The following is a 72,089-nucleotide window of genomic DNA, read 5'->3' on the forward strand; positions in this document are numbered from 1 at the left end:
TGGTAGTTTGTTTATTGTAAGCTAGGGTTTTTTTTTATTTGGGGGGGCTTTTTTATTTTGATAGACCTATTAGATTAGGTGTAATTATTTTTTTATTTTTGATCATTTGTTTCTAATTTTTTGTAATTTAGTGTTTGTTTGTTTAGTAATTTAGTTATTTTATTTTTTGTAATTAGATACTTTTTATAATTTTTAGAGTAGTGTTAGGATTTTTTTAATGTGTAGTTTAGTTTAATTGAATTGGTAGTTAGTTTAATTGTAGTTTAATAATTATCTTACGCCTAGATTTAGAGTTCTGCGGTAGCCGTCAATGCAGCGTTAAGGGCTCCTAACGCTGCTTTTGGCTGCCCGCTGGTATTTAGAGTCAGGCAGGAAAGGGTCTAACGCTCACTTTCAAGCCGCAACTTTTCCATACCGCAGATCCCCTTACGCCAATTGCCAATTATGTGTGACTCACCCGCTGTGCAAGGTAAACTTACTGGCGACGCAGGTTTCAGCAGTTGCGCTAAAACCTACTCTCCTAACAGTGCTAAAAAAAGATATGAGTGACAAAACGCATGTATAAAATTTAAAATAATATGTTTATTACATAACATTTTTTAAAAGAGGACTTTTTTTTCATTTTAGATTTTGTAAACTTAGAAGTTTTCTTTTAGGATTTTTCACTAGCAAAACAGCCTTTTTTTTTTTTAGGTTAGGGTTTTAGATTAGGATTTTTTATTTAAATGCAAAAATTAAGGCAATACCGACAAATGCCCTTTCAGGGCAATTTTTAGAGTAGGTTTTTTTTTATAGATTATTTTTTGTTGGGGGGGTTGCTTTGGTTTTAGTATAAGGTTTTTTAAATAAAAGAGCTAATCAGTTAAACTAGGGCACTGCCTGACAAATGCCCTTTTCAGGGTAATATTTAGAGAAGGTTTTAGTTGTAGTATAGGATTTTTTGAAGGGGGCTTTTTTAAGTTTTAGGATAGGGCTTGTACTGGTTGGGATTTTTTATTTGGCTAATTGTTCTTTTTTTTGTATTTCTAGTAATTTTTTATTTTTTGTAAATTAGGAGGTCTTAGTTAGGGATCTTGGGGGGTTTAGCTGTTAGAAGGTTAGTGGGTATTTTGTTATGGGATGTGCTGGTTTAGGAATAAATAGTGTAGTGGGGTAATTTGCAATGATGTGTGTGGCAATTTAGGGGTTAATCATGTAGCAGGGTAGTAGTTTGTGATTGGGTGTGTGGCGGTTTTAAGGGTTAAAAGTGTAGGAGGATCATTTGCAATGGGTGTGTGACATTTTAGGGGTTGGTAGTGTAGGAGATATTTTAGGTGGAAACCATTGTTTTTGTTTGTTTTGTGCAACTTTTTTCTCAGACCAAACTCTTTAAGTCACTTAAAATGTTTGAGCAGAAAATGTGATTTTGTTTGAGCAATTGCATTTACGTTCAACCTGTAATATAAGTGCACTATTGTGCTCAACGGAGCTTATTGAAAGTATAGAAAGCACAAATTATCACAAATTTGCGCAAACTTGCAGTTAATTAAACACCACTCCACTTGTAATATGGAGTTAAGTGCAAAAAATATAGTGATCTCATGATCGCATTTGCGCTTTTTGCACAATCTTTTGCACTCCACCCATAATCTAGCCCATAGTATTTAACAGTATATATATATAAAATAAATGATATACACATGTACAATCTACCTACAATCCCCCAGCTCATACGTTTCATATTTTTTTTTCTATTTTTTAACAATGGTGATCTCATACATAGCTTATATATATATATATATATATATATATATATATATAATCCAATTAGCACGTGTTCCAGCACTCCAGCTTCAACTAATAATGAAGCACCTGGGTGCAATCCTCAATAGATTGTAGGTAAGAGCTAGGAAAGGTAGGGCACTCTCAGGATTTATATACATCAAAGTTAGTTTATTGTTTATAACAACAACGTTAGAAAGTCATAAGGATAGGTCGACGTTTCGGCTTACATAGAAGCCTTCATCAAGACAGATGAACAACTCACAACGGCGACTAGCAGCCGCACACAACACCACCGGCAAAACAGAATGGTGGTGTTGTGTGCGGCTGCTAGTCGCCGTTGTGAGTTGTTCATCTGTCTTGATGAAGGCTTCTATGTAAACCGAAACGTCGACCTATCCTTATGACTTCCTAACGTTGTTGTTATAAACAATAAACTAACTTTGATGTATATAAATCCTGAGAGTGCCCTCCCTTTCCTAGCTCTATATAAAAATCCAGCCAGGGTACAGCACTCATGATAACAAATAGTGTTGCTTCTGCCCATGGTTATAATAAATGTATATATATATATATATATATACAGGGAGTGCAGAATTATTAGGCAAGTTGTATTTTTGAGGATTAATTTTATTATTGAACAACAACCATGTTCTCAATGAACCCAAAAAACTCATTAATATCAAAGCTGAATAGTTTTGGAAGTAGTTTTTAGTTTGTTTTTAGTTATAGCTATTTTAGGGGGATATCTGTGTGTGCAGGTGACTATTACTGTGCATAATTATTAGGAAACTTAACAAAAAACAAATATATACCCATTTCAATTATTTATTTTTACCAGTGAAACCAATATAACATCTCAACATTCACAAATATACATTTCTGACATTCAAAAACAAAACAAAAACAAATCAGTGACCAATATAGCCACCTTTCTTTGCAAGGACACTCAAAAGCCTGCCATCCATGGATTCTGTCTGTGTTTTGATCTGTTCACCATCAACATTGCGTGCAGCAGCAACCACAGCCTCCCAGACACTGTTCAGAGAGGTGTACTGTTTTCCCTCCTTGTAAATCTCACATTTAATGATGGACCACAGGTTCTCAATGGGGTTCAGATCAGGTGAACAAGGAGGCCATGTCATTAGATTTTCTTCTTTTATACCCTTTCTTGCCAGCCACGCTGTGGAGTACTTGGACGTGTGTGATGGAGCATTGTCCTGCATGAAAATCATGTTTTTCTTGAAGGATGCAGACTTCTTCCTGTACCACTGCTTGAAGAAGGTGTCTTCCAGAAACTGGCAGTAGGACTGGGAGTTGAGCTTGACTCCATCCTCAACCCGAAAAGGCCCCACAAGCTCATCTTTGATGATACCAGCCCAAACCAGTACTCCACCTCCACCTTGCTGGCGTCTGAGTCGGACTGGAGCTCTCTGCCCTTTACCAATCCAGCCACGGGCCCATCCATCTGGCCCATCAAGACTCACTCTCATTTCATCAGTCCATAAAACCTTAGAAAAATCAGTCTTGAGATATTTCTTGGCCCAGTCTTGACGTTTCAGCTTGTGTGTCTTGTTCAGTGGTGGTCGTCTTTCAGCCTTTCTTACCTTGGCCATGTCTCTGAGTATTGCACACCTTGTGCTTTTGGGCACTCCAGTGATGTTGCAGCTCTGAAATATGGCCAAATTGGTGGCAAGTGGCATCTTGGCAGCTGCACGCTTGACTTTTCTCAGTTCATGGGCAGTTATTTTGCGCCTTGGTTTTTCCACACGCTTCTTGCGTCCCTGTTGACTATTTTGAATGAAACGCTTGATTGTTCGATGATCACGCTTCAGAAGCTTTGCAATTTTAAGAGTGCTGCATCCCTCTGCAAGATATCTCACTATTTTTGACTTTTCTGAGCCTGTCAAGTCCTTCTTTTGACCCATTTTGCCAAAGGAAAGGAAGTTGCCTAATAATTATGCACACCTGATATAGTGTGTTGATGTCATTAGACCACACCCCTTCTCATTACAGAGATGCACATCACCTAATATGCTTAATTGATAGTAGGCTTTCGAGCCTATACAGCTTGGAGTAAGACAACATGCATAAAGAGGATGATGTGGTCAAAATACTCATTTGCCTAATAATTCTGCACTCCCTGTATATATTTATTTATTTAAGCAGCAAAAAGGAAAGGCACTCAACGGGTCTTAACTATAAAATCACTTATTTATTTAGGTGTTTTATGGTTAAGACCCGTTGACTGCCTTTCCTTTTTCTGTATATATATATATATATATATATATATATATATATATATGCATTTCATGGGAATTTCATGGACGTTCCATTATAACAGGGAAATATTGCAGAGTTTTTAATGTTCTTAGATGAACCTTTTTACACATACCTGTCTTGCCACCCCTTCAGTGATGAGATCAGCCACTGCAAGAAATTTCCTGAATGTACAGTGAAACTTAGTTCACATATCTATTATTTAAACTCTTACTAAACAGAAACCATTTTTACATTTATTGAACACACATTCAAAATTGTGTAAATAGCTTTGAAAACATTCCCCTCAACATTGCGGAGATCACCATTCACTGGCAATGTGGGCAGATTGTTGAAAAGGCAGCAATCAGAGGTGTGTCACAAGGGAGTCCCCATACTACACTTGATCTCAGATCCAGGAAGAGACATGTGAAAAAAAGGCTAATTTGGATGTAAGAACAATAAAGTACCAAGAACACAAAAGGAACATTACGCCTAAAAGATTCTGCCTAAAAGAGCTGCGGGTGAGTAATACTGCATAGCCTACCCTGGATAAACCCAATGATCTCCTAAGGTAATTTGTCCCAATGTGTGGCCATTGACTTTTGCTGGAGCTTTTCCATGTTGTAAATATTTAAAGAACTTTGCCTCCTCCTGTGTGAGTATAAGAATACAGTTAATGTGGCTGACATCAGGGCTGCCATCAGGGGGTGACAGGAGTGACTCCTGTCAGGGGCCCAATGGGCCAGAAGGGCTCCATGAGGCAAGAACTAAATTTTGGCAGCCACCAGTGGGTACTACAGCAGAGTACTAATTGAGCCTGGAAAATGTTATTACAAGGAGTAAAGTATTAGCATTTGAGAGGATTTCTGAGTGTGCACTAAACTACTATGCACAGTGTGAGACAGACTTGACACTTTGTTTGTACAGTGTGTGCCTGAGTCAGACGGCAGATCACTTTCATTTGCAGAGGAGGTAAAACTTATTTAGCAAATGTTTTTTATTTCTTTGTGCAATTTCGGATTGTAACTTCAGTGTGGTAGTAGTTGTATGGTGGGGCCAGGGGTCCATAAAAACATTTTTTTTTAGCAGCAGTGTATTTATTATTATTTGACAATGCTGTAGAAATTCTATATTTAAAACCATGCAGAAATGTTTCCTCCTCAATAAACAAATGGTAGGTGCCCTTTTATCAGATATGCATTTTGTTATTTATATATATATATATATATATATATATATATATATATTACATTACAGTTTACTGCCCCTTTATGCAAGGACTTTCCAGATGCAAGGAGGCATTGTATCTAAGATTTTTACATCTGCATAAAATTTTATACTCTCAGACTAAGATTGCTCAGTGTTTGATATGAGACAGGTTAACTTAAAACTGTTTAGTTTACACTACAGCTGACTTAATTTTGAAATACATACCAACAAGCCTAAATCCTGCATTTAACCAGATCTAATGGTATGAGTACCACAGCTTATGGTTCCACCAAGACCATATAGAGTACAGCATTTTCAAAATCCATAAGTACAGCTGACAGATGGGAACATTTGTACACTATATTTACAATGCTGCTCTTGGTTGGGAAAAATAGGGAAAAAACAAACAAACATATGTCAACCTTTTAAAAGTACTTTTCTTCATCTAGCCATCTACCCAGATCATTAATGTACAATTTTGAATTCACAGAATTATTTTTGTTTGCACATTTACAAATATGATTCTTTAAAAAGTGATCTCTTAATTTCTGCATTTTTTTTATCATGCATGTCACACAACGTTGATTTAGGGGATGCACGGTGCATAAATGTTTCCTCCTGTGCGTGTTTCTGTGGGTGTCTGTGTTTATGTCTTTGCTTTTTGTCTCTATGAGTGTGTATGTATTTTTTTTCTGTGGGTCTCTCTGTGAGAATGGGTGTGTATGTCTTTGCATTTTGTGGATTTTCTTTGGATGTCTGTGAGGGTGTGTGCATATGTCTTTGAGCTTTTTCTATGGGTGTCTCTGTGAGAGTGTGTGCATGTTTGTCTTTGTGTATTTTCTTTGGATGCCTCTGTGAGGGTGGGTGTGTATGTCTGTGTTTTCTGTGGATGTCTCTGTGAGGGTGTGTGTGTGTATGTATGTATGTCTGTGTTTTCTGCGGATGTCTCTGTGAGGGTGTGTGTTTTCTGTGGGTGTCTCTGTGAGGGTGTATGCATGTCTTTCTGTGTTTTATGTGGTTGTCTCACTGTGTGTGTATGTCTTTGTGTGTTTTCTGTCAGTGTCTGTGTGTGTATGTCTTTGTGTGTTTTCTGTGGATGTCTCAGTGAGGGTGTATGTATGTCTTTCTGTGTTTTATGTGGTTGTCTCTCTGTGTGTGTATGTCTTTGTGTGTTTTCTGTCAGTGTCTGTGTGTGAATATCTTTTTGTGTTTTCTGAGGCTGTCTCTGTCGGTGTTTCCTTGGGTGTATGTGCCAGTTTGAGTTTGTGTGTGTGTGTGTGTGTCCATTGTCTGTTCCTTTTTAGGACATTTTGACCTTACTACTGATTATTCACATCTTTCTACAGACTTTGAGACTAATGAGACCTTTCCGGAAGTCACAAATCCATCATTTAACCTTTAAATTATTGTTTAGGCAGTTCAGGGCCCTTCCTTTCAGCCACTGCATGCTGTTTTCATCATTTAGTTTGCATCTTCCTTTACAAAAAGATAATCAGAACTCCATATTTTGTTTTTTAAATCTCATTTTTTTTACAAAACTTTAGTCTACCTCATTACTTGTCAGGTCAATGTAAACAAGCGTTTAGTGTCTGTTTGGGTGTCTGTGTCTGAGTGTGTTTCTTTGCGTGTCTGCTAGAGTGTCTATATGTGAATCCTTATGTGTGAGTGTGTGTGTGTGTGTGTGTGTGTGTGTGTTTCAGTGTATGAGTGTGTCTGTGTGTATGTATGTTACTACCTTTACAACATTTCCAAGTTTAAATAGACACTAAAGAATAAAGTGCATATACGTTTTAGTCACTTGGTCAAAAATTGCACATGTCAAAGGGGGGGGGGGTCTGATCAATGGTTAAGTCAGGGGCCCCAAAATTCCTAGTGGCGGCCCTGGCTGACATTATTTCTGAAGCACAACAGGTAAAAGTGCAAGAGAAAACCATTTTAAATCTCCTCCTATGTGACTCATTAGAGGATCTACCATACAATTAAAAATGCAAACAAAGTCTTTTTCTCTGTACCTTCTCTTTTGCTGTTGTATTAGAAGATTTAGTGCAAGGAACTTATGATAAGATAAATCTTCTGATCTCACATAGGATTGCACAAATGTGACTTCTGGGAGACTGCTATTTTGTTACACAGGATGCCAAACTGTTCAATCTACAAATAGATTATTTGGAAATAGTGGACACATTTTTTTTTTAACTCAGACATGTTTTAACACAGACATTGGGCCAGATTTTATAAGCAGCGGATGCTGCTTAATCTGGCCGAAGTTTCCGGTTTGCTGGAAACTTAAGTTAAGAAGCAGTGGTCGTAAGACCGCTGCTCCTTAACTTGTCCGCCATATAATCAGGATGATAGTCCAATCATACGATCAGGATGATTGACACCCCCTGCCAGCAGCCGATTGGCCGTGAATGTGCAGGGGCAGCATTGCAGAAGCGTTTCTTGTGAAATGCTTGTGCAATGTTAAATTACGACAGTGTATGCTGTCGGCATTTAGCGATGCCGGCGGACAAAATTCGCTACAGCCAATAATGTCCGCCCAGCAGTTGATAAATTGGCCCCTATTTCTATTTTTTGTTGATATTTTCCTAACAAGCTTCCTCTAGTACTGATTGCTGCAATAAGCATGCACGCTATAGTAAATTTCTGCAGGTCATTTTAGTAAAGTGTTTTTTGTAAGGTGTCTAATTCTTGCCTTTATTATATTTGTTTGTATTGTACTAATGTGATTTTTTTTTTAATAAAATATTGTTTTTATCACTATTAAGACATAGGTATAGATTACAAGTGGATAGGTATAGCGAAAACTCTGCTATGATTTAAATTTTTGCGGTAGACCGGTTGCACTGGTATTACGTTGAAAGTAAAACATTTTTTTTCCAACAGTAACCCAACTTGCACAAAAAATTGGAATTTAATGGAGAAAAAAAGTAAAAATAAAACAACCCACTCTTGCGCAAACACCTTCACATATTCTCAATATTGTTAACCCGACATGAAATTATGAATATTTAATTATACATACTGTATATATATTAATACATATCCATCTTTAGACATGTGTATGTATGTATCTCAATGGTAAAGCCCTTCGGCTGCTTTTTTTTCCTAACACCCGAGATCTCAAATCTTTGAGCTCTTATAACTTTTGTGTGCAATATCTTTTGAGAATATTTTTTATTAGACAGTGTTAATATAAGTGTAAATGTATTGTATTTTTGAAGTGTTTTGTGGAACTTTTTAATTTTGCAAAACAGTAAACCACAGCTCTGAGATAGCGGTAAGGAACATCGGGTGGTAGGATGCATGATTAAAAATATGAGCAGATATGAAATGTACTGGATCTGTTCTTACATAAAGATATTTTTTTGCAAGATTGAAAAAAAAAATGGTATTATTTACAATGTTTAAAAGTACCTCACCTAAAAAGTATATGTTAAAATAACCCAAAATCAATATGAAGGCAAAACATATAATAATATGCTTTATGAAGTTGATTTTTTTATCTTACACTTCAAAACTCTTCTGGGTATTAAAACCTTTAAGAAAATTTTTGTAACTGCTTTACAGCATTTAAGAAAACTCTATACAAGATAAATATATTACCCTGTATAAAAAGATATTTAAATATTTTGCATGTATTAGTTTTTAACAATGGACATTATTTAGACACCTTACAAAAAAATATTTAGTGTACTATTTTCTACAGGAGTATATTCCTCTCCGAGAACTTTTCAGCCTGTTTTCTGTCACCTTACAAGAATATAGAAAAATAACCTTAAAGGAATATGAAAGAAAAATTAGAAAAATAAGATCCTGTGGGAAAATTATTAATTTTTCCATCTTACACTTCAAAACTCTTATTTGAAAATCATTAAGAAAGTTATCTACCTCATGCTATCACATGCCTAACTGCCAGTGATTCACTGCAACATTGTTGTTATTGTCAACCATTGTAATTGCTCACATTTTAGACCATTTGAGAGAAACCTATTCAAGATAAACATTTTACTCCATATAAAAAAAATATTTGCACATTGCGCAATTGTTAGTTTCTTAAAATGAGAAATAATTTAGTGGTAAAAAAATATATAAAAATATTGAATTCCATTTAAAAATATATTGTGTACTATTTTTTACAGAAGGTGAAGTATATTCTTCTCAGGGAACTTGTCAGCCTGCTTTCTCTCACTATAAAATCAACTATAAACCACATGCCATCTTTATTTGAAATTGGATGTGAGCAGGGTCATGGCCAACTTAGTGCACTCTGGGATATATTTTTAAGAGTCATCCTTTGCACGCAAAGAGCTGTTAGAAGTTTAAACTATTAAGGCAGGTGGCATGAGTTTTGCTAGACAAAATAAGGTCTATAGGAAGTTCATGTGATAAGTAGTAAATGCTAAATTCAAACCAGAACTGCCAGGTTGCTATGAACAAAGCCTGACTTTACAGTGCCTCACGGTCATCCAAAGTGTCTCTAAGATAACAGGTCAAGTGCAAAACCCTCCTTGCCTATACAGGAGCAGTAGTGAACAGAAAATTGTGTGGGATTATCAAGGATTTTAATTCATTAATATGGATAAATTTTATGTGCAGAATCACCATGTGTTCAGGTTGAAATTGAGCTAGAACCACACAAATATTACATACCGCCTTGTTAACGCCACCAAAGCCCTTTTTATTACATAATACTGAAGTCTGTCTGTAGTTTTTATTTCATTAATTTTCATCTTGATAATTGGAAGCAGCTTCTCTCCTTGCTTTCTTAAGGTTTAATGAGCTACATAACTCCTTGCCTCCCACAGAGGGGGGCTTAAGATTGCTTTGCACTGCACAAAACAGCAACACCTTACTGACATCCTTTAAGGATCACACGAAGTGCAGATCATGTATGTATAAATACAGTATATATATATATATATGTGTGTGTGTGAGTGTGTGTATACACATATATATATAAATATATTTATATATAAATACTGTATATACTTACATAAACATATATATATATATATATATATATATATATATATATATGTGTGTGTGTGTGTGTGTGTGTGTGTGTTTAATTTATAATTAATATACAGATTTTTGTATCTAAATGGAAGACATTTTATGATAAACGTATTGATGCCCTGTAACTGATTTTGAAATATTTCACAAAGCTTTCTGTACTGGCCTCAGGCCGGGTATATTTCTTTTAAAACTGTCCAAAGCATGTTTTTATTATGGAGATGAGACATTTTGTGGTCAGTGGATTCCACTCAAGGAGTAGTTCATTTCCTACTTTCAATAATGGGATGTTTATGGGCTTTACAAAAAGAAAATGAAAGGAGATTTAAGGATTTATTTGTAATCACTGAGATTTTCAAGATATGTGATCTCTACTCCCAGTAAAGCAGCATAAAAGTATTAGCCCAAACAGCGCTGCTGCTTATCAATCTTTGCATAATAGTATGCAGTGACCTTGTTAGCCTAGTCACACAAATTGCACAGCCAAGTTTGAGGCAACGCCTTTAGTGGATGAACAGCATTACTGAACAATGTTGACAAAAAAGATTTCATAATTTGCAAATCCTTTTCTCCTGAATAAGCAAAACTTTAAAAAGATATTATTTAACTTAGGTGCAACCACTTTCTTTTTTTGACTCCCAGAATTTTTGCTCCTTTCTTATTATTTGATTATTTTGGCAGAACTCCTCTTTTTTGAAGAACTTTTAACATAAACTAATGTAATCAGACTTTTTTTTTATTTGTTTTGTTCCTGTTAGTGTCGCCTCTTGCAAAAAGAATATACAAAATTTATTATCAGTTGTGTATCAATAGAAAAGAGTAATTCCCATGGATTTGCTGCATACTTGAAGAGGATTTATATCACATCCCTTTACAAGAAATCCAGTCTTCTTTTCCCACTTTAGAATGATTCCTGTTTAAAAATGTGATAATTATTTTTTATATACTTTTTGAGGCACTTTTGACGACTGAAGAAGCTAAGCAATGTATATCAACTTACTTACCCATAAGATATTAAAAATATGTCAACTATAATTTTACTCATATTCTGTTATAAAGCAATATTCTTTGAATTGAAAAACATCAGTCAAATCTGCAATGCTTGAACATCATCCAGCCCATGCATTCAAGTGTTTATCTTCAATATGCCTTTACACTAATGATGAACAGCCTTAATGCTAAGATTATCTGTCCATAATAAAAAAGTACATTATTTAGACATGTTTCTTTTTGTATAATTTAATACCTGTGCACTGATTATCTAATGCTATAGATTGTATGTACCTTTACATAACATAAGAAAGAGTAAAAACACTATCACACATAAAGTGAAAATTCTTGTTTAAAAAAATAAACTGTGTTTTACTCTGCTATATTCTGTTATGTGAAAGAGATGATAGCTAGCTAGAAATAAATGTGATAGATGATAGATAGATACATAGATGATAGATAGATAGATAGATAGATAGATAAATAGATAGATGGATAAATAACACATTTCTTTTAAAGTTAAGATATAGTTGTTTTTGTTTATTCTGATGTTAACTACTAGTAATCTGGATATATTGCCTAATGGGTCACAAAGAAAAATCAGACAAGTCTGCTGTTGGGTGGTGACAACCTTATAAGCACAAAAAATGTATTAACATAGGAACATTAGGTTTTGTATGATTATTTTATTTTTTATTTTCCTTATTTTTTGTTTTATTGTTTTTTTCCCCTCCTCCCAGTGTTGATCTGATGATACTGTGCTTGGTTGTCCCTTTGGCATATATGTACTGCTAATTTTAGTACTACATATGCACTGTGCACATATAGCAGCAGTTCAGTGGGAGGACAGTGTGGGACAAGGAACAGATAGGACAGGACCTGGGCACCGCAATTAAGTAATACTAGCTCACTGACACCAATAAATGTATATATTTTCTTCCCCCTTTTATACCAATGCATTATAAATAATATATATATATATATATATATATATATATATATATATATATATATATATACTGTGTATATATATGTATATATATATATATTTAATATTTGTATATATATATATATATATATATATATATATATATATATATATATATATTATAGATAGATAGATAGATAGATAGATAGATAGATATACTACAGGGCCCTGGACATGTCTGGCTAAAATGTACTGGGCCTTGAGGTCACTTGGGTTGAGAAACACTATACTAGTATGTTCCGAGACTCCTACAGACAGTTCCTAGCTCATTTATGTTAGGTTTCTGTAGCAATTCTCATTACTACTTTGTCCTAATAAAAAATAATATTTTACAAACATTTACAAAACTTGTGTTGCAGTTGTTATTATTGTTTTTCCAATATATTTTTAAGGTTTTCTTTGACTATGCACTGCATTATATACTTTTATACTTGGTATTGAAAATCCTTGCTACAAGTATTATAATTAATCAGAAAACAATTGGTCTGCAAAAAGTCTGTTAAAACTGTTATGAATAGGTTTTTATATGTCCCATCTGAATGTAGCAACCTAGAAAATAAATATCACAGGCTTATCACCATTGGGCTTTCAAACCCATGCACTTCTATTGGACTAGAATGCCATTGCTAAGGAAGCCAAAGAAAAGGTTAAAGGGACAGTCTAGGATTGTTATTGTTTAAAAATATAGATAATCCATTTATTACCCATTCCCCAGTTTTACATAACCAACATGGTTATATTAATATACTTTTTACCTTTGTGATTACCTTGTATCTAAGCCTTTGCAGACTGCCACCTTATTTCAGTTCTTTTGACAGACTTGCATTTAGCCAATCAGTGCCCTCTCATTTGTAACTCCATGGGCGTGGTCAAAATGTTATCTTTATGGCACACATGAAATTCACCCTCTAGCTCTGAAAAACTGCCAAATGTATGGAAATAATGGGCGGCCTTCAAGGGTTTAGAAATTAGCATATGAGCCTATCTAGGTTTAGCTTTTAACAAAGAATACCAAGAGAACAAAGCAAATTTGATGAAAAAAGTGAATTGGAAAGTTTAAAATTGTATTCCCTATCTGAATCATGAAAGTTTCATTGTGACTAGACTGTCCCTTTAAGATGAGATTAATTACCACAATCAATTCAAATCCATCACAGTTCCAATGTGAAAACATAAAAGTCACACCCTGGGAGTTGAACCTGGTCTGCAGGTATTCTGGGCGATTGTTTCTCCTGTAAACCACTGGCAAACACAAGCTGCGATCTGCTAATTGCATGTTAGTCTTTGTTTTTCCTTAACTCTCTGGCACCACCTACCTGCAGCTCTAGATCATTTTGCAGTTTACCTTAAACTGTTTAAATCCAGCCTCTTCCTGTATTTCCTGTCCATTTATAGGACTAGCTTCGTCAGAGTGTTGCAACCTGTGTCTCTGTTCTGGAACATTTTGCTTACTACTTTGGCCTAGATGTGTCTTTTGATTTTGTGCTTTGCTACTTGTTTGTATTTTGACTCTTGCCTGACCTGACTGCTCTTAATGATTGCTGATTCTATACCTTATTTACCTGCCTGTTGCTGAACTATGCTTGTAGGACCTGGCCTACTCCATAACCTGTTTGGTTCTTAGCAAAATAATTCCTACTAGACATCTGAATTGATATTCTTTTTATTTATTTTTTTATATTTTTATTGAGGTTTAAATCAAGGCATACAGACATTATTTAAAGGGAAAGGAAAACAATTTTTTTTCTTTTATGATTCAGCATACAATTTTAACCCCTTAAGGACCACAGCACTTTTCCATTTTCTGTCCGTTTGGGACCAAGGCTATTTTTACATTTCTGTGGTGTTTGTGTTTAGCTGTAATTTTCCTCTTACTCATTTACTGTACCCACACATATTATATACCGTTTTTCTCGCCATTAAATGGACTTTCTAAAGATACCATTATTTTCATCATATCTTATAATTTACTATAATTTGTTTTATAAAATATGAGGAAAAAATGAAAAAACCCACACTTTTTCTAACTTTGACCCCCAAAATCTGTTACACATCTACAACCACCAAAAAACACCCATGCTAAATAGTTTCTAAATTTTGTCCTGAGTTTAGAAATACCCAATGTTTACACGTGCTTTGCTTTTTTTTGCAAGTTATAGGGCCATAAATACAAGTAGCACTTTGCTATTTCCAAACCACTTTTTTTCAAAATTAGCGCTAGTTACATTGGGACACTGATATCTTTCAGGAATCCCTGAATATCCCTTGACATGCATATATTTTTTTTTAGAAGACATCCCAAAGTATTGATCTAGGCCCATTTTGGTATATTTCATGCCACCATTTTACTACCAAATGCGATCAAATAAAAAAAAAGTTCACTTTTTCACAAATTGTTTCACAAACTTTAGGTTTCTCACTGAAATTATTTACAAACAACTTGTGCAATTATGGCATACATGGTTGTAAATGCTTCTCTGGGATCCCCTTTGTTCAGAAATTGCAGATATATATGGCTTTGGCATTGCTTTTTGGTATTTAGTAGGCCTCAAAATGCCACTGCGCACCACACATGTATTATGCCCAGCATTGAAGGGGTTAATTAGGAAGCTTGTAGGGAGCTTTTAGGGTTAATTTTAAGCTTTAGTATAATGTAGTAGACAACCCAAAGTATTGATCTATGCCCATTTTGGTATATTTCATGCCACCATTTCACCGCCAAATGCTAACAAATAAAAATAAAGCGTTAAATTTTTCACAATTTTAGGTTTCTCACTGAAATTATTTACAAACAGCTTGTGCAATTATGGCATAAATGGTTGTAAAAGCTTATCTGGGATCCCCTTTGTTCATAAATAGCAGACATATATGGCTTTGGCTTTGCTTTTTGGTAATTAGAAGGCAGCTAAATGCCGTTGCGCACCACACGTGTATAATGCCCAGCATTGAAGGGGTTAATTAGGGAGCTTGTAGGGAGCTTGCAGGGTTAATTTTAGCTTTAGTGTAGGTATCAACCTCCCACATGACACATCACACCCCCTGATCCCTCCCAAACAGCTCTCTTCCCTCCCCCACCCCACAATTGTCCCGGCCATCTTAAGTACTGGCAGTAAGTCTGCCAGTACTAAAATAAGAGTTTTTTGGGGATTTAAAAAAAAAAAATTATAATTCTGCTCTGTAGGATCCCCCCTTAGCCCCCAACCTCCCTGATCCCCCCCAAACAGCTCTCTAACCCCCCTCTCGGCCTTCTTATGCACCATATTGGGTACTGGCAGCTGTCTGCCAGTACCCAGTTTGAAATCAAATATGTTTTTTATAATATTTTATTATTTTAAAAATTCTATTTTCTGTAGTGTAGCTGCCCCCCCTCAACCCCCAACCTCCCACCCTCCCAGATCGTTAAATTACAAGTTAATTTATAATGTTCTTACCCTCTCTCCCACCGTGTACCACTTAACATTTGTTCCATAGTGTAGGGTTCCCACCCACCAGCGCGCGCACCCGCTTCCGTGCACGCGCGCACACGCTCACGTGCACGCGCTCGCACACGCGCACGCGCGCGCACTCGATCTCGCCCCCCTTACCCATAGATGGCCGCCCACCCGCCTCCCTGGATCAGCTCCCACCCACCAACGAACATGGCCATTGATGGTCGATGCAGAGAGGGCCACAGGGTGGCTCTCTCTTCATCGGACGGCTAAAAAATGTTATAGCAGGATGCCTCAATATCGAGGCATCACTGCTATAACATGAAAGCAGTTGGAAGTGATCAGGTTCGCTTCCACTGCTTTCAAAGACCAACGACGTACGGGGTACGTCCTTGGTCATTAACGGCATTTTTTTGCAGGACGTACCCCATACGTCGTTGGTCGTTAAGGGGTTAAACAACTTTCCAATTTACTTCCATTATCTAATTTGCTTCACTATTTAGGTATCCTTTGTTGAAAAACATAGCTATGTAGGTACATATAAAATGTACAGCCACCAATCAGCAAATAGCACCCAAGTGCTGAGCCTATCTAGCTATGCTTTTTAACAAAGGATACCTAAATAATGAAACAAATTAGAAAGTTGTTGCTCTATCTGAATCATGAAAAACTGGCTTTCCTGTCCCTTGAACAATAGAAAATAATTACATCACAAAAGCATATGATTAATACATTTCACCTTAATCCACTGCCAATCTTACAAAAGGGGGACAATCAAACTGTAAGACTTCTAAAGTACTCAGGAGGCCATTTTTGGACCTCATACTTGTAAAATAATTATAATAACATATGGTATCCTAAAATAAAAGAGACAAAACAATGGGTCTCATTTGATAAACCTCTCCTTTAAAGTATTATGGTAAACTCCTAGAATATATACAAATATATATAAAACCTGCAGGAAAACTTGAAATAAGGATAGTCAGTGTTGACTTTAATTTGCCTGACAGGTATATCTTAGGGAAATCTTACTCGGCACGAAAGCAACAGAAAGCTTCTTACTAGGGCCTGATGATTGAAAGTGCTGCAATGCAGCAATATATTCAAAGGGATCAGCAATGATGTAGAGCGAGCCAGCAAAATATTCCACTGCCGCGATCTTGATTAACAGGTGGCATCACCAAGAGACGTTTTACTATACATCCCAATGGGTGGCGATGCTGGAGATAAATTCCAGCCAGCATCTGTGTCAACATTGGTGATGTATAGTAAAGGATCCATTTGGAATATATGACACCAAGCCTAAAAGCTATACATATGTACCCCTAGACCGACAGAACCCACCACCACAAACTAACCCTACACTACTTAACCCCTAAACCACCAAAAGCCCACCGCAATAAAACTTCTACCCTATTAACTGCCAAAACCACCAATAAGCCCCCAAACCTATTAAAGAGAAAAAAACAACACTCCCAAAAAAAAAAACAACAGTTATGCCTATTCTAAAACTAAGCCTTGTTTAAAAACAAGAACACCCCACAATAAAAAACCCTATAATAGCACTAAAAGTTAATACAACAATAGTCCTTAGAAGGGCTTTTTGTAGGGCCTTGCCCTAAAGCAATTAAGCTATATTCTACACAAAACTATAAACCCATTCTACACTAAAAGTAACCCCCCCCCAAAAAAAAAGCCTAATCTAAAAAAAAAACTAAAGTGAAAAAATAACTCTATCCAAAAAAAGATTGCCCTTAAAAGAGCATTTGGTTGGGCAGTGTACAGCTCTTTTGCTGCCCAAAAAAATAGAAAAGTATTCTAAAAAAAAACTTAATCGAAAAAGAGGTTGCCCTGAAAAGGGCCTTTTAGTGGGGCATTGCCCTAAAGTGATGTAGGCTCTATTTGGAATTAAAAATTAAAAGCCCTATTCTAAAAAAATCCTATACTAAAAAAACTAAAAGGGAAAACTAAAAGGGAAAAAATAAAAAGGCCCACCCCAAAAAATCCTAATGCTAAACCCCAAGTTTGTACTCATCAACTTAACTCTGGCTACTACATGACCACCAACTGTGGTGCTCCTCTACATGTTGGGGCCCATTTTCATCCTGGTAGTGGCAGGGGCCAATCTTCTATCATCTTCTTCTTCATGGAGGTGGCGGTGGTCCATCTTCATCCATCTTCTGCCGCTGCTGGGTACCTAGCATTCAAAATTCAGTGCGCGGGAGGTGATTGCATGAAGAGGACATCGTTGACAGAAAATCTTTTTTTGTGTGTAAATTTAGTGTTTGTTATTTTTTATTTTTTTTATTGAGGTGGTAAAATAAATACAACAGGCAAACCGGATCACATAGCTCCAAATATACAAGAGAAGAAGTCACTGACATAAACATAATCTCCAAGTAGGAACTTAGTAGAAAAACACATATTGCCTATGAAAACAAATAAAAACAGAACCTCATTTTTTCTATTAAGGTGTATCCCCTTAAAATATAGTGAGTTATGATATAAAATAGAAATTTCCCCCAAAGATATAAGGGGGCCTCTTTTGGACCTCCTAGACTAGATCGATGAGTTAATGGGGGAAGTTTGGGGAAAAGGAATAAAATAACAAACCGGGCCACTCTTGGACCCAAGATATTTTATGTAGTAATGTCAAAACGGATTACTTAAAAGATATCACTAACAGGGCAAGGGGTAATATTATGTTAGAGAAGCTTCATGGTGGCAGGAGAGCATATAGAACCACAATATTGTCACACACTCTTTACATAATAAATAACATATCTAAGTCGGTCATTGAGTTGTTCACATATATTGATCAGAGGAGACCGCTTTTGGATCCCAAATATCTAACCTCATTTTTTATTTGGGTAACTATTTGAACCAAACCCAACTAGAATATATATAGGGGCACAAGCTAACAGGGGACCTGATAATATAAACAATGCTTGACACTACCTAGGGGGTTGTGAGCTGTATATATTTTGATTTGTAACATAAATTTATATGGCTAAGTAAATAACCATAATTACAGATGAATAGACCAAGAGCTTTGATGAAGAGATCTAGGGGCCACAATTAGTCCAAGAGTTACTGACTGGGAATATTTTATGAGGACTATGCATGATAAATTGTAAAAATACATAGGATAAAGGGATAACTAAATTATTAAATTATATGTTAACAACTACTAGATATCACACAGTGTACCTATGTAATAAATTATAAGGATCCCTCGTGCTTCAGCTAGAATATATATATGGGGCAAGACAGCAGAAGAGGGCTCAGTAATACTAACAAAACTTAACGTTACCTGGAAGGCAATGAGTTTTAGATCCATTCCTCAGATGTACTACATCAGCAAACACATTGGAATAGGCAAACAATTTGTGGCCGAGAAACAACAGATCAGTGTGTAATTAGAGTACAAGAACAAACCAATGTGTTGCCTTAATGTCTGTTGAAACAGAGACTGGAGATATAAATGTTATCCTTTATACATTATCTAGCAAATCATTACGCTAATTCTCTAAGAATGAGAGGGGCGATTAGCATGTTACATGTGGGGATAGATTGTATTATTATTTCCCCCTTGAGGCTCTTTTGTAGGACTACAGGAAACTGTATATATATTCTCTCAATGGATTACACTAGATAGGTCCTGCGTCAATACAAAATTTTGAGTTAGGTAATAAATTAGGCACCCACATATATGTAGCAGGATAGAGATAAAAGCTGGTATAGCTTAGTATTTAAAAACAAAGGGACCTGGAATGGTACAAATTTCTCACATGGCTAGACATAGAACCATAAGGCAGGAGTAGCTACCAAATTTAAAAGGGTATTTAACAGGATATAGCTATAAAAAATGTGGTAGGCATAGTAAGCTATCTGGCAAATTCTCCTAGCTAGTGGAGTAATGGGGGCGGTAAATGACAAAAATAAGGTTCCACAAATCAGTAGAAGTATTAACACTTACACTATCTAGCTAATGGTATGTGCTTAAAACGGCCACTATCTTTATCTCACTTATTGACAAGTAACATATACAGAAAACAACAGATTGTCCCACAGTATACTAGAAAAGTCTTGTATGGCATATCTTGATAGAGTCCTACTATAGTCCCATGCTAGACTCAGGAGAACATCCTTTGAAGGAAAAGCGTAGTGTTCATATGAAGAAGTCTCACATAGTTATGAGTGATCTTAAAATCACTAAAGCAAGTCAGCACCTAGCCTATACCTACTGGGTCCAGTGTTGGTAAAACGAACATTGCAATGTGACCCGGTGTTAAGAGCCAACATACCAGCACCGTGCCAATGATGATCTGTCCATCTGTGTGCACACCCACTCCTGCTATGTTATGCTCTGCAGTAGCGTGTCTCACCTCATCGTGATGATCAGTCTTTGAGGGGGTAAGCAGCTCCCCTCTAGCGTGAGAGACATTAACTGAAGGAGGGGTTCTGTGAACTGCCAGTCTACTAAGTTGAGGAGATCGCTGGGAAGCCTGCTCAGAGGGCCGGTCAGCTGTCACACATGGACGACTCGGGTCTGATTGTCTCCACCTCATGTAGCGGTACCTTGCCTTGTTGCGTGTCTGGTTGGCTCCGGGCCTGCAGGCATTAGTCGGTATGGGTTGATCTGCGGAGGGTAGTCCCACACCTCTTGGAGTACCTCTCTGGCCAGTTTCAGATCCATTCCCGTTGTTTCTCTACGCTTCAGATATAGGCATTTGAAATGTCCAGGGAATCCCATTTTGGAGTCCACTGGTTCTGCAACTGTCTGAGCTGTAGGTTTAGGGTAAGTTAAATCCTCCGTTGGTAAATGCACTTTCAAGGGCAGCATAGGCAGCCGAATGTCCCCATCATCTATCCGAATTTGCGGTCGAGTGCTAAAGCTATTAGCAATTAGTGATGTTGCAAACCTAAAAATTTGCGTTCGTGAACGGCGGACACAAACTTCCGCAACTGTTCGCGAACGGGCGAACCGGGCAAACTGCCATAGACTTCAATAGGCAGGCGAATTTTAAAACCCACAGGGACTCTTTCTGGCCACAATAGTGATGGAAAAGTTGTTTCAAGGGTACTAACACCTGGACTGTGGCATGCCAGAGGGGGATCCTTGGCAAACCTCCCATGGAAAATTACATAGTTGATACAGAGTCTGTTTTTAAGCCATAAAGTGCATAAATCACCTAACATTGCTAAATTGTTAAAAAAGGTTCGGAGCGGAAGCTATAGAAGATTGGGTGTCCTGTGTTAAAAGTCAACTATGTCCTCAGAACTTTTCGAGTTCATGGTACGTGGCCTCTGAACACTGGGCATTATTCTAGGGCCAAAGGGAATAACAGCACCACGACCACGACGGCACCTGCGGGGTGGCCTGCCTCTGCCTGTCATTTTTTTTTAAATGTACACTTACACTACTATTAAACAAGATATGAGTGGTGCCACTGGGCAAGTGGGCACAGTATACGCTGTGAGCCTGACACAAAAAAACAGACTGATATTTCACAGTCCAAAAAGTTAAATTTTTAAAAAATTTACACTTACACTACTATTAAACAAGATATGAGTGGTGGCACTGGGCAAGTGGGCACAGTATACGCTGTGAACCTGACACAAAAAAGCAGACTGATGTTTCACAGTCCAAAAAGTTTTTTTTCTTTTAAATGTACACTTACACTACTATTAAACAAGATATGAGTGGTGGCACTGGGCAAGTGGGCATAGTATAAGCTGTGAGCCTGACACAAAAAAGCAGACTGATGTTTCACAGTCAAATTTTTTTTTTTTAAATGTACACTTACACTACTATTAAACAAGATATGAGTGGTGGCACTGGGCAAGTGGTCACAGTATACACTGTGAACCTGGCACACACACTGGCAGGCAGGCAACTGCAATTAGATTACACTAGCAGACTGATGTTTCACAGTCGAAAAAGTTTTTTTTATTTAAATTTACACTACTGTTACAACAGATATGAGTGGTGGCACTGGGCAAGTGAGCCTGGCACACACACTGGCAGGCAGGCAACTGCAATTAGATTACACAAGCAGACTGATGTTTCACAGTCAAAAAAGTTTTTTTTTTTAAATTTACACTACTGTTACACCAGATATGAGTGGTGGTACTGGGGAAGTGGGCACAGTATACACTGTGAGCCTGGCACACACGCTGGCAGGCAGGCAACTGCAATTAGATTACACTAGCAGACTGATGTTTCACAGTCAAAAATTTTTTTTTTTTTTTTTTTTTTATTTTACACTACTGTTACACCAGATATGAGTGGTGGCACTGGGCAAGTGGGCCTGGCACACACGCTGGCAGGCAGGCAACTGCAATTAGATTACACTAGCAGACTGATGTTTCACAGTCAAAAAATTTTTTTTTTTAAATTTACACTACTGTTACAACAGATATGAGTGGTGGCACTGGGAGAGTGGGCACAGTATACGCTGTGAGCCTGACACACACGCTGGCAGGCAACTGCAATTAGATTACACAGGAAGAAAAAAAACAGACTGATATTCTAGCTCTAAAAAGGGCTTTTTTGGGGTGCTGTCCTTACAGCAGAGATCAGATGAGTCCTTCAGGACTGTAGCGGACACTGAATATACTCGCCTAGCTATCAATTTCCCTATTAAATCAGCAGCAGCTACACTGTCCCTCCTCTCACTAAGAAAGCAGCTTCCCGAATGAATCTAAAATGGCTGCTGTCCAGGAGCTGGGAGGGTCTGGGAGGGAGGGTCTGCTGCTGATTGGCTGGAATGTGTCTGCAGACTGTGAGATACAGGGTCAAAGTTTACTCAATGATGACGAATAGGGGCGGATCAAACATTGCATATGTTCGCCCGCCGTTGCGAACGCGAACAAGCTATGTTCGCCGGGAACTATTCACCGGTGAACAATTCGGGAGATCACTATTAGCAATTAGGTAAGACAGTCTCTGATAGTGCTCTTCTAAGATATGGCAAATTGTATCTTCGAGAATTTGCCAGCTGGATGCCATAATTCCACCGACAATGAAGTTAAGGGTGCCAGAAGATAGCTTTACAAACTTGCTTTGGGAGGGGAAGGAAAAGGGACAGCATATAACGCTGCTATACCCGGATTACCAGGGGGGGGTTAGGTGGAGGTCTGGCCTGCTTCTAGGCCGCCACTGCGTACCTCACCGTTCCGGTACCTCAGGACAGAAGTTCGCAATCTAGATCAAAAGATTTAGCAGGAGCTACAGTTTCAATATATATTAATTGAGATCATAGATGGTGCCATAGTCAGGCGATATGCAGCAGATATATTTGCCAGACTCTTCACCCTCTAAAATAAGCAGCTATCATGGCCGCCGCCCGGAAGCATCCCTGTGTTTGTTATTTTTTGTAACATAGGGAGGTGTTAGCTTAGAGGTAGGGGGGTTAGGTGATAGGTAGAAGTAGTGTAGGAGTAGTTTGCATTGGGAGGTTGTGGTGGATACGGAATTAATAGGTTAGGGGGCTTATTGTGGTGGGGGGTTGTGGCGGTGTAGGGGTTAATAGGTTAGGGGGTCTATTGTTTTGGTTGGTTGTGGTGTGAAGGGGTTAATAGGTTAGGGAATGGTTATGTTTTAAGGTTATGGCAGATTATGGATTAATTGTGTAGTTTATGCTAAGGTGAGGGCGTGTAAGGGGTTAAAGTGAAGGTAAAGTTTTACCTATCTCTAAACACTAATGAATTAGTCATAGTTAAAATAATGCAATCACTAACTTTTTTTCCACAATGCATTATAAATGTATACAATAATCAAGGTCTATATTCCCCTACCGTTATGTTCCTTAATCCTCCCATCAGCCATTTCCTTATCTTAGAGAGAGTGACGTATAGAGCGGTCCCACCCGATTGCAATAGGCATGCGCGAAACGGGAGCACGCTTGTCTTACAAGCCCAACAAATAATTCTAAACGCATACGCAGATCATCCAGGAGGCGGATGACGTAGATTGACGGCCGCCTAACGGCCAGAATTTCAATTGGCTGCTGGAAAAATGTGACCTGCCAATAAAAAAAATGTTGAATTTACGGATCGAAAAAAAAGGAAGTATAAAAGGCTAAAACTCAGTTTATACTTAGAATTAAAAAAAATTATGAATGAAAGTACTATTCATTTAGGGGAACAAGTTTAATTAGATAATGAGATAGAGCACACTTTACCTTCACTTTAATAATTTATTTTAGTATTGCATTTATAGCCAATGTTAAAATGATATGCATTGTCATGTATAAAGCATATTGTGTCAAGTTTAACATGTAGTTATTTCTTATTGTTATTTCTATTATTTTAAACATAAAAATATAATTTAAATGATATATTTATGTTTAAAATAATACAATTAACACTCAACAATAATTGATTTTTTTATACTTTATTAGTTAGGTAGATTACAGACATTACATAGGCGTAGGCATTCTGTGGGAGCTAGCCGGGCATTCCAGAGGGAGTATAGGGAAGACATGACATAGGCATAGGCGGTATTATGGAGTTAGCTGGGCATTCCAGGGGGGATTATAGCTAAAGTATGACATAGGTGTAGGCGGTCTGTGGGAGTTAGCTGGGCATTCAAGGGGGAGTAAATTGTACTTTGATTGGGATACTTTGCCAGCAGTGAAATATATTCCAATCTCTGAAGTACAGGTTATGAATAGGGTGTTAGCCATGTTTTACAGTAAGGTCACATAGACATTATTTGAAGTGCTCCTACACAGAAACCATCAGCTAGATTACGAGTCTTGCGTTAGGGTTAAAAAGTCGTCCGCGTATAGTGATAGGTGCATTGAGTGAGACCCAACCTGCGTCCCCGGTATCGTGTTTCTTATGTAAATGGCTAGGGGTTCTATGGCCAGATTGAACAGAAGGGGCGACAGAGGACATCCCTGCCTAGTACCCCTCCTGAGAAAGAACGGTTGGGACACCTCGCCATTCACTATTATGGAAGTGCGTGGGTTGTGATATAACTTTTGTATGAGGTTGTGGAAGTCTCCTGTTATGCCAAATTTTTCTAGGGTGGTCATAAGGTGATAATTCAAGAAAAGTCCGGAGCTGCAGCAATAAAGTATAATGTCTTTATTTATCCATAAAACAGGTCTGGTAACAGCAATAGCACAAACATGCCCTTCAGTTGACTGATAAGCTTACGCGTTTCGGCATTGTTACCGTATTCATAGCTCTCAAAATCCCTTACAACTGTTGGGCCTAATAAAGGAATAAAAACCACCGGATTGGCTGATGGGCATTAATTACTTAACTCTTTCTTATCCTGTGAATTTCAATATTACCTATTCACATAAACTATTACCATATAATCTACCTGTGAATCTAATGAAGGACTTAACCATTGTGCAAGGAAATATACAGAAACATGACGTGTATATATTTGTAAAAGTTGTCATAATATATACACTATTGTCAAGTGTTATTATAATACCATGTAATGGTTTTATCCAATATTGACAACAAGAATTCAATTTAATAGAAAAAGGGGAAACAGTGTATAGGTATATTTTATATATTACACTTTAAGCATATTGTATTCTGTATTACACCTATACTCCTAGACTGGACATTTAAATATACAATTTACAATTTTATGTATATATATATATATATATATATATATATATATATATTCATATTTATATTTCTCAATTTATACAGGGCAAAAGTATTACAATCAAAACCCATTAGATAACAACATTAGAAATAAATGTATTGGCAAAATAGACCTATGCTATAAATACCTATGGCTGAACATAAATGGCCCTGAAATATAAACAATTAACAATAGTGTGAATGTATTCTGAATGGTGTTCACAAAAGATGTGTTGTCCCAGCCTTCTACCTTGCTTTCTCTTAGTACCAGTAATTAATGAGGTCATAGGCTGAGTTTAATCCAATAGGATGCCTTGTTTTCATTTGAAATAGCCAAAAAATCTCTCTTTGTGCGAGTGCTGCCTTCCTATCCCCCCCCTTTCGGCCAGCTTTTACACTCTATTATGGTCCATTTAAAACTAGAATTGTTTTTGTTATGGACCAATTTGAAATGCTGGACGAGTGGGGTTTTTAGGGTACCAGCCTTGATATCAGAGAGCTGTTCTCTGATGCGCACTCTGGTCTCCCTTGTGGTCATCCCTACATACTGCAACCCGCAGGCCTCACAGCCCGCCAGGTACACTGTGAATGTATTTCTGCAATTCATGCATTCTCTGTGATTGTAGTGTCTATGAGTGACACTACATATAAAGCCTTCACCTGTCTGCAGATGTTCACATGCTTTGCATGTGATGTTACTACACCTGTAGACTCCTTTAAATCTCAACCAAGAGCTTGTATCCTCTCTTTGTACATCCTTGAGCTGTGTAGGGGCCAAGATATTTCCCACAGAGACCCCTCTTCTAAAAGAGCATCTACATCCCCTACCTACAATATCTGATAAAGCCTCATCAGCCGCCAGCATTTTGAAGTGTTTTGTCACTATCTGGCAAATTGTATTGTACTGTGTGCTGTAGTCAGTAACAAAAAAGATGCCTCCACTCTTTTTGATCTTTGGTTCATTTTTTTTCCAATAGTGTCTCCCTGTTAGAACAAAGAACTTATTTTCTAACTCTGTTGATTACATATGGTTTGTATCCTCTTTTTGAAAGTCGTTCAGACAATAGATCTGCATGTTTTTCATATTCATCATTATTACTGCAATTCCGTTTCAGTCTGGTGAACTGTCCTTTAGCCACAGACCTGAACACCTGTTTGGGATGACTGCTCCTGGCATGGAGGAGCGTATTGCCCGATATTGGCTTCCTGTAAACTTCAGTTTCAACAGCGACATTGGGGATCCCAATCAAAGTGAGATCTAAGAAATTAATTCTTGTTCTATTGAGTTCAAAAGTGAACTCCAAACCAATGTTGTTGTTAAGCCATTCCACCAAGGCTTTCACACCTTGGTCATAAGGTGATCCCACTCAACCCTGTCGAACGCCTTTTCCGCGTCAACAGCGAGAAGGCATGCCTCTGGAAGTGTGTCTGACTTGTTGTGGATACTGTCTTGAGTCTTACTCTGCCAATAGTAGTCTATGACCACCAGAGTCTTACGTATGTTGGTGACTGAGGAACGATGTTTCATGAAACCTGTCTGGTCTGTGTGAATGACAGGTCCCAATACGTCGGCCAGCCTACTTGCCAGTATAGCCGTGAAGAGTTTATATTCACTATTCAAAAGTGCTATTGGTCTATAGGAGGCAGGGATAGTCGGGTCTCTGTCCGGCTTTGGTATGAGACACATGTGTGCATCAGCGAAGTCGACTGGTGGTGTTGTCGTGCCCTTCAAGTATGCTGTAAATGTTCGAGCCAGTAAGGGGCTTAGCTCTGTTTGTAAGAGTTTGTAATATTCGTTTGGTATCCTGTCAGGACCTGGGGTCTTGCCTAGTTTGGTTGATTTGATAGCTTTTGCAACTTCCGTCGCAAGGATTGGAGCATTGAGTCACTCCAGACTGTCTGGACTAAGGGAGAGCTGAACTACCTGATTCCAAAATTGATCGCTGACCTGTTGTGAGCATGGTTGTGCAGCGTAAAGTGCAGATTAATAGTGTAGAAATTCTGTCGTGATTGTCTTAGTGTCTGAATTAAATACCCCTTGTGATTGGATAGAAGGAATTACAGAGTTAGGTTTGGTTAATTTTACCATGTTGGCCAGTAATTTCCCAGTTTTGTCTCCGAATCTATAGAATCAACCCTTTCTATGTGTTTGAAAACAATGATCTTGTTGTGCCAGAGCATTCTCTCTTAGTTTCTTTTTCTCGTAAAACCTCTCTCTATTTTGGGGGGAGGGATGGGCCAGGTATTGGTTATACACATTTGCTATCTCTGCTGTTGTTATGGTGTCAGTTTTTTTCCATTGAGCATTGTAGTGGGCAGTGAAACTAGTGATTTGCCCCCTCATAACTGCCTTGGATGCGCCCCAAAAATTGCCCGGGTGATTAAAATTTTGGGCATTGAAGTTGTAGTATTCTGCCCATTGAGCTTTTAAGTGTTTCCTGAATTCTATGTTATTGTAGAGGTAGGCAGGGAATCTCCAGTTGCCTTAGGTGTGGGTATAAGGGCGAGGCACAAGGTGCAGCCAAATGGGTGCGTGGTCTGAAATTATTATGTCTGAGATGTCTGTTTGCGGGATCTGTACATGCAATTGTTTAGAGCACAGGAAATAATCAATGCGCGAGAGTGTTCCGTGCGTCTTAGAAGCACACGTGAAGTCTCTCCTGGTCGGGTGGCATGCGCGCCATGGGTCGATAAGGCTTAGGGAGTCTTTGAATGCAGCCACAGTTATAGTTTCTTTTTTACGCTTTTTAGCCTGCGTTCTTTCCTGTCTCTGTGTGTGCGCATCTACCCTGCGGTCTAGTGGCAGGTCCTGTGCTAGGTTGAAATCGCTGCCAATTAACAGCGGCTTGTCAGCAAGTGAGGCTAAAGTGATTTGCAAGGAATGCCAGAATGAGGGCCTTAAGTGGTTGGGGCCATAAATGTTACATATGACGAATGCTTGGTTATCTAATTGCAAGCTAGTTACAATGTATCTACCTCTTGGGTCTATTGTGATGGGGGTGATTTGGGCTGACAGACCCTTTCCGACCAGAATGGCCACTCCTCTCTTACGTCCCTCCATTGGGGTATAATAAACCCGCTCCACACACCTTCATTTCAACTTCTCATGTTCCCCTTCTGTGAGGTGCGTCTCCTGCCAGAGGGCAATGTCTGTTCGCAAGCGCCTTAGATGTTGTAGAATAATGCTGCATTTGGCCGGGGAGGTGATACCTCCCACAATCCAGGATACTATCTTAAGGGGGTATGCCATGGTGTTGTGAGGTGTGGGGGGAGTCTAGTGAGAGTCTTATGATGTGTGGATGGAGTCTAAGTCTGTACTGTCTCCGGTCAAAGCAGTGGGGGATGGTAGGTTTCCCTATTGACTTGTGTGGTGGGTAATAGGTAGGGTCCATGAGTCTGTGGGAAAACATCTGGTACTTTAGTAACTTACAGTTTGAGGTGTCTAGAGCCGATGATCTGGGTGGATTCTGGATGCTCCTCCTATGGCCTAGAGGGAAAAAAGAGCATAGATGTGAATAAGTGACAACCCGACATTCAGTGGGGAGGGGTGGGAGGGAAGCTGGGGTAACCCCAAGAAATTATGGCCGAGTCTGGGGAGGTGGGGTGAGGCCAATGAGGTAAGAAGAAACTCAATAACAGTAACAGTAGGACCACAAAGAGTCCAAACATAATCAGTTTCAATATTGCAGTACCAATGTAAACATAAACTGGCTTGCACTGAAGCAGATACTTATTTCTTACTTTAAATGGTAATAATAATTTTGAAAACAAAGCACCCGATCCGTATAGTGGATAGGGTGGGAAAATGGCTGTGCAATACGCCCTGAGGGGCAAAAAGAAGCTCAACAAACGCAGGATCGCAGGGGATCCGGGTATAAACAGTTTCAACAATACAGATGCAACATGAACAAAAATTAAGATATACAAATGCAGATACTTAGTCCTTGATTTAGCAGGTGGTGGCAGTCCTTGAAGCAAAGTACCCATTCTGCAAGGTGGGTAGAGTGAGAAGGCAGTTGTGCACTGTGTGTGTCCTTCAGCCCTCTACATTGCGTGTGTCGGCGTTTAGAAATTCTTGCAGCTGTTGTGGGCTCAGAAAGAACTTGGGGCCTCCAGTTGTTGTCAGCCGCAGCTTGGCCGGGTAGAGGAGTGAGGCCTATCGGCCCATGGCATGTAACTTGGAGCAGAGGGGGGCAAACTCTTTCCGTTTTCTAGCCACTTCTGCTGAAAAGTCCGGAAAAATAAGAAGCTTATGTCCTTCATATAATAGATCAGGTTGAGATCTGTAAGCCTTTAAGACTGCTAACTTCTCCTGATATCTGAGTAGTTTGAAGATGACTTGCCTTGGTCTTTGGTTAGGTTTGGTTGGCAGTGGGTCTGGGCCTATTCTGTGCGCCCTCTCAATATCTAATGGCATTGTTTCTTGTGAATTCCATTAGGTCTTTATTTTTAACCGACTCTGGGACCCCCACAACCCTCAGATTGTTGCGGCGGGATCGATTCTCCAAGTCGTCTAGCTTTTCCTGCAGGAGTAAGTTGTGGCGTTCTAGGTGCTGCATCGCTACGGTAGACGTGTGTTGGGAATCTTCCACATCGGATATCCTTTGCTCTGCATGCTGCAGCCTGGTGGATTATTGGCGAATCTCGGTAGTGAGAGTGTCCAATCCTGCCTGAAGTGCATCCATCTTGAGTAGGAAGAAGGCCTTTAGATCTTGGAGCAAATCAGGTGGCGGTTCAGAGCTGGTGTCTCTCTGGGTGGGGGAGGTAGGTGCTGTGTTTATTTCTGCAGCGTGTTTCTTACTCTTATCAGATGCTTTTTGTTTGCCGGCCATGATTGGTATAGCCTGTGTCGATTTTCATGGGAAGTGCAATTGGTTGTTTCTTTTCTGTTTGTGTCTGCAGAGGCGCTCAGGAGAGGTATGAGCAGCTGAAACTACAACCCCAGCAGTGCAGGCTAAGGTTAAGCAACTACTCTGCTGTCTTTTAGCAGTGTATAAAGGTGAAGCACTGTCTCTCTCACTCTCTCTCACCTCTCCCGCTTCTAACTTTTAACAAGATGGAGTCTCTGTAATATGAGGGCTTATGGCAAAAGTTTTGACTGTGGAGTGGAAAAATGACAATCACCTCTCCTTTGTGCTAGAATTTCTGTATACACTCAGGTGGTTGATGAACTATAATCACTAAATGTGCTGTTGCCAGGTAGCTGTGCTTTTTATTAAGTTTTGCAGGGTTGATGCTTAGGCCACGTTGGATGGTGTGTATGTTATATTATGCAGTCTAGTTAATGCAGACCCTGTTCCTCAGCAGCTACGGGTGTGAGTGCTGTTATGTGCTGACCTGGTGTGATTTGTTGCGGTACCTCTTTTATATGCGTTTGGCACTCTAATGTGCGGTTCGCCCACAAACGTTGGCTTGTGGTTGATGTGGCCCCCCTCTCCCTCAAGGCCGGGTTCAACAATGTTCCCTGTGGTTCGCGACTCACGGTTGTTTAGCCCCTTCTTTGAGCAAGATGCTCTCTTTCTCGCTCCAGGCTGTCATTTCTGCTGGGCAAACCACGGCAGGGGGAAAACCAAGATGGCGCCGTTGCGCCTGGAGCCTTTTTCAATCTAGAGGGTCCGGTGACCAGGATCGATGCAAGTTGTCCTGCACACTGAAGTAGACAGCCGGTGTGTGTCTGTTACCCGGCAAGTCTGCTGTGTGGGGTTAGGCAGCTTGAAATACAGCGTTAGCTGAAGCAGTCTTACGGAGCTCTCACTCTCTGCGACTCCCCAAAGCTGCTTTTTAATGCCCACTGGTATTACGAGTCTTGCAGGTACAGGTATACCGCTCACTTTTTTGGCGCGACTCGGGAAATACAGCAAATCCACTTACGTCAATTGCGTATCCTATTTTTTCAATGGGATTTTCCTAACGCTGGTATCACGAATCTTCCTAAAAGTGAGCGGTACACCCTCTACCTCCAAGATCCCTAACACATTTGAAAGTCAGTAATTAAGAGTTTTATGGGCTAACGCCATAGTATAAAACTCTTAACTAAAGTGCTAAAAAGTACACTAGCACCCATAAACTACCTATTAACCCCTAAACCGAGGCCCCCCCACATCGCAAACAGTTAAATAAAATTTTTAACCCCTAATCTGCTGAACCGGATATCGCCGCCACTTTAATAAATATATTAACCCCTAAACCGTTGCACTCCCGCCTCGCAAACACTAGTTAAATTTTATTAACCCCTAATCTGCCGTCCCTAACATCGCCGCCACCTACCTACATTTATTAACCGCTAATCTGCCGCCCCCAACATCGCCACTATATTAAATGTATTAACCCCTAAACCTAAGTCTAACCCTAACCCTAACACCCCCCTAACTTAAATATAATTTAAATAAATCTAAATAAAATTACTATCATTAACTAAATTATTCCTATTTAAAACTAAATACTTACCTATAAAATAAACCCTAAGCTAGCTACAATATAACTAATAGTTACATGGTAGCTATCTCAGGGTTTATTTTTATTTTACAGGCAACTTTGTATTTATTTTAACTAGGTACAATAGTTATTAAATAGTTATTAACTATTTAATAGCTACCTATTTAAAATAAATACAAATTTACCTGTAAAATAAAACCTAACCTGAGTTACAATTACACCTAAAACTACATTAAATTAATTCCCTAAATTAACTACAATTAAATAAAATCTAAATTACGGAAAAAAACCCCACTAAATTACAGAAAATACTAAAATAATTACAAGATTTTTAAACTAATTACACCTAATCTAATCCCCCTAATAAAATAAAAAAGCCCTTCCAAAATAATAAAAAGAACTTCAATCCTTTTGACTGAATCCATCAGCCAATAGGATTTTTTCTACCTTCATTCCAATTGGCTGATAGAATTCTATCAGCCAATCGGAATTGAAGGGATGCCATCTTAGATGACGTCACTTAAAGGAACCGTCATTTAGTAAGAAGACGTCGAAAGAAGAGGATGCTCCACGTCGGATATCTTGAAGATGGACCAGCTCCGTACCGGATGGATGAAGATAGAAGATGCCGTCTGGATGAAGACTTCTGCCCTCCTGGAGGACCTCTTCTTCCCGGCTTGGATGAAGACTTCTGCCCATCTGGAGGACCTCTTCTGCCCGGCTTCGATGAAGACTTCTGCCCGTCTGGAGGACCATTTCGCCCAGCTTTGTTGAGGACTTCGGCCCGGTTGGGTGAAGACTTCTCAAGGTAGGGTGATCTTCAAGGGGTTAGTGTTAGGTTTTATTAAGGGGGGATTGGGTGGGTTTTAGAGTAGGGTTGGGTGAGTGGGTGGTGGGTTTTAATGTTGGGGGGTATTGTATTTTTTTTACAGGTAAAAGAGCTGATTACTTTGGGGCAATGCCCCGCAAAAAGCCCTTTTAAGGGCTATTTGCAATTCAGTATAGGGTAGGGCTTTTTATTATTTTGGGGGGCTTTTTATTTTATTAGGGGGGTTAGATTTTTAAACTAATTACACCTAATCTAATCCCCCTAATAAAATAAAAAAGCCCCCCCAAAATAATAAAAAGCCCTACCCTATACTAAATCACAAATAGCCCTTAAAAGGGGCATTGCCCCAAAGTAATCAGTTCTTTTACCTGTAAAAAAATGTACAAATCTCCCCCAACATTAAAACCCACCACCCACACACCCAACCCTACTCTAAAACCCACGCATTCCCCCCTTAATAAAACCTAACCCCTTGAAGATCACCCTACCTTGAGAAGTCATCACCCAACCGGGTCGAAGTCCTCAATAGAATGCCAGCTCAAATCCATTGGCAGATTGGATCAGCCAATTGGATTGAACTTCAATCCTTTTGACTGAATCCATCAGCCAATAGGATTTTTTCTACCTTCATTCCGATTGGCTGATAGAATTCTATCAGCCAATCGGAATTGAAGGGATGCCATCTTGGATGACGTCACTTAACGGAACCGTCATTTAGTAAGAAGACGTCGAAAGAAGAGGATGCTCCACGTCGGATGTCTTGAAGATGGACCCGCTCCGCGCCGGATGGATGAAGATAGAAGATGCCGTCTGGATGAAGACTTCTACCCGCCTGGAGGACCTCTTCTTCCCGGCTTGGATGAAGACTTCTGCCCGTCTGGAGGACCACTTTGCCCGGCCAAAAAGTATTCATGGTAAAAACCCAATCACATAATAAACAAATATAGTGTGTAATTAATTACAGCAAAGCTAATGCACAAATCTGTCTGAGCCTAATAATAAGTGCATGTGAATGAGATATATGTGACATGTATCATGTAACTAGATCAATATGGTCTGCATGAGAGAGTAGGCACAACATAGAGGAACAAGCAAACAATGAAATGCACATAAGCATGTTAGCATGTGTATCTTACTTTGACCGCAACTTAATCACTATACAGCAAATTTCATATACTATTTAGACAATGCGAGAAAACCTGTTGTACATAAATGGGGCTCTGTATAGCCGTTGTTACTTACGGAACCGTTACAGCCTGATCAGAAAACATAATCCAAGTACTTCCTGAAAGAGCACATGACTACTAGGCCCAATCAGCAGCCAGCATCAGCGTTTCCATGGCAACGCACCGTTCACTGCCAAAGTGCTCATAAATAATAAAAGGAAGACCCAATCGATAACGCAGATCCAATGGGCAGTGCATGGTCACAGCAAACCAAGGCCACTGCGCTGCAAAAAATATGTAATGGTATTAATCAAATGAGTACATAATGGAAAGGCTATTGTTTGCACTTTGTATACACTGTGTCTGAGGAAGGGGATACTTTGTCCCCGAAAAGTCACTACTTTCACAATAAAAGAGTTTTTTAGAAAGACCAGTGAGTGGCAGTTTTGTGTTCAGCTATATTTAATTACACTAGCACCCTGGCAGTTGATATACTGAGTGAAAGTGCTCTCCCTTGTTACTATATATAAATATTATATATATATATATATATATATATATATATATATATAGTGTATATATATATATATATATATATGTATATGTATACAAATGTTTTTATGTATTTATATATATATATATATATATATATATATATACATTTATAGACATATATACACATATAAACATATAAATACATATGTATACATATAAACACATATATATAAGTGCACTGGAACCTTTGCAGTTAAGCAGATGAAAACATGCAAAAGAATATTTATGCAATATTCAAGTGTTAAAGTGCATTTACTGTAAATATTTCACATTCCAATGTTCTGGACATAGCACAATATGCTCTATGTATTTATAAATAGATATATATATATCTGTATATATCTATACCAATACATAATCATCTTTATACATAGGTATAGATATACATTTTACCAAAATACCATCATATATATATATATTGGAATGGGAAATATTCATATTTTTATGTCAAGTTAGCGCACTTGAGAAAATGCATTTGGTTAGAGCGCGAGGGTAGGGTGTTAGGTTTTAATTTTGTCCATTGACCTCTATGAGGAAATAGGTTATTATGCAAGATATTCTAACTTCGGATTTTTGCATGCATCAGGGTAAGCGTGCGAGCAATAACTTTTTACTTTCAATTCATAATACGAGCTCATCCTGATGTGCGCAAAAAGTTTACTTCTAGCACAGTTAACACTCGAGCGGGAGTGTTAAATAGAGCTCCACTTGTAATCTGGCCCTAAATTGTTTGAAAAATCTAAAATAAGCAATGCCCACTACCAGCAAAAAATGGCCACTCTCAGATACATAATAAGTGTCTACAGGACCGAACCCTACTCACATTATATTAGGCAGGGCGGGCTGCCCTGTAGGTTCATTTCCTTTACTAGCAATGTTACATCACTTGACACTGTAATATTGTTTCATTATTAAAATCTAACAGCTCTATAAACAACCCTGTAGCTTTCCCACTGAATATCTTGGGATATAATTCAAGTCTCTCAGATATATTACTCAGCTAATTTCAGCTTTGTACTATCCACAAATTACCTCACAAAGATCTCTTTATCTACCCTACTTGTTTCCTACTGATTTCCTTCAACCTTACTTATGTAACCAATTCAATTAAAAAATTGTCTCTGTAAATGAGGGTTTGTATTATTGTTATTGTTTTGTGTGGAATATGGCTGAATGTTGGCTTTTATAAACGTCATAATATAGTGGTTAATACTATTCCACCATCAATAAATACTTTGGGCTAGATTACAAGTGTAGCGCTAATTTATTGCGCACCCGCAAACGGGTAAATTTCCCCGTTTACAGGTGCGCAATAAATAACCAGCCATTACAAACAACATACAAATATCCAGATTGGCTCCTTCACATAAGGGAAATTGTGGGTGGGGTTTGGCTAGTAAAAAACAGTTGCAGTAAAAATGATGTTTATTTTTAAACGTTTAGACTTGGCTGATATGTCCCTTTAAAATTAAAAAACAAACAGAAAACAAGTTACTATACTTCTAATACCATTCTTTTTCTCTATGCTTAAGTCAGCTTTGTTTAGGGTACCCGATATTTAAAGGGATATTTAACAGTATAAGAATGTAATGTAATTTTTTTTCTTTCCTTGGTATGAGTATGTTAATATTTCTTTTTTTTCTTTGTTATTTAATATGTAACCCAATATATAAACAAAATAAAAAAATAAAAAATAAAAGTGTAATATAAAATGTTTAATTATGTATAGTTAAAAAAAATTGCAATATACTTTCATTATATATTGTGTCCTCTTTCTCTGTAAATTATTGGTTTTCTTAATGGGGGCACTATGATATAGCTTAAGTTTACCCTTATCTATCCTTCCTGCTGAGGATAACTAGCAAAGATATAAAGCAAGCAATAAAAAAGACTGCACAAGCAAGGCTGTGTGGAACAATACTGTGTGGAAAACGGTTTCCACACAGTATTGTTTGCACACACAAAAAAAAAAAAAACATGGAGATGACCATTAGTTTACAAAAACAAAGTACTTTATAGAAACTATATCTTTACACTTATATTTTCAATATTTCAACAAGTAACAAAATTGTAAAAAAAATAATACTTTTATTCTTCAAAGGATTATCGTTGATTTTAACTCATTGCTTGTCTACCATCTATTTACTGTTTAACATTCCTTTAAGGGCTAGATTCCAAAAAACATTTCTCTAACGAAGACTTCACTAGCATTAGACTGTTTGCGCTTCTCTGATTCCGCTGGTATTACAAGTTGAAAAAAAACTATTTTGCTCTAGCGGTAACCCGAAAAGCACAAAAAACCTAAGCTGAGTTTTCGATTGACAGTGCATGTGTTCACCCATAGAAATAAATGGAGACAAAAAAGTTGGAAAAAAACCCCACTCGCAAATGACCTCACATTTTGGCATTCCCCATAGAAGTCAATTGAGAAAAAAAAATAACGCCCTACCATAAGTCCCTAGCCTAATAACCCCCAATCCGCCATCCCCCCATATCTCAAACACTAAATACAACTATTAACTCCTAAACCGCCATCACCCCACATTGCAACATACCTAAATAAACTATTAACCCCTAAACCGCCACCCCCACACATTGCAAAATGCCTAAATAATCTATTAACCCCTAAACCGCCATCCTCCCACAATGCAAAATTATAAACTAACATCTAAACCCCCTTAACCCAAATTAAAATACCCCTAAATTAACTAAACAATATCCTCCCACAATGCAAAGTTATAAACTAACATCTAAACCCCCTTAATCCAAATTAAAATACCCCTAAATTAACTAAAAAATATCCTAACTACCTTAAAAAAACTTACATGTAAAATTAAATAAAAACCTAATCTTACCTTTAATAAAAACTACCATTACACAAAAACAATAACATCTCAGAAAAATAAAAGAATTTACAGTACATAAAAAAAAACTACCATTTCATTTTTTTGGAGCGCCGTCCATTTTTATCGGTGAGTACCAACTTTTGGGTTAGTTGTTTCTTTTTTGGGGGGTTATAGATTAGGGTTTTTATTTTTTTTTGTGCAGCAAAAGAGCTGAATGCCCTTTAAAGGGCAATGCCCATCCAAATACCCTTTTTGGGGAAATGGTTAATTTCGTTTTTTTTTTTTTTTTTTTTTTTTTTTTTGGGAGTTTGAGGGGGTGGGGGAGTTGTAATGTTAGGGGTTTATTGTTTTTTTAAGCAAAAGAGCTGACTGACCTACAGAAGGCCCTTTTAAGGGCTATTGGTAGTTTATTTTTAGAACAGGGTTTTTTATTTTGGGATTGTTGTTTTTCTTAAGGGGTATTAGAATACGATTTTTTTTTTCTATTTTTGGTGATTTCATTTTCTGTAATGTTTTTTATTTTGTAATGCTAGGTTTTTTATTTTTGGTAAATGGTATGTTTTTTTATTTTTCTGTAATGGTGTTTTTTTCCATTTTTCTGTAATGTTAGTTTTGGTTTTTTTTAAAGGTAAGATTAGGATTTTAATTAATTTTACAGATAAGCTTTTTTTTATTTTAAGGTTGTTAGGATATTAGGGGTTAATAGTTTCTTTATGGGTGTAAGTGTACTTTGTAATGTATTTTTTATGGGTTTTGTGAAACTTTTAAATTTTAGAAACCAGATTACAACAGCTCTTAGATTGTGGAAAGGATTGAACTTGTAATATTAGCGGATTGAAAATGGATCGCAAACTCGCGATTGCTCTAGCCCAAACCGTTTGCCCCGCACTTGTAATCTAGCCCTTAGTATGCACATTCATACTGTAGTAAAATGGTTTCTACAACAACTGCTCAAATGAGAAAGAACAGTTATTTTGAAATTGGTTTAATGTTAACAATAGCTCCTTACACAAATATTATGATGAATACAAATCCTTAGAAAATGATCTTGGCTGGGATATATTTTAACCTGTTATGAAAGTTTTTATATGTTTTTTTAAAAGATAATAATATACACCATTATTTTAAATAATCTGATATCAGTCATATTTATCAATAAAGTAAGCAAGATGCATCCATGTTTAGACTGCTAACAGTGCAGGGATTTTTGTTTGGTATTTATAAATGTTTATTTAAAACATGGTACCACTACCCATATGGGACACATTATGTATAACAGACTATAACCTTAATACATTATTAATAAATTAGATGCAATCAAGTTTAATATGCATTTTGAAGAATATTTTTTGAGTGAGAACTCTTTGTGAATACCGTGGGGCATATTTATCAAGGTCTGTTGGACCTGATCCGACACTGCGGATCAGGTCTGCCAGACCTCGCTGAATACAGCGAGCAATTGTGTCTTATCTAATTAGGTTTTCAAATTTGAGGATATTGTAATACATACAAAATCCATTATGGCTACAAAAATTGTATATCTTCTAAAAAAAAATTACAAGGAAAGACTTAGGTCCACATGTATTAAACTGCGTGCGGACAAGGTTTTCAACTTGAGAACTTGTCCGTAAGGTTTTGTTGCATACAGGCAACAGACCATGTTTGTCCACTTCCGTATGTACCATTACACACTCAGTTGAGCATGTAATGCTGCCCCTTCCCTTCGCGTGACCAATCGCACGAGGGAAGGGCCTGTCAATTACCCCATGCAATCAAGTTCGGGGAGATTTCTCTTCACCATTTCAGAGATGGTGGAGAGTGTAAGAAGCAGCGGTCTAATTACGGCTTCTTATTAAATAGCAGGAAACAGGCTTGCGAACCTGCCCCACAAGGGCTCCGAAGCAGCTTAGTACATGGAGCCCTAAAAGACTTAAACATGTTCAGATTGGAGCACAGACGGGGAGGTGATAGAAACTGTCAAGCATATTAAATGACTTAATAAAGTATTCTTCACAAAAATATCAGCACCAGAAAATGGGGCCAGAAACTGAAGTTGTATGGTAGAAGGTTCAGGAGTAACTTCTAGAAGTTCTTCTTCCCATAAAGGATGAATAAGCATAAGGTTTTCCTGTAAACTAATTTAGCTTACAATTTATAGAAAATATAAGTAAACTTTTTGGGCCTATGACTCTTATCCAATGTAAAAATATATGTTTTTATGTTTATTCGAAAATACGGTAATCAAGTGATTTTTCAGTGGCTATACATTATGGTAATTTCACTAATAATTTTCACTGAGAGATTTTGACAATAGAATTAAATCCACCAGAAAGCATTTCACCTAATGTTTTACTGATTAAATCAATCTTACAACCTTTTGTGGTTTAAAAAAAAAGTTTAACTAAAATCAATTTTTAAAACTATGACATTTTTACACATTTAAAATGATGATCAGAATGTTAATTTATTGTTTTAATTAAGTATGGATAATAAAAAATGTAAATTGTGAGGTTAGCCAAAATTAAATGAAATTAGTAAATGTGCATAAGTCATTTCCCCTACAGTGAAAAAACGCATGGGCAAATTAACAGAAATATTATTTTCAAAGACTGTGAAAAGAAAGTTTCTTAAAGATTTTTTATGTTTAACCAGAAAATATTGTTATGTTATATAAATACAACTGGAGGCTTAATTATTTAAAATGGCTAATGTTTAATTTTATTGCAATGACTTAACAAGAGAGAAAAAGAGCACCCAATATACAGATTTGTATAGATTTATTCCCTTAATCATGCAAGATATAGATTACATTCTTAAATATTAGAGTATATATCATTGGTTTACTTGAAAGTCTAAAAACAATAAGGACTTGTTATATTCATTAGTATTCATAAACAGGGTGTTGAATTAGATTTTAGGAGAATTTGGAGCCCAAGGACCTTAATATCAAGCTTCCAGATAATGTCATTCCAGGATAGACCCTAAGGCTGGGTAATGATAGAATAGATAGTTCCTTAGCACAGATGGAATAACCTTGGATGTGAACAACAGCTGGATTAGACATCTTACAATAAAAAATACAGTAGTAAAATAAGAGCAGTGGCAAAGGGACCTGAAGAGTGCATCATAACACAACATTGTAATTGTGTGAAAACAAGACATGACATAACAAAAGGACATTAGTTGGTGTGAGTGTTGTGCTACATGATTTTAAATGAAGGATTTTACATCTTTGCTTTATAGTTTTTGCCATAAACCATTAGATTGCTGCGTTGTTTGCTGGTGGATGTGTGTACTTGTGTCTTGACGGCAGAGAGAGTATAGGTTATATGCTAGCCTAGCTGTTAACCCACAGGGATTTGCACCTAAATTACGTTGGGCACAGATGTGAGATGATGTAAGCTCAGCAGTTTGCTGTTATAGTTTATTGGCTTTATAGATGAATATATGACTCTCATGATTTACTTTTCCATTGTTGGGATGCATTATGTTTATGTTTTCACTATTGATTAAATTGATGATACTCTATAAATCTCATACATTACATAGCGGGCATGCACTCATTTTCTTTGAAATGCTGTTTTTTCTTTTAATTGTGTTTTAGCTACACTGAGAGCATTAGATAGTGGGTCCAACATAATGGGACTTTTAACCTTTTGGCATATGCTCACAACTTGAATGATTGAAATTACAAAGTATCTATACATTCAATGGAACAGGCATCCCTCTTACTGATCTTTAATATGTTCTAAAGCAAATATAATATAGATTACCAAGAGCACAATACCAACATTATTAAACTATATTGTGCAGGTTAATTATGTGCTTCTTATGTAAGATGTAGGGTTAAAGAACAGGTTAGGAAAAAATCAGGAGTGTGCCAAATCTCTCTGTTCTGAGTCATACGGGGGAAACCTTTATCCTTTCATAACCTTTTCTATGTCATGCTCTGTTAGAAGCAGATTTTCTCCCAAAGCTAAATCTGTTTACCCATTTTCTTTTAATAAAAAAAAAAACACTCATTGGTACTGAAAAAAGTATGCATCACAATGAAAGTACATATTAAATACCAAATTAGCTCACACCTTGAACAAACACAATTCATTTTCCCATACAAAAATAACACTTAAGGAACTGTATTTTTCATGTGTTTTTTTTTTCTTTTTTTTTTTTATAAAGGCATTTTAATTCATTTATTTTTTCCAACAAGTAGTTTTTTTTTTCTTTTGTATATGAATTCCTAGAATTTGCAGAATCAAGTTTCAATAGTTTGATTTTTCTTTTAAAACATTAATCTCTAAAACTTTTTTTTAATGCTTTATACTTGTTTTTATATGATTTTTTATTCTGTACAAACCAAGACTGGTCACACTGGATTTACAATCCACCAAAAGCACGTTTATGAAGCAAAGTGCTAAGTGACCTGAAAAAATACACAGTAAACAAGAATGTTGTCTACACAGGAGTCTTGATTGTTCACAGACCATAGCTGTATATATAGATCACAATGAATAGAGCTCTGTTTACTTATTTCTGTACATAATTCCACCTAAGATGAGTCAACATTCTATTTAAATAAAAGCTCTAAAGTAAAAAGCTTTCTTGTCACTAGAAAGGACTGCCTCAAAAACCGTCACTCGAAGTATGAAAGTAAACTGTAGAATTCTCAAACATAAAAGTGCAACATTGTCTAAAAACAATTCAATAAAATTTTCTTCAGATCTATCAGATTTAGACAATAATAAATCAACTTTGATGTCAGACATTTTGTTATAACATATGCTACCTAAAAATTGGGTGACCAATAAACATCTTTAAAAATTATGAAAATATTATTTTAGTCAAAAAAATGTATTCAACTGAAAGAAAAATTGCTTAACCATTTCCATGTTTGTAAGAAAAACAGTGAAAGCTAACATATGTAATTAATTTCTTTGTTAAATCTAAAATAAGATATTTTAAAATATTAAGTACAGTATATTTTTTTCATAAATATTTTACATTTATAGAATGTAAAAGACTAAAGGGCCATTAAACTCAGAATTTAACAACTCATAAAATGTTTTTTTTTAATTCAAAGTATAGCATTATTGTAATTTATCTAAATTATTTATTTTGTTGCCTTTTGCTGTAAAATACATCTGAAAAGTATGTTTTTCTCCCCTTCTCTCATGGAGGCTTTGGTTAAGCCCTTAAGGACCAGAGACGTACCCTGGAGGGGGTGGGAGGAGGGCGGGAGTGGGGGGGGACCGCTTAGCCACGATACAGGGAAAAAAACATAAAAATAAATAACTGCGTCCTTGAGGGGGAAGGAGGAAGTAGGGGCAATGAGGGGGTTTCATGTGGGACCTGTTAACGGAAAGGGATCTCGGAGGGAGAGAGGGTATTGAGGGGAGGCAGCTACACTACAGAAAAAATTGGTCTTTTTTTTTTTTTTTAATTAGCCAAATTTGCAGCAAACTAGGTACTGGTAGACAGCTACTAGTACCTAAAATTATTGCAAATAAGCAGAGGGGGGAGGGTTAGAGAGCTTTTTGGGGGGATCAGGGAGGTTGGGGGTTAATGGGGAACCTACACTGCAGCAAATATATAAAAAAAAAAAGGCTTTTATTTTCATACTGGCAGACCTTCTGCCAGTACTTAAGATGGCGGTGACAATTGTAAGGTGGGGAGGGAAGAGAGCTGGTTGCGGGGGGTCAGGGAGTGATCAGGAGGAGGCTGATCTCTACCCTAAAGCTAAAATTAACCCTACAATCCACCTAATTAACCCCTTCACTGCTGGGCATAATACAAGCGACATTTAGCGGCCTTCTAATTACCAAAAAGCAATGCCAAAGCCATATATGTCTGCTATTTCTAAACAAAGGGGATCCCAGAGAAGCATTTTGTGAAAAAGTTAACGTTTCTTTTTTTAATTTGATCGCATTTGGCAGTTAAATTGTGGCATGAAATATAACAAAATGGGCCTAGATCAATACTTTGGGTTGTCTACTAAAAAAATATATATTTTGTTTTGATAGGTAAATATAAAAAAGGCTCTATTTCTGTTTAAATGTAGTGATGGCAAAAATGCTAAAACTGCTCTGGTCTTTTGGGGAAGTTTTGCCCAGTCCTTAGGGGGTTAATACTGTTATCTATTTTCTGTAAATTAGTGTTTTCCTCCCTCTATTCTTCACATTGGCCCTAAAGTCATTGCCCCTGTTCCTTTAAATAAATGATAGGCAACAAAAGAACACCAGACTTAGGCCACGAGCTGCAACAGAGTTCAGTTTATTGACAATGCCAAATAATCACACAGAGTGACACACAGAAGAACGCCTGATGCGTTTCACGCATGTGCTTCATCAGTGACATGTGCGCGAAACTCGTCAGTCGTTCTATTGTGTGTCACCCTGTGTGATTATTTGGCATTGCCAATAAACTGAACTCTGTTGCAGCTTGTGGCCTCAGTCTGGTGTTCTTTTGTTGCCTATTGATTATAATAGTGGTTGGAAATACCACATTTACCAGACTACAGCCTTTACCCTTTATCCTGCTTGATTGGTTTATTGTGATTTGTCATCATCTAACCCCATCTTCCTAGCCTATTGTAGGCGATATACATACTGACGTCAGCGGCTCCTGAAAACCAGATGGCACACGCCCATAGAGACGAGGACAAAGGATATTCCCTGTGGTGACTACTGGAGGGTTTACTCGCCTAACAGGAATGCCATCGGATGTTATCCATCCACGGAGGACATACAGGAGAGGCTATGGAGGTATGAGGGACTGACTGACTGGCATACAAGCGACTGCACGGCAGACTTTGCCTCGAAGCAGACAACTCACACCGCAAACAGGATTACAAACGTACTGACTACTCTTCCACATAGTTGGGACATATACTGGTGATTACATTATAATCATTGATATCCAGCTCTACAATTGGGATAGATACAGCTGTTCCCAGACAAAGACGGTATACCTTTAATTCTGTCACATCGGATATCTATTTTCTATGGTTAATACATTTTTGAAAGATTCCATTTGGAGGTCATTTTATTTACAACTATCCCAGTATTCTATATGAGTATTTGTACTTACATACTCTAATATCCTGATGCATTTGATATGTGATAGCTATACTAAATTTGTTGTTTGATTCCTTTAAATAAATGTACAGCATTTATGAAACAGAGTGTTTTTTGTATTTTTTGGTTTTTCTTCACTCTCATATATATCATGTTTTTAAAGTTTGTGTGTGGCATTTATAGACATTGGTAAAACTCAAAAGGAATCTACATACTAGGGATGGGTGAATGTTTCGAAATATTCTAAATTTAACACAAATTTTGATACGTTCGAATCGAATTTCAAATGTTTATATAACATTCTAACATTCTATTTCCGAATTTTAAGTTTTTAATTTTTCAATAACATTTGAAAATATTTGTTTGAATAATAGAATGTTTAGCTATGAAGTTTATATCACATTCAATTTCAAAATGTAATATTCGAATTTGAATGTGACATTCGAATTTGAATGTAACATTCAAATTCGAAATTGTATTTCTAGTCTAATACTGTGTTTTATAAATGTAATATTTGAATTTGAATGCTACATTTGAATTTGAATGCTATATTCTAATTTGAATGTGACATCAAATTCAAAATAGTATTCCTAGTTTACAACTGTGTTTTATAAATGTAATATTCGAATTTGAATGCTACATTCGGAATTCAAATGTGACATTCTGTCAGGGTGCCAGGAATCAGACTGAGAAGAGAAGTGCAAAAATAGTCACACCTTTATTCATAGCAAAAAATAATAAAAAGTCAACAAGTCAAATAACAAGCCAGGAGTCAAAACCAGAGCTGGTAGTCAAACGAGCCGAGTCAGGAGCCAAAGCGAATAGTCAGACGAGCCGGAATCAGGAACAAGGAAAACAGCAGAGTCAGGAACAAGCCAGGGATCAGGAACCAGGAAGGATGCCAGGCAGCCAGGTAATGCACAGGAACTCTCACAAACAGGTCTGAGACAACGCAAAGGCAAAGCATACTGAACAGAGGCCCTTTAAATAATAAGTGATGACATCACAATTCTGAGACTGCAACCTGTCTCACATGGATGATGCATACCAGTCTGGCCATAAAAGGAAGTGTAGGAAATTAGCAGCATCCCCCACAATGCACCATAGTCAGGAAGAGAGGTGAGTAAAATGGCCGTCAGCATCACATGGCAAACAACAGGGGAAAAACCCTGACACATTCAAATTTGAAATAGTATTTCTAGCCTAACACTGTGTTGTATAAATGTAATATTCAAATTCGAATGAGACATACGAATTTGAATGTAACATTTTAATTCGAAATATTATTTCTAGTCTAATACTGTGTTTTATAAATGTAATATTCAAATTCGAATGCTACATGAAAAAATGAATTTGAATGTCACATTCGAATTTAAATGTCACATTCAAATTTGAAAGTGACATTTGAAAACTGTAAATAACATTCGATAATAGAATTTTTAAGAATATTCGTTCTTATCAACATTCGATTATGTAAATCGAATTTCTACAATAACATTTGTTCTAACATTCAAATTCGAATATAAAGACATTTGCCCATCCCTACTACATACACAATATTTCATCATACCTATGATACGACAGTATTTAAACTGTTAAAAAAACATTTGAAGCTGGTTATATGATTTTTAAATAAACTAGGAAGGCAGTCAGTAACATGCCGCACAACAACAAAACAAAAAAGGTTTTTCAAAGCAGGAACATGTTTTCCAATAAACTAATGAATAAATAAATGGAGGAAGCAATGAAAAAAATGAATGTTTTAAAAAAATATATATTTATCTATTGATGGATAAACCAAAAATTATTGTATTACTTTTTAAAGTAATATGAGTGTTGAAGTTAATTTTATACAGATTGCAATAATTTTTCAAGATATTTATATTTTTATTATAGTCTTGCTACTTTTCTCACCCCCCCCCCATTTATTTATGGTTTTTTGTGCTGATATGATTTTAGCAAATATCAGGCTAGATTACAAGTGGTGCACTATTTAGCTAACCAGACACAGCGATAGACTTGGGGCGCGATCCGAAATACGGCGTCGTTTGCGGCACAAGCGAGGGAACCCGTGTCGCCCGCAGTTTCAGATCGCAACTCGAGCTATCCAATATACGGTGCCGTCAGTTGCTAACGTGCCGTAAGTCGGATAAACCAGAGATGTCCAGAAATCTGCGTAAGTACAAATTTCTGGCGTCGCCAGTGACTTGCGCCACGTTAGAAACTGCCGGCGCCTATAAAACCTGACTAAAGTATGAAATCACCCGCACTGTCTAACACGCCTCCTAAACATAGCCCGACACGTCTAACCCTCTATCCGCTATCCCCCCTCACTATCCTAACAATAAAAAATGTATTAACCCCTAAACCGCCGCTCCCGCACCCCGCCGCCACCTAATAAAGTTATTAACCCCTAAACTGCCGCTCCCGGACCCCGCCGCCAGCTATATTAAATCTATAACCCCCTAAAGTGAGCCCCTAACACCGTCGCCATCTACCTTACCTACCCCCTAAAGTGAGCCCCTACCCCGCCGCCATCTATTTTTAAAATTATTAACCCCTAATCTAATCCCCGTACCCCGCCGCCATCTATTTTAAATAATTTAACCCCTAAAATACTAAACTATCCCTACCACTAAACCTAAGTCTAACCCTACAAATAGCCCTGAAAGGGGCTTTTTGCGTGGCATTACCCCAAAGTAAACTGCTCTTTTGCCAGCCCTTAAAAAGGCTTTTGGTGGGGCTTTGTCACAAAGTAATCAGCTCTTTTGCCTACAATCTAAATCCCCCTACACCGCTGCCACCTATAATAAATGTATTAACCCCTAATCTAATCCCCCTACACCGCCGCCAGCTATATTAAACACATTAACCCCTAATCTAATCCCCCTACACCACTGCCAGCTATATTAACTATATTAACCCTAATTATATTAGGGTTAATATAGTTAATATAATTATTATATTATATATATTAACTATATTAACCCTAATTATATTAGGGTTGATATAGTTAATATCGTTATTATATTATATATATATATATATTAAGTATAATAACCCTATCTAACTCTAACATCCCTAACTAAACTCTTATTAAAATAAATCTAATATTAATATTATTAATGAAAATATTCCTATTTAAATCTAAATACTTACCTATAAAATAAACCCTAAGATAGCTACAATGTAATTAATAATTACATTGTAGCTATGTTAGGGTTTATATTTATTTTACAGGTAACTTGGTATTTATTTTAACTAGGTACAATAGCTATTAAATAGTTAATAACTATTTAATAGCTACCTAGTTAAAATAATTACCAATTTACCTGTAAAATAAATCCTAACCTAAGTTACAAATACACCTACACTATCAATAAATTAAATAAACTACAAATATCTAAACTAAAATACAATTAAATAAACTAAACTAAATTACAAAAAACCCCCCACTAAATTACAAAAAATAAAAAAAAATTACAAGATTTTTAAGCTAATTACACCTATTCTAAGCCCCCTAATAAAATAATAAACCCCCAAAATAAAAAAAAAGCTCCACCCTATTCTAAATTAAACAAGTTCAAAGCTCTTTTACCTTACCAGCCCTTAAAAGGGCCTTTTGCGGGGCATGCCCCAAAGAAAACTGCTCTTTTGCCTGAAAAAAAAAACACAATACCACCCCCCAACATTACAACCCACCACCCACATACCCCTAATCTAACCCAAACCCCCCTTAAATAAACCTAACACTACCCTCCTGAAGATCTCCCTACCTTGTCTTCACCCAACCGGGTCGAACTCCTCATCCGATCCGGGTGATGTCTTTATCCAAGCGGCAAAGAAGAATTCTTCATCCCAGCGATGTCTTTATCCAAGCGGCAAAGAAGAAGTCTTCATCCCGGCGATGTCTTTATCAAAGCGGCAGCAAAGTCTTCTTCCATCCGGCAGCATCTTCCATCAAGCAGCATCTTCAATCTTCTTTCTTCGCTCCTCCGACGCGGAGCATCCATCCCGGCCGACGACTGAACGACGAATGAGGTACCTTTAAATGACGTCATCCAAGATGGCGTCCATCGAATTCCGATTGGCTGATAGGAATCTACTACCGGTATATATATATATATATATATATATATATATATATATAATATATAAAAATAAGTATTTACAATTAAAAGTAACATTTTCATGTATGTGAAGAACATTGGAATGTGAAATATTTACGGTAAATATATTAAATATTATGGAATTATTATTTAGACACACACATTTTTATATATATATATATATATATATATATTATAGTGCTTTGACGTCAAATATATTGCCATATCCCATATACGTTTTAACCCTTATAACCTTTTTATTTTAATATTTATGTTTAAATATTTTTATTAAGTTTTGCAGGTACAACAGTACAAAAAGTAAAAAACAAAAAAAGACCAACAGTAAACAACGCTTCATTAAGTAGCTCTTAATGTCCTCAGTGCTCTATCTTCCCTCTCATTTTCTGTTTCCTCTTCCTCAAGCCCACTGTTACAGATCCCATCTCCTGAATAAACAAAGTCTTTTTGAAATATACTGACAGTTCCAACGTCCAGGATGAATATATAGCTTTATAGTTGTAAGTAAGCAGGAGTCTTTTGTTCCAATATACTATTTTGTCCCTATTTGGGGAAAGGATCAAGTTATGAAACAAGGTATAAACATACAAATAATACAATTAAAACATTAAACGGCAAACAATAAACAATTGTTGAGTCTTTCGTGGTCATTCACCATTTTTAAACTTCTACACTTCTTACTTCTTAGTTCACCATTTATTTTAATATTTATGTGAATAATTTTATCATATCATATGAGTGTAGCTGTAATTTTAAATTTATTTATGTTGTGTGTGTTGTAACTTTTTTTTTTCACAGACTGTTTTGTTTTATTTTTAAGCTTGTACCTTAACAATTAAAATGAGTGAATGTATTTTACAGATTAAATGCCAGGTTCTGGATCTGAACATGATGACCAATAGTGATGTCGCGAACCTAAAAATTTGGGTTCGCGAACTGCGAACGCGAACTCCCGCAAAAGTTTGCGAACCGGCGAACCGGGCGAACCCCCATTGACATCAATGGGCAGGCGAATTTTAAAACCCACAGGGACTCTTTCTGGCCACAATAGTGATGGGAAAGTTGTTTCAAGGGTACTAACACCTGGAATGTGGCATGCCGGAGGGGGATCCATGGCAAAACTCCCACGGAAAATGACATAGTTGATGCAGAGTCTGGTTTTAATCCATAAAGGGCATAAATCACCTAACATTCCTAAATTGTTTGGAATAACGTGCTTTAAAACATCAGGTATGATGTTGTATCGATCAGGTAGTGTAAGGGTTACGCCCGCTTCACAGTGACAGACCAAACTCCCGCAGCGGGTACAACATCATCATCATCACACCGTACGTCCATGTGTGTAATACTGCCTGACTGAGACATATCCCTGTTATCTACATCCTCTGGCAATAATGGCTGCGCATCACTCATTTCTTCCAACTGATGTGTAAATAACTCCTCTGACAGATCAAGTGAAGCGGCTGTGGTGCTAGTGTTGGTGGTGGCGGCAGGCGGGCGAGTGGTAACTTGAGAGGTGCTGCCCGAAGGTAAGCTGGAGGAGGATGGTGCGTCAAGGTTCGGAGCGGAAGCTATTGGGTGTCCTGTGTTTAAAAGTCAACTATGTCCTCAGAACTTTTTGAGTTCATGATACGTGGCCTCTGAACACTGGGCATTATTCTAGGGCCAAAGGGAATCACAGCACCACGACCACGACGGCACCTGCGGGGTGGCCTGCCTCTGCCTGCCATTTTTTTTAAATGTACACTTACACTACTATTAAACAAGATATGAGTGGTGCCACTGGGCAAGTGGGCACAGCATACGCTGTGAGCCTGACACAAAAAAGCAGACTGATGTTTCACAGTCCAAAAAGTTTTTTTTGTTTTTAAATGTACACTTACACTACTATTAAACAAGATATGAGTGGTGGCACTGGGCAAGTGGGCACAGTATACGCTGTGAGCAGGAAACAAAAAAGCAGACTGATGTTTCACAATCCAAAAAGTTAATTTTTTCTAAATGTACACTTACACTACTATTAAACAAGATATGAGTGGTGCCACTGGGCAAGTGGGCACAGTATACGCTGTGAGCCTGAAACAAAAAAGCAGACTGATGTTTCACAATCCAAAAAGTTTATTTTTTCTAAATGTACACTTACACTACTATTAAACAAGATATGAGTGGTGGCACTGGGCAAGTGGGCACAGTATACGCTGTGAGCAGGAAACAAAAAAGCAGACTGATATTTCACAATCCAAAAAGTTTTTTTTGTTTTTAAATGTACACTTACACTACTATTAAACAAGATATGAATGGTGGCACTGGGCAAATGGGCACAGTATACGCTGTGAGCAGGAAACAAAAAAGCAGACTGATGTTTCACAATCCAAAAAGTTTATTTTTTTAAAATGTACACTTACACTACTATTAAACAAGAAGATATGAGTGGTGGCACTGATGATGGAAGTAGGCACAGTACTATCACTAACACTACCAGACTGATGTAAAAAAAAAATTAAAAAAATTTACACTAATGTTACAACAGATATGAGTGGTGGCACTGAGGAATTAATCACAGTATATGCTTGCTGTGGGCCTGGCACACAGGCCAGATGGAAAATAAAATTAGATTAAACTTACAATTAGCAAATTAATGTAAAAGTTTTGTTTTTTAAATTTAAAATAATGTTACACCAGATATAAGTGGTGGGGGTGGCACAGAGCAATTAATAACAGTATATGCTGTGTGCCTGACAGACCCAGGCCTGATGGAAAATGAAATTAGATTACACTAACAAACTAATTTAAATTTGTTTTTTTTTTATTTACAATAATGTTACACCACCAGATATGAGTGGTGGCACAGAGGAATTAATTACAACATTAGATTAAACTTGCAATTAGCAAACTAATGTATAAAGTTGTTTTTTTTTTAAATTTAAAATAATGTTACACCAGTTATGAGTGGTGGCAGTGAGCAAGTTGGTACAATATATGCTGTGAGGCTCACACACAGGCTGGTGGCAGGCAGGCAGGCAAATGCCAAAAAAAAAAACGACTGGAGTTCTAGCCCTATGCAAAAAAAAAGACTGAAAAAAAAGAAAAAAGAAAGACTGATGTAGCCCTAAAAAGGGCTTTTTGGGGTGCTGTCCTTACAGCAGAGATCAGATGAGTCCTTCAGGACTGTAGTGGAGACTGAATACACTAGCCTAGCTATCAATTTCCCATTAAAATCTGGAGCTGCAACACTAAACCTCTTCTCTATTCAAAAGCTGCATCACAATGATTCTAAAATGGCTGCTGCCCGTGACCTGGGAGGGTCTGGAAGTGAGTGTCTGCTGCTGATTGGCTGTAATGTGTCTACAGACTGTGAGATACAGGGTCAAAGTTTCCTCAATGATGACGAATAGAGGGCGGATCGAACATCGCATATGTTCGCCTGCGGCGGCGAACGCGAACAAGCTATGTTCGCCGGGAACTGTTCTCCGGCGAACAGTTTGGGACATCACTAATAACCAACTCGTTTGATGACCAGTACATTGGCTGTTCAGAGATATTGGAGAAGGACATTATGCCAGATATACTTAAGAAAGAAAAATCTAATGAACAGTTTTTAGCAGCTTGGGATACAGCAGAAGATGAGTGGAGTGACATAAAGGAAGATATTAATCTCCCTGATGATTTTAGTGATGAGTATGGAATAGCCATAATAGTTTATACCATGGAAGAACCAGTACAAATTTATAGACAATTTAGTGGTAATTTGAGTATAGCTGGGAAGTCAAGAGACTTTTACATGAAAAACTTTCATTTCAAAGCACTTCACTTCTATCTGACAAGAGCTTTGCAAAAACTGGCCCCTGAGTGTAAAGAATTCTAAAGGACGTACAGGGGTACGTCCCTGTTATATAACGAGGTCTCAGAAGTTCTTCGTTTTGGACACTTTGCGTCTTCATCTTCTAACAAAACCATAGCAGAAGGGTTTGGAACACACACTGTTTTTGAAATATTGACTTGCCTTGGAGTGTACATTGAGGAATTTTCATTTTATGAAGAGCAGGAAATGCTTATTCCTGTTACAGAACTGTTTGAAAATGTTGGAAAAGAGGGAAACACCTATTTTCTCAACAGTACAGGTCAGCAGTGCAGTTACTCAACTGTGCTTTTTTGGGAGGTGGGTACCAAAATAGTTAATTGTTTAGGTGACTGGCACTCATAAGATATGATATTTCTTACATATAGTTAAAAGGCCATTTATTATTTGTATTATAAATCATTATTATTATTATAAAAATATTTGTTAGAGCATTTTTTTAGTAAACGCGTTTTTTAGACCAATTCTAATCCATCAGGAACCCTTTTTGAAAACATTGCATGACAGTGCGCAGTGCTCCCAACTGTGTTACTTTATTTGGGATTGTCACAATTTGTGATCAAAATGTTTAACCTTATTAAAGTCCTGGTTTACTAAAAACTCCACTTTTATTGTAATAAACTTAAAGGGACAGTCCACTCAATTTTATGCACTGTCCAAAAAGATAGAGAACACTTTGCACAACAAACACTGCCATACATCACTATAGCCTATAACCTCCACGTCCGCCTGTCTATAAGCCCGTGCAGGCCGCTCCCCATCTCAGTGTCTTCTAGATCTTGTACAACAGGTAGACACTGCTAGTTCATGTGTGCCATATATATGACATTGTGCTCACTCCTGTGGAGAATGATAATGTTTATGCAAGAACCAGCACTGATTGGCTAAAATGCAAGATTGTTAAAAGCACCGACATAAGGGTTCAGTTTGCATAAGGCCGAGACACAGATAATCACAGAGGTAAAAAGTACACCAATACAACAGTGTTGGCTATGCAAAGCTGGGGAATGGGTTATAAAGAGATTATCTATCTTTTTTAAACAATAACAATTTTCAAGTAGACTGTCCCTTTAAGAACATGGCAGGGCTAACAATATTAACACGTGCAAAAAATAATAGTCAATTTCCCAGCTGATGTGTTTCAGCTGTTGCCATAGTCTAAGCTTATACAAAAGCCTGTTAGCCAATCACATTCACTGAATAAAAGCAACGACCCACCCATAACATGACAAGAATCCTCAAAGCTAATAAGGATCTTGTATTAAGGACTCCTGTCATGAGCGTACATCGCTGCCTCTATCCAATCAATATTGTCATGAAATTTTAAATGCCATTGGTTTGCACGGTTTTGTATGCGTCAGCTGCCATGTTTTGTTTTGTTTTTTTTTAATAAATTTTTATTGAGGTTGTGCGAACATAATACAACTTATGAAGAATAACATATCCTAAAACAAACATATATGATACAGTATAGTGTTTCTGCATACATAAAGACAAATTACATTCCCATCAAAGGTGACGCTATGCAGAAGACTGGAACCTCTGTTTATTTTTATATATTCTGAACAAGATGAGTTTCCTCGCTTAATACTAAGACACCTTCTGTATTTACTGAAGGAGAGGAAAATGGGAAATGTGAGTGGACCTATAAAAATAGAGTAAATGAACAATTATTCTGTTAAAAAAAACAACTTAACACTGGAGGGGTCCTTTCTAGAGTTGAATAATGTAGTAAGATATGTAGATATAATGCAGTAATCAATGTATATATAAACATATATGGTATACAACAAATAGCAACAAAGAAGTCACCAATTAAATATTTAGAGAACATAGTAGAATATATAGGTATGGTGCAATATATAAGACATGGTGACTTAGAATAGGATGGCAATTAGAATTTCAAACAATAAATACAGTAAAAACGCCATTCCTTTGCTAACATAATATGGTATGATATGTAGATATGGTATAATATTTATGGTGCGGTATAGGTAAGATAAACCGCGTAGTGGATTCTCCCGGATTGGGAGACTTATTATGGGGGGGTGGGGGGGGAGGGGGTAGTTAGAATATAGCAAATAAATAAATAGTGAATATGTTTCATAGATTGGTATCCATAAATTTAGTAGTTATAATGAGAATACTGAAAAAAGCCAGCTTTGTTTATGAGCAGTTATAGATCTCCAAACTCTCAATTATAGATAAGGGCTTGCACCTAGCAAAAATGATGGGAAAGAGGGTTTTGCTGCCTCGGCCGCTGGCAGTCCAACCCCCATATATTAATATCACTAATGCTATCCAAAAGGGTTGACACAGGAATGAAATGGAAAGTTAAACTCAGTGACCTATTCACTGCGAAAATCAATATTGAAAGAAAACAGGGTATAAATGGTCAGTCCTGCTGACCTAAATAGATAATAGATATTTTTATAAGAAACTGCATATTCCGTGAACAACCCCATGAGTGTAAAAACAAGGAATCGATATGTCCATGACCTAATGTAATATAGCATCTAAGATAAACATGTAAAGATAGCATAGTATTTAGATTCCGTTCGCATCCTAGTAGGTGCACATAAAACAGTAAACAATTATAACACAAAGCTGAACCATATAGATGACATAAATTAGGATGGCCCTGTGTTAGAGAGCCAACTATGGGCATGTTAACCTGAGGAGTAATGAGCTATGAAGTATACGATAGTGAGTGCCAAGTCCTGTATATAAGATAAAAATCTTTACAAAATATTACCTCTAAACTAGAAAAAAAAAATATGTTACATTGCAAGTATCACTCACTACATCATAGTAGCAATCATAGCTTTATCAAGATAGAAAGAAAATATAGTGTTATATGTGCTTAAATCAGGTATATGGTTGATAGGTCATGTCTACACATCATTGAAGCAGTCTCAGATAGCCAGGGCAAGCTGTCCATGATGAAAAACATGCTACGGTGAGAGAGGTTACTGCGATGTAATGTGCCAATATGGGGGTTTCCTTACCCCACACCGGACCGAAAAACTGGACAAAGTCTCTGAGTCACCATGCTAAAGCTTTGAGTAGCAGCAGATGTGCCGTGGAGAGGGTAGAGAGACAAACCCCTGGGGTCCCACTGCAGCTTCAGCAAGTATGCATAGCGATAGTAGCAGCATGGATGTTGAGCCAGAAGCCAAAAATAACTAAGCGTGGGCATCTCCGGTAACAGTGTCCCTTGTGCAGGTAAAGAAGACTCAGTGGGCTCTCCTTTCTAGGGTGCTGCGCCAGCCAGTAAAGCAGATCTGAGTGCGAAGGCAGGTAAAGGGCCTCATCCGCACCGCAACTGTTCTGGGGCTCTCCTAGAATCTTTTTTAAAGTGCGGGTAGTTAGCGGAGCTTCTCTCAGGTTGAACGATTCTGTTTGCAGGTCGTGCCACTCCAAATCAGAGATCTGCGCAGATTTGGCTCCCTGTTCCTCTGAGGCCATAGTTTCTTGAGGCAATGAAGCGTGCTCCGTATTTATAAACCAAAATGGTGGCTTTTGCGACTGATCTGTAGTTCCCAAGCACTTCTCCTCAAAGTCGGTCAGGGTAGGTGAAAGAGTGTTATGAGCAATGAGGGGCTTAAAAGCCTCAGACACTGCATGTAAGATAGCTTCATTGTGATTGTCCAGTAGCTCCTGCAGCTGTCTATAAAGGAGAGCCGCCATAACTTTGCAAATGCGATGTGACAAGCAAAGCTAGAGAAAAGGATCTTTCAGGAATATCCTGCCCTGTCAAGCCACTTTCTCAACAGCAGGATGATAGTACACCATAAAGGGCTCTGAAAGAAGGTTATAAAAGGATAAAATATTCTTAAATTCTTTGAAGATAGTGAGATAAGTTAGGAACTCCTGAAATGTGCGACTTGTTTCAATGCTAGTTGGCTCCGCCCCCGTAACTTTTTTTTAACGCACTACCTTTTACATGAGATTTTCAGTCATGCCAACCCGACAAGTGTAAAATGTAATTGCGCTCTCGCTTTCACATTTATTTTCAACTTGTAATATGAATGCAAATTAATGCGTCCACAATATTCTTATATCACGTGCACGCTAACATTAGCACGCCACTTGTAATCTAGCCCATCATCTTCAATCTATTTTTAAACCCATCATCTGTGAGATAAATGTAATATCTGCTGCTCAGTATGATACAGAACTCAAACTACGTTGCAGAGAAAATGTAATACATGTTGAAGTATAGAAAAGGGCATGTACTACACTCATCAGCAAAAAAAAAAAATTAAAGATGTGACCATAAGTGCTCACATAATGTATATTTAAATAACTGTACTTTATTTAATTGTTGGTCTTGGAAGGCCTTTTCGTCATCAGATGGTTAATCTTATATTTTTCAATTATAGTCTTAAGGTTAATGCAAGCTAATGAGACTTTAAATACTATTGCTAGTAAAATTAAATCAGATATAACATCTTAAGCAGCTTATTGGTGTACCTGGATCTCTGTGCCTTGAGATTAAATCCACTTTAATTATGCAGTTTGTGGCCTGGGAACAAGAAGCTAATTTCTTTTTAGATGGTAAACCAATATATATATATATATATATATATATATATATATACATATATATATATATATATATATATATATACATATATATATATAAAAATTATATATATATATATACTGTATATATACGGGAGTGAAGTACAATGCTATCTATATGGCACTCATGAACTAGCACTATGCAGCTGTGAAAAGCTTATTAAATGTACTGAGATAAGTGGCAGCCACAAAGGGCTTCGAAATCAGACTATTGGGCATATTTATCAAACTGCGAGCTTACATGATACGATTTAGCGTATCATATCCGCTGCACATCGATAAATGCCGACAGCGTATGCTGTCGGCATTTATCATTGCATAAGCAGTTTGCCAGAACTGCTTGTGCAATACCGCTCCCTGCAGATTCGCGGCTGCTAGCAGAAGATGTCAATCAACCAGATCGTATTCAATCGGGTTGATTTCTTTCCACCGCCTCAGAGCAGGCGGACAAGTTATGGAACAGCGGTCTTTAGACCGCGACTTCATAACTTCTGTTTCCGGCGAGCCTTCAAGCTCCATTCGGGGCATCAAGCTCCATTCAGCACTTGATAATTCTGCCCCTATGTGCCTACCTAATATTAGCCTTCAACAAAGAATAACAGGAGAACAAAGAAAATTTTTATGATAAAAGTAAACTGGAAAAAAAAAATTAAATTTCATACCTTGTCTGAATCAAGAAAGTTTAATATTTACTTAACTGTCCCTTTAAGTTTATTATATATATATAGACTTATAGAGCATACTGTGCAATAGGAAATTTAAGTACCTCTTGTTTTTCAAATCATTAAATGTATTTGTTCTTTAGATGCAAATCGTTAATAAGCATTGTAACATCTGTTCTTCCTACTTGTAAAGCTGTAAATTGGTAGTAACATACTCAAAAGGAATTTTCTAATATTTTACTGACTTAAGCAAGTAAGGTATCAAATTATCAATAAATGTATAATTGGCATAGCTCTATATAATACCATACATAAAGCTCCAGCTGAGTGTTGTTTTGATGGAACCCACCAAATCATGTTAATCGTTGTCGCTGGTTCTTTAACATGCTTTTATATCTGGCTGGTACTCTAGGCCATAATTATAACTGAGAATTATCCATGATGTTCAGATAAAACATTTCCTAGTGGAATCTGTTAACATTTCTATTTGTAACTGTTGAATTTGTCTAATTATCTAGTTTTTGTTATTTGTGTTAAAAAAAAAACCATGAAAACGTTAAAAAACTGTAATTTGTATATGAGCAAATTGTAATGTCACTACTTTTACCTAAAAATCTATTTCCAATATTTTTTTTAATTATTTGTAAAAAAATAACCACATTTTCTTTTCTCCTAAAAAAACAGTTGTCATGTGTCTTTGTTGCAAAATAAGTTATAGATAGTTATTGGAGAAAGTATATACTTTGTTATTTCAATCAGTTTGAAAATGTAAGACAAGCCAGAAAGTGATGTTGTTCATTGAAATGCTAATACAGTATACTCTAAAATATTTTCTAGAAGGCTTAAAGGGTCACGATACCCAAATGTTGAAACACTTGAAAGTGATGCAGCATAGCTGTAAAAAGCTGACTAGAAAATATCACCTGAACATCTCTATCTATAAAAAAAGAGATTTTACCTCAAAATTTCCTAAGTATTCACACCCCATTGTAAAGGACTTTAAGCAGCAAATCAGTATGTCTGTCTTGGTACCTTTTGTTTTCCTATTCAGTTTAAGGAAGTTTACTAAGAAATCTTATGAGATTTAAGTAAAATCATGAGATCACAGTAAAAGAGGCCATCCGAATTTACCGAATAAATTTTCCGAATTTCCAAATCGATACGAAACAAATTGCACATATCTAGTTTGAACCTGGAACTGGTATAAGAATTTTACACTAGGTCAAGGCAAATATTAAATAGGGGTATAATGGTTGTCATGGTAACAGAATCCTGGGAGCATGGTAACAGATTACTTCAACTTGCACCATGGGGATGTTATGGCACTGCGAAAAAATTGAAAGAAATAGGAACTTCAAAAGCATAAACAGTTATGATTTATTAATAAAAGGTTTTGGTTAAATATATGTATATTTTATCTTGAGCATCAGGGCTATCGTTATGTATTTCTCCAGTCACATAAAATTGCATCAAGATTGAGATTTAGATAACTATGTTTAATTTTAAATATTTAAAACAAAATGCAATATATATGTATTATATATGTATTGCTCATATTCCACTTTCAATTAAAGATTTTGTCTCCAATCTGCTTCTTATAAGATGGCAGCTCATGGGCCGGACTCTCTGCTCCTTCATCTTTTTGTAAATGTTACCATTATATGACACTCTACAAATAAATAGGCAAATTAATGTATAAGTAGTTGTATTTACATACAAATCTCAGTGTGTTTTTATGAGGTACCCACACAAATCATACCTGCTTATCTTTAACAGACCATGAACCTTTAGAAAAAAATATATAGTATACTGAACTACCCAAATGTGGGGAAAATACTATAAAAATGCAAAATTAATCACTGAACAATAGAAGATAAAATTTGTTGTCACCTTGCATCATCTTGTAAATTATTATAAAATAAGAATAGAATATATAAATGTAAAGCTATTACATCCATTTTAAACTAAGGATTTCTGATTTCACCAAGGGGGGGGGTACTTAATTCTTTTAACAGAATGTTAAAAAAAAAATAGTGAAGCAAAATCATATTTAAAAAAAAAAACTAAAGAATTACACAAACCATTTTCACCAAAATCATGTGACGTGATTAAAAGATCACTTACAAGTTAGAGGGTTTTAACACAAAGATATTTGTTGGGGTATATATATATATATAGTACTTACTCTTAAAATCATTGTGATTGAACTTAAATCTAAAGAGTATTGCCCATTAAAGTACTAATTGTAGTGGATTCATATTTGGAAATGGCTCATTGCAACAGGTAACCCTTTGCTAAAAGTATTTATAACAAATTGCACTGGATGTTAATCCACGTAAACAGATCAGCAGGACTGAAAGTGGCTTTATTGTTTTAGTCCAAAGGTGGAAATACTGTGTAAATGAAGCTAACTTACAAATTATTATTTTAATACTTTCAAAATTATTTTTTGTATGTTGTTTTTGACTTGGACAACACTAAAGGTTACACATACTATGTGTCGACAACAGCAAAAAGATCCGTTTATGCTGTGCTATTTGCTTCTAAGTCCATTCAAACGACTGTCATAGTCTACAGATTTTGTTTTGCAGATAACCAAAATTAGCTAATGCTGGTTTGCAGTACACCACTGAAAAATTACATAACTTAAATGTAATGAATCAATCCATACATTTTCTTAGGTAGTTCACATTTTTAAGCAAACAGGATGTATTGTGCAATCTTATTCAAATACTACAAGATTAATACAATAACTAGGAATTTTTGGTCATGTCAGTGGCTCAATAATAGGTTGAATGATGTTGCAATATTTGCCTGATCTTGTACTTTTAGGCAACACAGCCACATCATTTAAACATATTTACTTTCCCAGATTTGGGTTACTAAAATTACATACCAAGTAATTCATTTAAATGTAATGCTATATATTTGTTATTAAAGCCACCTATTTGCATCTGGTATTAGATTTCAGATTAGGATGCATTATTTTCTCAAAATTATTTTGCAACTGCATAAAATCTTTCATGTTTTAATGCTATACTTTGTAAAATATAGGGACACAACAAAAAATAAAAAGTGCAGAGACACTTAAAGGAATACTAAACCCACATTTTTTTCTTTCATGATTCGGGCGGAGCATGTAATTTTAAGCAACTTTCAAATTTACACCTATTATCAATTTTCATTTTCTTCGTTCTCTTGGTATCTTTATTTGAAAAAGAAGGAATGAAAGCTTAGGAGCCGGCCCATTTTTGGTTTAGAACCTTAGATAGTGTTTGCTGATTGGTGGCTATAATACATTTTTACTTTCAACTTGTAATACCAGCGCAACCCGACTCGCGCAAATGACTTACCGCTAGCGCAATTAGCACATTAGCGCAATTGGTAGGTAGCACTCTACTTTTAGATCAAATTTATTTAAATAACTAACTTAAAATTATATGAAACCCATTTTTTTTTTCTTTCATGATTCAGATACATCATGCCATTTTAAGCAACTTTCTAATTCCCTCCTATTATCAATTTTTCTTTGTTTTCTTGGTATCTTTACTTTAAAAATTAGGAATTTAAGCTTAGGAGCGGGCTCATTTTTGGTTCAGCACCAGGGTAGCGCTTGCTGATTGGTGGCCCTGAAAATGTATTGATAATTCTAAATAATTTAGATTGTGATCAGAGCAAACAGGATTAATACACACTAAGTATGGGGTATTTTTTTCTAAAACTGATAATGTAAAAAATGTATCTGATAAACAATTAAAAAATCTGATTGTGATTTCCACAAAAAATGGCTCATCTGAATCCATTAACATGCAGATAATTATTACATTTATTTTAAATCATAACAGTGCATTAAGATGTTTGTATTTCATTTATATACAAATAATTTAAATGTGATTTGAACTTTAATTTTCAATTATTATTAAACAAAATAATCTAATTTTTTTAGATATTATTTCTATTAATTTTACAGAGAACATTCAATTCCCTATATGTATTACTGATTATTAAATAATATATGAAATAGTAAAACTCAGAACACACTACATCCATAGTATCTGAGTTTTTAAGATATCTAAAATAACCTTTATGGTCCTTATCATACCAAATTAGTAAATAAAAGTGTATTAAATTTCCACAAAACCAGAAAATAAACAATGGGCTAGATTATAAGTGCGGCGCAATGGACCTTGTGCTAGCAGAATCGCAATTTTGCGATCCATTTTTCTCCCGCTGATATTACAATTTGGGAGAATTTCTAAGATCTCTGGTAAACTGTTTTACGAAAATAAAAAGTTGCACAAAATACACAAAAATACATAATAAAGTAAACTTACACCCATAAACTATACTATTAACCCCTAAACCGCCATCTCCCTACATCGCAAACACTGAATAAAACTATTAAACCCTAAACTTTCAACCCCCCATCACAAACACTAAATTAAAAAACTATCAACCGCTAAACCACCATCTTCCCACATCGCAAACACTAAATAAAACTATTAACCCCTAAACCACCATCCATCTCCTCACATCACAAACACTAAATAAAACTATTAACCCCTAAACAGCCACCCCCCTACATTGCAAACACTAACTAAAATAATTAACCCTAAACCGCCATCCCCCCACACCGCAAACACTAAATAAAACTATTAATTTCTAAATCGCCATCCCCCCACATCGCAAACAATAAATACAACTATTAACCCCTAAACAGTCATCCCAATACATCCCAAACACTAAATTAAATTATTAAACCCTAAGCTGCCAACCCCCACATCGCAAACTTAAAGAATAAAAAGGAAACAAAAAAAATGGAAAGGTAAAATTCTAAGGGTGTGTGTAAAAGTAATCTACAGCACTGATTCCTCTACTTAAAAAGGCAGCCAAAATGAATTTTGTAAGTTGTAACCCATGTGTGTTATAATCTCTGTTTATCCAAGTGTAACCCGTTATTCCAACTGTTCCCAAGCTGGTCCACAATGAAACCATTTTAGGGCACTACCACAATTTATGTATATCAAATCCTTCTTCACCACAATTTCTCCAACATAAGTGTATTGTATATGAAACATTTTAATTAGCCTATGAGGTTTTAAGTGATATCTGAAAATATAATTCCAGTGAAAAAATGATCTAATTTTTTAACATTTTAATTGATTTTACAAGAAATTTGACAATGCACCTTGGAACAGGCAAAATGTATTTTCAATAGGTCCATAGGTGTCCATAAAATGTGAGATCCATTTATTGCCACTAGGAGGAGGTCAAGAACCTTCACAAGAACTTAAATCCCTCCCACCTCCTCTTCCAATTTAGTTTGTTCTTGAAAGACAAAAACAGAAAAACAGAGCGCAGACCACTCTAAGAGTAAAAGTATTTAATACAAATTGCTAAAGCGCAAATAAAAACAAACATACATGATTTAAAAACAATGAAGCATACAGAATATATCACTACAAAGTCTCCTTAACAGACCAAATTAGTGTTGGTTAGTGCCACTCAGTTCTTCCTGTAGTCTGGAATGCAACCGGAACACCGAGAAGACTTGGAGGTGCGGGGCTACTCAAAGTTGGTATTGCCAGCGTCAGGAGAAATTGTGTAAAAAGCAGAAATCCTCTACATGTTTCGTAGAGGATACTTTTCTCTTTAGCATGTTAGTTTGTTCTTGGCCTCCGAGGAGAGAGGTTGAGAAAGGTGCTCTGCAAGCAAGATTTTATTATTGTCTATCTATTCATTTATTGGGATCTGACTTGAGAGACCTAGTACCCCTTTTCCATCTTTGCTCAGGCAAGACTTCAGGATAATTTCTCCAAGATATTGAGTGAAGCAGGGGTAAAATAATACCTCAGTTATGGCATGTCAGTACCCTCATGGGTAAATCTCTCTGCCATAATTGCCCTCAGGCATCGCAGGGACCCTCTCCCTTAGCCTCCACTTGAAGGGTTGCAGGTATATCCACTAGTATCCTCTGCAGTATATGTACTTGCACTGGATAGACTCTATACTGAATCAGCATTCTGTGATGAAGAAAAGATACAGTGGAGGGATGCTGCAGTCGAGGTAAGTGACTCAGACACTAAACACAGCCTAATAACTATCGCTAGTACTCACCTTTTATAGTAACTACATTTTGTTTGGGGTTTACAGCTTTAACACATAGCGCTTTACCTATGGGTTTACCATCAGAAATTCCAGAATTCTGACTCAAAATCCCTCTTTAATTATTCCCATAAAATCCCTTAGCAGATCTCACTATGTTTTTGCCATAAATTCCCCTTTTTTTCCTCTCAAAAAAGAAAGGCATCACTCTCTCTTTAAGAAAACCACTAACTGCCTTATGTCAATGTGGATGCGGTTATGGTAGGAGACGGGGGGGGGGGTTAAAGGGAAGCATTGTATTCATTTAAACTGTGTTTTTTTGTACTTTTTACTCACAGGCTTTGGCCTGCATATTGTTGGTCACCTTTTCTATCTTCCTCACCGGATCAGTGGCTGGCTTATTTTTTTTAAAATGCCAGCCTGCAGGCATTACAAGCTATCTGAGCACAGTTTTATCATTTTATTTGCCCAGGAGGTGGGTGAGTACGCTCATATGAGCTGCTCCGGGGGTGGGTGGATGAAATTACAATTTCTGAGGGCAAACCATTTGTTTTTGTTTTTCTGGCTTTCTGGGGTTTTAAGGTGTACTTATAGTTTGTTTGTTGTATTTTGGGTAAATAAACTTGCTAATTTAAATTATTGGAATATATCTTTATTTCCATCTACTATCAGTTTTGCTTATAATTTTTGGAGTCATGTCTTTATCCCCATCTTATATGACTGACCCATAGGGAACATTCTGCAGCTCAGGAACACCTTCAGTCCAATATCCCTGTTTATAATGCAAAACTGTTCAAGTGGACCAAATTAACCAGTTGTGTGCTTATTATGTCCCACATATCCAGTTTGAAACCCATAATCCTGTCACTATGCCACCTGGCAGACATTTAGTGCCCATGTTTATTTACAGTATCTCACAAAAGTGAGTACATCCTTTACAGTTTCGTAAATATTTTTTTTTATATCTTTTCATGTGAAAACACTGAAGAAATGATACTTTGCTACAATGTAAAGTAGTGAGTGTACAGCCTGTATAACAGTGTAAAATTGCTGTCCCCTCAAAATACCTCAACACACAGCCATTAATGTCTAAACCATTGGCAACAAAAGTGAGTACACCCCTAAGTGGAAATGTTCAAATTGGGCCCAAAGTGTCAATATTTTGTGTCACAACCATTATTTTGCAGCACTGACTTAACCCTCTTGGGCATGGAGTTCACCAGAGCTTCACAGGTTGCCACTGGAGTCCTCTTCCACTCCTCCATGACAACATCACGGATCTGGTGGATGTTAGAGACCTTGTATTCCCCCATATTCCGTTTGAGGATGTCCCACAGATGCTCACTAGGGTTTAGTTCTAAAAACATGCTTGGCCAGTCCATCATCTTTACCCTCAGCTTCTTTAGCAAGGCAGTGGTTGTCTTGGAGGTGTGATTGGGTTCATTATCATGTTGGAATACTGCCCTGCGTCCCAGTCTCTGCAAGGAGACTCTGCTTCAGTATGTCACAATACATGTTAGCATTCATGGTTACCTCAATGAATTGTAGTTCCCCAGTGCCAGCAGCACTTATGCAGGCCCAGACCATGACACTCCCACCACCATGATTGACTGTAGGCAAGACACACTTACCCTTGTACTCCTCACCTGGTTGCCACCCCACACGCTTGACACCAGTCTGAACCAAATACATTTATCTTGGTCTCATCGGACCACAGGACATGGTTCCAGTAATCCATGTCCTTAGTCTGATTGTCTTCAGCAAACTGTTTGCAGGCTTTCTTGTGCATCATCTTTAGAAGAGGCTTCCTTCTTGGATGACAGCCATGCAGACCAATTTGATGCAGTGTGCGGCGTATGGTCTGAGCACTGACAGGCTGACCCGCCACCCCTTCAACCTCTGCAGCAATGCTGGCAGCACTCATACGTTTATTTCCCAAAGACAACCTCTGGATATGACGCTGAGCACGTGCATTCAACTTCTTTGGTTGACCATGGCGAGGCCTGTTCTGAGTGGAATCTGTCCTGTGAAACTGCTGTATGGTCTTGCCTACCATGATGCAGCTCAGTTTCAGGGTCTTGGCAATCTTCTTATAGCCTATGCCATCTTTATGTAGAGCAAAAATTCTTTTTTTAGATCCTCAGAGAGTTTGTTGCCATGAGGTGCCATGTTGAACTTGCAGTGACCATGAGAGAGTCTGAGAGCGATAACACCAAATTTACCACACCTGATCCCCATTCACCCCTGAGACCTTGTAACACTAACAAGTCACATGACACCAGGGAGGGAAAATGGCTAATTGGACCCAATTTGGACATTTCCACTTAGGGGTGTACTCACTTTTGTTGCCAACGGTTGGGACATTAATGGCTGTGTGTTGAGTTATTTTGAGGGGATAGCAAATTTACACTGTTATACAGGCTGTACTTTTACTACTTTATATTGTAGCAAAGTGTAATTTCTTCAGTGTTGTCACATGAAAAGATATAATAAAATATTAACAAAAATGTTAGTGGTGTACTCACTTTTGTGAGATACTGTATGTGGCACAAGGGAATTTCACTGACTTCTCACCAGAGTTTAAAACAAATCTTCAAAAAACTATAAAGAAGCTTTTAGAGGCCATCCCCAAACTAAGTAAGTGTAAGCAAACATCAAGAGATGTACCTCACACTACATGTAATATGCAGGGTCCTATACACCAGGCTCAGTTACCTCCTCAGCTGAGTCTTTTTCTGAGGGTTCTGAGGGTGAAAACTCTTCTGAGGACCCTGAACCAGCAACTGAGACAGAGACTGATTCCACGTTTAGATTTAAAGTTTAGATTCAGGAGGTTTTCAATCATTTAGAACTATCAGAACTGAATACAGAGGATTCCAAGCCTGTAAATAAGTTGAATCCTGTAATTCTCATAGCTCTGGCGTGGCGCTGCAAAACTTGGTATGCAGACCAAATTCAGATGTCATCTTTTCCTCCATGGGCTCTTCCCCTAAGGAAATATTTGCTGTCTCAATGACCCTTGTATCATCCGTATCTTAAATCTAAATTTTACGTTATGGAGTTTTAATAACTAGTTCTCAAAAAGAGAGGTTTCTCAGATTCTGTTATCTTTACTCTACTGCAAGCCAGAAAGCCTGTCACACAGAGAATGTATCATGAGATTAGGAAAGTTTACTTAATTTGGTGTTATTCTAGATATTTCTCTTGGAAATCTTTTAGAATCCCCAGAATTCTTCAGTTCCTTCAAAATGGACTAGATAAAGGTTTATCGACTAGTTCTTTAAAGGTTCAGATTTTGGCATTGTCTGTTTTGTTTCACAAAAAGCTGGCTAAGTTGCCTGATGTTAAAACATTTGTGCAAGTCTTAGTAAGAATTCATCCTGTTGCTAGGCCCATGTATCCCCTTTGCAAATTTGAATCTGGTTATTTCTGTTCTCCAAGGTTCCCCCTTTGAACCTATGCATACTCTGGACCTAGTTATTGTCATGGTAGGTTCTTTTTCCTCTAGCCATTTCTTCTGCAAGAAGAGTTTCTGAATTATCAGCTCTGTCTTCTGATCACCCCTTCTTGGTCTTTCATCAAGCTAAAGTGATCCTCCAAACTAAATATGATTTTCTTTTGAAGGTAGTGCCTTGAGAAAATATTAATCAGGAAATTGTTGTTCCTTCACTGTGTCCAAAATACTTCTAACTATAAGGAGTGCATACTACACAATTAAAATGTTATCTCCAGGCTACTAAATATTTTAGACAGACTTCTAGCTTGTTTGTCCACTTTTCTGGTCTCAGAAATGGTCAAAAGTCTACAGTTGTGAGTTTGGCATCATTGTTAAAGCAGACTATTCATAAGGCTTAATTGGTTGAGGGAAAACCATCTTCAAAAAGAGTAACTGGTAATTCTACTAGGTCTGTATCTACTACTTGGGCCCTCAAAAATAATGCCTCCTTGGAACAGATTTGCAAGGCGGGCTACTTGGTCTTCTCTCCATACCTTTTCTAAATTTTACCATTTTGATATTTATGCTTCTTCCAAAGCTGCTTTTGACAGGAAAGTCCTTCGGGCCACAATGTCCAGCAAATAAGAACTGCCATCATTTTGTCCCACTTGTCCTTAACATGTACTCTCAGTTTGGTTATTATATCCCACATGTTATTGACACCTTTGGACTCTCATCATTTTACGAAAGAAAACAGAATTCATACTTACAGATACATTTCTTTCTTTCGGAATGATATTTAAACTAAGTGGGGAGAGGAGGTGGGGATTTGAAAAAAATATGAGAGCTAAATGAAAAAAAAATTATATCATGTGGAAAAGTAGTGCTTTTATTGCTATTTATTGTGCAAATTCTATTTGTAACATGAGAACATCCAGGAACTGGACCAAGTTTTTGCAGTTAGCAATGAAGGTTTGCTGCACAATCTTTTGGTGCTCTACAAATAATCGATAATAATAATAATAATAGTAATGTTTGGATTTGTTGGCATTTTTTAGCAGTTTAATTTTATGGTTAAAAGGAATATTTTGTGGGCTTCCCATCAGCTGTAATGGGTTGTAACAAATTTTGTCTCTAACAAAATTCTCTTCCAAATATTCGGTCAAACTGAATGTGCTGGTGACCGAAATTCTAAAGACCCGAATCGATCCAAAAACCTGAACCAAAATTTTTGGAAGAACCGAATTTTCCACCTGTGAACTTGTCTAGTTTATCATGGGGTCAGCTGATGGTTTGAAAATTGGGTTGATCACAATCTATCGGGTATCAGATTGCGAAAATATTTTTTTTTGTATCATTTGAATCTGGAGCCGAGTTTCTTATTTGATCACAATGCTATATCTATATTGGTTGTTAAAAACACACTGCAGCAACCATATTCTCAACTGAAAAGCTCACAAAAGCATTTAATAGCTACCTAGCTAAAATAAAGAGAAATTTACCTGTAAAATAAAAACTAACCTAAGTTACAATTACACCTAACACTACACTATCATTAAATGAATGAATCCTATTTAAAACTAAATACTTACCTGTAAAATAAATCCTAAGATAGCTAAAATGTAAATAATAATTACATTGTAGCTATTTTAGGATTTATATTTATTTTACAGGTAACTTTGTATTTATTTTAACTAGGTACAATAGTTATTAAATAGTTATTAACTATTTAATAACTATCTAGCTAAAAGAAATACAAAATTACAAGTAAAATAAATCATAACCTAAGTTACAATTAAACTTAACACTACACTATCATTAAATAAATTAAATACAAATACCTACAAATAAATACAAATAAATACACTAACTAAAGTACAAAAAATAAAAAATTAACTGTTACAAAAAATAAAAAAATAATTTACAAACATTATAAAAATACACCCCACCCCCAACATTAAAACCCACCACCCACATACCCCTACTCTAACCCAAACCCCCCTTAAATAAACCTAACACTACCCTCCTGAAGATCTTCCTACCTTGAGTCGTCTTCACTCAGCCGAGCTGAATTCTTCATCCAATCCGGGCGATGTCTTCATCCAAGCGTGGCTCTGAAGAAGTCCATCATCCGGCTGAAGTCTTCTATCAAGCGGCATCTTCAATCTTCTTTCTTCCGGCTCCATCTTCATCCCGCCGACGCGGAACATCCTTCCTCCACGACGAACTCCCGACGCATGACGGTTCCTTTAAGGGACGTCATCCAAGATGGCATCCCTCGAATTCCGATTGGCTGATAGGATTCTATCAGCCAGTCGGAATTAAAGTAGGAATAATCTGATTGGCTGATGGAATCAGCCAATCAGATTGAGCTCACATTCTTTTGGCTGATCGGAACAGCCAATAGAATGCAAGCTCAATCTGACTGGCTGATTGGATCAGCCAATCGGATTGAACTTGAATCTGATTGGCTGATTCCATCAGCCAATCAGATTATTCCTACCTTAATTCCGATTGGCTAATAGAATCCTATCAGCCAATCAGAATTCGAGGAACGCCATCTTGGATGACGTCTCTTAAAGGAACCGTCATTCGTCGGGAGTTCGTCATGGAGGAAGGATGTTCCGTGTCGGCAGGATGAAGATGGAGCCGGAAGAAAGGAGATTGAAGATGCCACTTGATAGAAGACTTCAGCCGGAAGATGGACCTCTTCAGCCCCCGCTTGGATGAAGACTTCAGTCGGATGATGGACCTCTTCAGCCCCCGCTTGGATGAAGACTTCTGCCGGATGATGGACCTCTTCAGCGCCACGCTTGGATGAAGACATCGCCCGGATTGGATGAAGAATTCGGCTCGGCTGAGTGAAGATGACTCAAGGTAGGAAGATCTTCAGGGGGGTAGTGTTAGGTTTATTTAAGGGGGGTTTGGGTTAGAGTAGGGGTATGTGGGTGGTGGGTTTTAATGTTGGGGGGGGTGTATTTTTATTTTACAGGAAAAAGAGCTGTTTTCTTTGGGGCATGCCCCGCAAAAGGCCCTTTTAAGGGCTCTAAGAGGATGAAAAAACAAGGGGCGCCAACATAGTGTGAATCGGTTTAGGACAAATATCAAACAATAAGTTGCAAGAAAACTACTCACAAGTGGAGTGGCAGCTAGAATCAACTAGGTGCGTGCAGGCAGGCTGACATTCAGGACCAGCAGTCAGTACGCTGGGGGTCTCACCCGGGAGACCTGTGGGTGGGTGGATGAAATCAGCTGTGTATCGTGCAGTGAGCTGGATCGCCACGGGAGAAGTTCAAGCGGCTGTGTTGTTTTTCCCAAGATAGCTGCTTACACGATCGGACTTGTTCCCAAACAAACTGACAATGTCAGTGTAAGGAATAAACTGTTTGAAATCTAACTGAATAAAAACACTGCATGCAGCAGTATATTGAAAAGCACAGAAACCGGGTCTGTATAAAAACAAGTATTTATTTGCTACGCGTTTCTCAGTCCGTAAAGGACCGTTTCCTCAGGCTGGTAAGGTAATAGAGCTGGTATCTTTTTAATGTAGAATAGGGTAGGGCATTTTTTTATTTTGAGGGGCTTTGTTATTTTATTAGGGGGCTTAGAGTAGGTGTAATTAGCTTAAAATTGTTCTAATATTTTTATAATGTTTGTAAATTATTTTTTTATTTTTTGTAACTTAGTTCTTTTTTTATTTTTTGTACTTTAGTTAGTGTATTTATTTTTAGGTATTTGTATTTAATTTATTTAATGATAGTGTAGTGTTAGGTTTAATTGTAACTTAGGTTAGGATTTATTTTACTGGTAATTTTGTATTTCTTTTAGCTAGGTAGTTATTAAATAGTTAATAACTATTTAATAGCTATTGTACCTAGTTAAAATAAATACAAAGTTACCTGTAAAATAAATATAAATCCTAAAATAGCTACAATGTAATTATTAATTACATTGTAGTTATCTTAGGGTTTATTTTACAGGTAAGTATTTAGTTTTAAATAGGTTTAATTTATTTAATGATAGTGTAGTGTTAGGTGTAATTGTAACTTAGGTTAGTTTTTATTTTAGCTAGGTAGCTATTAAATAGTTAATAACTATTTAATAGCTATTCTACCTAGTTAAAATAAATTTAAAGTTGCCTGTAAAATAAAAATAAATCCTAAGATAGCTACAATATAATTATTATTTATATTGTATCTATATTAGGGTTTATTTTACAGGTAAGTATTTAGTTTTAAATAGGATTAATTTAGATAATAAGAGTTATAATATTTAGATGTATTTAATTAAGGGGGTGTTAGGGTTAGGGTTTGACTTAGGTTTAGGGGTTAATAATTTTATTATAGGTTGCGGCTGTATAGGGGGGCAGGATAGGGGTTAATAAGTTTAATATAGGTTGCGGCGGGGTCCGGGAGCGGCGGTTTAGGGGTTAAACTATTTTGTTGCGGCGAGGTCCGGGATCCACAGGATAGGGGTTAATAACTTTATTATAGGTGGCAGCAGTATAGGGGGGCAGGATAGGGGTTAATAGGTATAATGTAGGTGGCGGCGGTGTCCGGGAGCGGCGGTTTAGGGGTTAATACATTTATTATAGTTGTGGCGGTGTCTGGGAGCGGCGGTTTAGGGGTTAATACATTTATTATAGCTGTGGCGGTGTCCGGGAGCGGCGGTTTAGGGGTTACTAACTTTATTTAGGTGCGGGGGGTTCCGGGGGCGCCGGTATAGGGGGTAGAACAGTGTAGTTTAGTGTGGGTGCTTAGTGACAGGCTAGCAATAAAGCTGTCAAAAAGCCGAAGAGCAGCGAGATCGGTAGAGTGATAACTCTCACAGTCCGCTGCTCATCACCCCGTACTTGGTGCGCAGCTTTTTGACAGCTTTATTGATAACTTAGGCGAAATTTTGCAGGTCCGCGGCAGCGTTGGTAGGCGAGCTTAGGCAGGCGTACTGAACCGGCGAAGGCAGGTAAAGTAGACGGCTTGATAACTAGGCCCCAAAGGGTATACATTTACATATATATAGGCAGATACACATATGTAAATGTGATGACTGTGTGATTTTACATACAGCTAATGGTATCTGCAGGAAACTCCACCCAGGCGTGATTTTAGGACTCAAATTTCATATTTGATTG

At 37.1% G+C, this 72,089-nt stretch overlaps 1 protein-coding gene across 1 annotated transcript; it reads left to right on the top strand.

Annotated features, from left to right (window-relative positions):
* The first annotated feature begins 30,108 nt into the window (after positions 1 to 30,108).
* On the top strand, positions 30,109 to 52,488 carry LOC128664459 (ecto-ADP-ribosyltransferase 5-like). Its single transcript, XM_053719287.1, is given in 3 exon segments — positions 30,109 to 30,195; positions 51,791 to 52,442; positions 52,445 to 52,488. Coding segments are annotated over 3 exon segments (783 nt in total).
* Positions 52,489 to 72,089: the final 19,601 nt, after the last annotated feature.

The sequence above is a fragment of the Bombina bombina genome, chromosome 6 (assembly GCF_027579735.1).
Source record: "Bombina bombina isolate aBomBom1 chromosome 6, aBomBom1.pri, whole genome shotgun sequence".
Lineage (NCBI taxonomy): Eukaryota > Metazoa > Chordata > Amphibia > Anura > Bombinatoridae > Bombina > Bombina bombina.